Source organism: Ictalurus furcatus, chromosome 16 (genome assembly GCF_023375685.1).
Source record: "Ictalurus furcatus strain D&B chromosome 16, Billie_1.0, whole genome shotgun sequence".
NCBI classification, from domain to species: domain Eukaryota; kingdom Metazoa; phylum Chordata; class Actinopteri; order Siluriformes; family Ictaluridae; genus Ictalurus; species Ictalurus furcatus.
Window position 1 is genome coordinate 227,501 of NC_071270.1, and position 62,500 is coordinate 290,000.

At 39.7% G+C, this 62,500-nt stretch overlaps 4 protein-coding genes across 8 annotated transcripts in view; all 4 read right to left on the reverse strand.

Annotated features, from left to right (window-relative positions):
- Nucleotides 1-3,744: 3,744 nt before the first annotated feature.
- Nucleotides 3,745-37,597, reverse strand: LOC128620229 (myosin-IIIb). 2 transcript variants are annotated; one of them, XM_053645019.1, is made up of 30 exons: nucleotides 37,204-37,597; nucleotides 35,578-35,643; nucleotides 33,870-34,000; nucleotides 32,409-32,511; nucleotides 27,920-28,022; nucleotides 27,211-27,367; nucleotides 26,800-26,902; nucleotides 26,574-26,699; nucleotides 24,323-24,431; nucleotides 23,935-24,051; nucleotides 23,733-23,833; nucleotides 22,469-22,555; nucleotides 20,850-20,915; nucleotides 18,959-19,072; nucleotides 18,723-18,834; nucleotides 17,874-17,917; nucleotides 17,710-17,775; nucleotides 17,246-17,365; nucleotides 15,876-15,961; nucleotides 15,721-15,768; nucleotides 15,520-15,567; nucleotides 15,206-15,297; nucleotides 12,183-12,356; nucleotides 11,957-12,087; nucleotides 10,509-10,705; nucleotides 10,299-10,388; nucleotides 8,599-8,764; nucleotides 6,804-7,136; nucleotides 4,389-4,455; nucleotides 3,745-4,302 (listed from the first exon to the last, which is right to left on the reverse strand). In XM_053645019.1, exons 1-30 carry the CDS (start codon nucleotides 37,309-37,311, stop codon nucleotides 4,295-4,297), a joined length of 3,273 nt encoding a protein of 1,090 aa, XP_053500994.1. In that variant the 5' UTR covers nucleotides 37,312-37,597; the 3' UTR covers nucleotides 3,745-4,294. The 2 variants fall into 2 exon arrangements, with proteins under 2 accessions (XP_053500994.1, XP_053500993.1); XM_053645018.1 differs by having other exon boundaries at nucleotides 3,746-4,302; nucleotides 4,389-4,458; nucleotides 37,204-37,596.
- A 1,574-nt stretch (nucleotides 37,598-39,171) lies between these two features.
- Nucleotides 39,172-44,655, reverse strand: wu:fb59d01 (uncharacterized protein LOC322379 homolog). The gene is made up of 6 exons (XM_053645020.1): nucleotides 44,511-44,655; nucleotides 43,511-43,705; nucleotides 42,581-42,745; nucleotides 40,839-40,898; nucleotides 39,721-39,799; nucleotides 39,172-39,619 (listed from the first exon to the last, which is right to left on the reverse strand). Exons 1-6 carry the CDS (start codon nucleotides 44,584-44,586, stop codon nucleotides 39,562-39,564), a joined length of 633 nt encoding a protein of 210 aa, XP_053500995.1. The 5' UTR covers nucleotides 44,587-44,655; the 3' UTR covers nucleotides 39,172-39,561.
- A 2,950-nt stretch (nucleotides 44,656-47,605) lies between these two features.
- Nucleotides 47,606-50,155, reverse strand: nxnl2 (nucleoredoxin like 2). Its single transcript, XM_053645505.1, has 2 exons — nucleotides 49,365-50,155; nucleotides 47,606-48,075 (listed from the first exon to the last, which is right to left on the reverse strand). The coding sequence occupies exons 1-2, from the start codon at nucleotides 49,664-49,666 to the stop codon at nucleotides 47,907-47,909; spliced, it is 471 nt and encodes a 156-aa protein (XP_053501480.1). The 5' UTR covers nucleotides 49,667-50,155; the 3' UTR covers nucleotides 47,606-47,906.
- A 3,129-nt stretch (nucleotides 50,156-53,284) lies between these two features.
- Nucleotides 53,285-62,500, reverse strand: part of LOC128620589 (spindlin-Z) — a 14,223-nt gene continuing 5,007 nt past the window's right edge. For all 4 annotated transcript variants that reach the window (XM_053645767.1, XM_053645768.1, XM_053645769.1 and 1 more), the window contains exons 2-6: nucleotides 60,349-60,640; nucleotides 60,196-60,244; nucleotides 59,629-59,879; nucleotides 57,404-57,637; nucleotides 53,285-56,393 (exon numbers count right to left, since the gene is read on the reverse strand). In XM_053645767.1, coding sequence (XP_053501742.1) covers nucleotides 56,194-56,393; nucleotides 57,404-57,637; nucleotides 59,629-59,879; nucleotides 60,196-60,244; nucleotides 60,349-60,400 — 786 coding nt within the window. In that variant the 5' untranslated portion in view covers nucleotides 60,401-60,640 and the 3' untranslated portion in view covers nucleotides 53,285-56,193. The remainder of the gene's footprint in view (nucleotides 56,394-57,403; nucleotides 57,638-59,628; nucleotides 59,880-60,195; nucleotides 60,245-60,348; nucleotides 60,641-62,500) is intronic.

Genomic DNA, 62,500 nt, shown 5'->3' on the forward strand with positions numbered 1-62,500 from the left:
CATGTAACTGTAGAAATATGCCGAGACGCAGCACATAAACATACACGTTTCACTTTTTAGCTGTTTAAAGATAAACCTCTAACATTTATAGTGCTTTAATTCACAAACATATATAACTTTAAAATATATTTCCTGAAATGAAGAAAGCTTTGATTCAAACTTTGAACATTTTATCTTTTTACCTGTTTTGTCTTACACCTTATTTACCTTCAGAAATAACTTTGTGAAAAATCCAGATCATTTTCTATTCGTTTACTATTTTTCCATTTTAATTTTATAACAATAACTTTTAAAATTATTTTCGTTATAAATGCATTTGAAACGATTAATTCTAAACCTTTCTCAGGGATCTTTCAGTCACAATAACAAGATAAGATTTATTTTCCTGAGAATTGCGGACAGGGAGAGTCCGCGTCTGCAAATATTTGTTTTGCGTGAATAAAAGCAGCATCTAGTGAACATTTTAAGAACAATCAACAAAAAGAAATGAATGGAATTTACAGGGCCGTCTTGCTGGACAATAGCTGGAATAGAAATAACCTTTCATGCCAATGAGGAAAGTAAACGAGAACTAATCAGAATGACACACTGGCAGTAAAAACAAAGGCTCTCAGTTAGGTCTCAGAAACGTTGCTGCCCTATTAATGATGATTTCAATCGTTCCACAAGTTTCCATTGCCACATCGGTGCGCACAATCTCTTTCCACGAATATGCAGCCTGAAATCAGAGACATTTTAATTTGTATAATTTCTACACCAAAGTGATTTATAGCCTGTGATGTAATTCAGAGTCACGTTAAAACTCACACGAGGGCATCAATCTCGCAGCGACCGGTGCTACTTTGTATGGTGACTTTCTCCACTCTTTTCAGCATTCTTCGACTCAGTGGAGCTGTAGAAAGGCAGCATTGTGGCGCGTCACCTGGATATTGGAGACCGTTAAATAAGGAGCGAACACAATTATTGCTTTCTTTCAAGGTACCGCTCATGCACGCACCAAACTGCAAAAAACAAAAAACTCCAGAATGCTCACAACAACCAGTAGACCTTTTATTTACTTAATGTACTGCATTATATTCACCACATTTCTTTAACAGCGCATTTATCTATTAGTCGTATTTATTCACAGTCCCATGTTTACCTTGGACAGAGATGAAGGTGATGCACAGGAGCAACAGAAGAATTTTGAAATCCATTTGCGTACGCAGCGACTCTGATTCGGTCTTCACGCTTCTCACCGTAGCTCTTTAAACAATTCTGGCACTTCGTTGCTTCACCATGGTTATATGAGCTGTGACAGGAAGCCACGCCTCACAAAACAGTGATTGTAGCAAAGTTGACGTTACGTGCTGAATAGTTCAGACGAGCGCGTCATCCTGTGTGGTTTACACACGTTATTCTCCCTAATTAACCCATTAATCAGTGTGGTGTTGTGCATCACGTTTTTATCTGTACTTGGTAAAGAGTTTATCAGCCTGACTTACTGATTTCATGAATACTAAAAAAATGTTCACTTCAGGAGGTTTGTATCTCACATGCAAGGTTTTACAGTGGACTATAGAAGCGCTCATAGCACTCTGAACCCACAGTCTTTGGAAATATGCTGATAAATATTATTAACTTTCATCGAATGACACTTTGTACACGTTTAAATAACGAGTCTTTTTAATAGATCGTTAAAAAAAAATCTGTACTGAGGGGGTTTATGATTTCTCTTTTAACGCTTTTTATAGTTTAAAGGATCTCTGACTATACATACAGTGGCTATCAAAAAAAAAAGTCTACACACCCCTGTTAAAATGTAGGTTGATGTTAAAAAAATAAATAAAGAGAAAGAAACTAAAATCAATCATCAGATCTTTTTCTAACTTTAATGTGAAACAGCAAACAACAGCGGTCAAGTGAAAAACACAGAAAAAAAAACTTTTAATAACCTGCTTAACCAATCACATTCAAACTCCTGTTTAGAGTTAATGATCATACACCCATCATCAATAAAGTATTCTAATTAATCCCAAATAAAGAACAGCGGTTTCTGTAGGGTTTTCTTGACATCATCTGACTGCTGAAGCCCTGGTGCACAGACCGCTTCAGTACGTGCGTACAGTGTTGAAAGGCAGATATCAGGAGAGGAGTACAAGTCACTTTCTAAAACATTAGCTGGCCTCAAGAAGCCACAAGAAGTGGAGAAAATTTGGCACCAGTGACATTCCCAAGAACGGGACGTCCCTCCATCACTGAAGCGAGGACAAGATGAAAACTTGGCATCATGGAGGCTGCAGAGAGACCTACAGCAACGTTAAAGGAACTGCAGGAGTACAGTGCTGTGAAAATTCCTGATTTCCTCTGTGTGTGTGTGTATCTATAATAAATAGTTTTAGATATTCAAATGAAATACAACATAAAACAAGGGCAACCTGAGTAAACACAGTACAGTTTTTTTATTGAAGCAAAAAAATTTATCCATCACCAATGTGAAAAACTAATTGCCCCCTTACACTTAAAATCTGGTTGTGCCACCTTTATCAGCAACAACTGCAACCAAACGCTTCCGATAACTAGAGCTCAGACTTTCACTTACTTCTAGGACTAGGACTTACTCATACGCTAAGGATCGTTGCCTTGCTGCGTAATCCAGTTGCGCTCGAGTTTCAACTTAGACCGAACATTCTCCAGGGTTTTCTGGTAGAGAGCAGAATTCAAGTTTCCTTCAGTTTGGTGAAGTAGTAACTATGGGGGCAAATACATTTTCACATAGAACCAGTTGGTATTGGATAACTTTTCTGTTTCAATGAATAGCATTATAATGTAAAAACTGTATTTTGTGTTTACTCAGATTGACTTTGTTTTATCTTAGAATCTGTTTTAATTTCTGAAACCATTTAGATTTACACAAAAAGAAATCAGGATGGGGGCAAATAATTTTTCACAGCACTGAATGTGGCAAGTACTGGTCACTCCCTGCATGTAACAACAATCTCTCACATTCTTTACACGTCTGGGCTACGGCAGAGGTCGGCTAGACAGAAGGAAAAAAAATCATCCAAAACCATGAGGCAGAATGTGTTCTGGGTCTGATGAGAACAGAGTAGAACTTTAATTCTGAAAGTTGTGTTTGGTGCAAGAACAAGACCGTGTATTGTCCATAGAACGGCACACCCATTGTGAAGCATGGTGGTGGCAGCGTCATGCTATGGGGCTACTTCTCTTTAACTGGGGCTCTAGTCACGATAGAGGGGATCATGGGTAGCTCCAAATACCAATCTATTTTGGCACAAAATCTGTCGGGCTCTTTTAGACAGCTGAAGATGAAGAAAAATTTCACCTTCTAGCGTGACAACGACCCAAAGAACAAATCCAAGTAAGAAAGAAATGTCTTCAGAAGATCAGTATCATTTTGGAAAGTCAGAGCTCAGAACAAAATACTATTGAAAACCTGTGGGATGACTTGAAGAGGTCTGTGCACCGGAGATACTCACAATCTGAACGATCTGGAGCATTTTAGAAGGAAAAGTGAAACAGTCGCCAAATCAAGATATGCCAAGTTAAAAGGTGCGTTTAAAAAAAAAATATATATATATATTAATTAAAGGGGTGTGCACACTTATGCAACCAGGTCCTTGCTAGATTTTTGTTTTTCACTTGAATCTTCTTGGTGTCTACATCAGATTAATGGAAAGATCTGAAGATCTGACATGAGTTATCTTGGTCTCATTTTTTTACATCGCAAAAACCTGCTTTTTTTTTTTTTTTTTTTTACAGGGGTGTGTAGACTTTTTTGGGTGTACCACTGTAAAAAAAAAAAAATATTTTTTTGTTGAATGTAGGACTTGTGTTATTTGGCACAGATATCCAAAATACATCATGCATCATACTCTGCCATCTCTTGTCACTTTAGCAGCTTACATTGTATTCACTGTAACCACACACACATTTAATCCTCGCAGGGGGATATTTTAATTTGCACAGTGCGGATCCAGTCCTAACGCTGCATATGTGAACACACTCTTTACTACAACCCAGAGTGATGGAAGTTTACAAAAATCAGACAGTGTTTATTACGTGTCCCATGCAAACAATACATAATTTAACAATTAAATAACTACGTACAAATAATGAAAACACTAAACCCAAACAGATCCTAGTCAACAAAAGTCTAAAGTTCGCCTTATGAGGCGTTTCCCTCCACTTGTTCAAACCACATTCACAAATTCTTCTCTCACAAATTCAGCCATTCACATTTTGAAGTATAGATAGCAGCAAAAAAAAAATGTGTTGTCCGTCCTTCCTTCCGTTAGGAATCTGGAATACATGAAAACATACCATTTAAATAAAAGAGAGGCCTGTACACACAGGCCCATGATGTGAATAAGCTCTTGAGCATTTACCTTTCTTCCTCCAGGGTGCCCAGGGTTTTTGGGAGGTTAGGGAGTTTTGCTCTTGGTTGGCTGAGAACTGCTGTGCATGCAAGAAAGACATTAAACAAGTTCATACAGAGATCACCCAATGGCTTTATGTCCTCCTCAATAGGCACAGAGTAACTGTTCTGATGAAAAGAAAGACTTTTTATCAGGATCAAGAAGCATGTCTGAACAGGAGGGAATACACCCTCCTCCTAGTCATGACAGGTGTGCAGATGTGTTCTGAATGCTTTCATATTTGAAGTCAGACATGTTTACATGCTGTTTATTTATAAACAGCATACTAATAAATGTATAAAATGGTATAAATATGGACTATATGGAATAAAATGCAATCATCTCAAGTGATATATTAATTTGCAAGGTCATATTTTGCTTCTTACTTCTACAATTCACAGAATTACCATAGCAACATATATCCTGAGTTTACTCACTCAGACAAGATGAGACAGTTTTACTAAAAGCCGTGTAAAGGCAAACCTTAATGGTAAAACCTGCAGAACACGCACCAGCGCTCAGCACCACCCAGCTTACATCGGAGAAAGTTTGGCAAAGTATTCACACACAGACTTTGGAAAGTCACAATTAATCAATCAAACACGTACATGTTTGTACAAGATCAATATTAACCTCATTAGAACATAGTCATGATTATGTTCCCTGGGGCTTTAACTGGCATTGCAGCCAAATCGATATTTCTATATACTTGCAGCTAAACACAAACATCCATCCATTTTCCATACCACTTCACTTATCCTACACGGGGGGGCGGGGAGCCTGGGGCCTATCCCAGGGAACTCGGGGCAGGGGACACCCTGGATGGGGTGCCAACCCATTGCAGGGCACAGGAACACACATTCACACACTACGGACAATTTGGAAATGCCAAATCAGCCTACAACGCGTGACTATGGGAGGAAACCGGAGTACACGGAGGAAACCCCTGAAGCACCAGGAGAACATGCAAACTCTTTGCACATAGGGCACAGGCGGGATCTGAACCCCAACCCTGGAGGTGTGAGGCAAATGTGCTAACTGCGCTGGGACTTCATTTTTTTCTATGGGGCTGAGAAAGTGTCATTTTTAAAAATTTCCCTCAACTTCTGGTTGAACATCTCTGGTGGAGGATACGAATACGAATCTGCAATCCTGACAGAAATAACTCCTCTATAGCAGCATTCTGCTGTAAAAATGGCGAGTTTGAGATTGGAGTTAAAACTCCGCAGAACAGTGGCTTGAGGGCCAGATTTGAAGAACCAGTCTGATCCATCATGTTGTTACAGGTGTACAGTTGGTATGCGTGAATAGATTTGATCCAAATATGGAAGTGTGTTCAGTTGTTTTTGTGTGTTTTTTTTTTTTTTTTTTAACAAATGAACAGAGCTGTGTTTCTCCAGTGATTAAAGCAGTAAACGACTTGTGAGCTATAGTCACTTACTGCTTTTATCACCAGAGAAACACCACCACAGCTCAGTTTATGACGCTGTTCAATTGTAAAACACCAAAGAGATCAAATCTATTCCCACAGACCAGCTGTACACCTGTAACATGACCGATCAGGCTGGTTCTTCAATTCTGTGATAAATTCTGCCTTTTTTTTCTTTTGTTTGTTTTTTTACAAACTGACTGGAGCAGGTGATGTAAAAATTTTGTATTTAATCTTTAAAAGTGTCATTTTCCCCAATTCTCAGTGTTTAATATCTTTTTATTTATTTTTTGTAAATTAAATTATTTTTCAGAGATTAAAAATACATTAATGATGCATTAATTTACTAATAATAAACAAGTTTTTAAGTGTAAGACTACAGGATACTACTGTATTGTATGCAGTTTGAGGGGGAAAATGATATATATTGTGAAATATATTAAATTGTAGAAATGCCTGTTCAGGCTAACTGTTCTGGCAAAAGTTAGCTAATGTAAACCTGTTGCGTTTTACAGCAGATTGCTGAAATATTTTAAAAATATAAAGTTACAAATCTGCATCTGCTTTAACTTTATTTAGCATCAAAACCTTATTCCTCATTATCTAAAAAAAATGAATAAATAAGACAGAATTGTCAAACAACCAAAAGGTCTTGACAGAAAACTACTCGTAGGTGATTTAGTTTAATTTAAAGCCAAACTAAAGTTTAAAAATCTCCTGCTTTTCTGTATGGATTCCTCCTCCTGCACATTCTCACAGCTTTCTGTATTTCACCTCGCAGCACTTCAATTTTTCCCCTAATCTAACTGCTAATAGTCACCTTTCTAGCACGGAGTATGTGCATTGTAAAACATCTTAGCAAGTGAAACTATAATGAGTATTGTCAAACTTGTCTGGTATTTCCTGTTATAAGATCACAATAAACCAAACAGTGGAGTTTGTAGGTGCATTTAGACCTGTTGGATCTGCTGGATCTCCCTCATGGCTAAGCGGATGGAAGGGTAGAGGCGGGGGACAGGTTTGTCTTTCTCTGCATCCCCGTCTCCTTTCTGCTCGATCTCAGCAGCGTCTACACGTCTGTATCTGTCCGACACCCGCCTCAGGACAGGGGCTTTAGGAGCCTCCGGGTCCGGGTTCTGCCCTGGAGGCCGAAAGAGCCTCTGCATTTCAACATGCACGTGGTCCATTTCCTCGTAGTCGTGCTCTCTGGAGTCAGCGTTACTGCTGTCAGACACGCCAGGACAACGCAACGCCTTCAGCTCCTCGTAGTCTGGGTCATGGTCGCATGTCTGTTGTAGAGGGAGATTGACGGACGGATGGCGTTAGTATCCATTATTTGCACAAACATCAGCCTAATTAATAATCACCTCCATTTTGTCATTTTTAATTCTCTAGATTAATCAAATAAAAATGATCATAATAATAATAAAATAACTGAATTCTCCATGCATTGTAGAATCCAGTATACAGACTGTTCTCTCATATACATCCTACAAATGGCTTCTCTGGATTTTCACACAGCTATAGCATGTTTTTCTTGACAGAAGATAAAATTCCCACATACTAAAATCTTTAACGCGCTCTGGAAATAAACCCAAAGAACATACCCCAGGGCACAGGCCATTCTGCAGCAAAGTTTAGACTAAATTGCTTTACAGTGTGACATTCCCATGTACAAGAAACAGTCTCCCGGTGTTATACCGAGGTAATGTTACGCTCCAGCATCAATTCATTAGCATTCTTATTTATGCTGGATAATGGTATCAGGGGAAATCAGGAAATCCTGTTTAATTAGAAACAGCACATTGGAGCTGGTGTAATTGACTTTAGAGCCTGAGAAAACACTGAAGACTGTCTATTACAGTGCATTGCTGGGTTCACAAGCCATAACTGGCCAGCAGAACAAATATCACCAAACATAACCAATGGTAACCACTCGCTGATGTTAGACTACTTATTAAAACCTTCTCTGTGGGATCGGTATGTTGAATTCTGACCCATTTAATGAAGTACTAAACAGGTTTTCTACAGTGAAATTCAAGCACAAGGGAGAGTTTGAAGAAAACTCAGTACTTGGATTCCTAACTGAATAGAGCGAAATAACATGCTAGGTAGTTGGTTAAACTTATGCTAGCTGTTGGCTTATAAGTGACATGATTGTAGTGTTATAAGGTTATGGGGCCTTCATAAAATAAAATGTCTATTCAAACGATGGTTAAATTCTGGCAGGGAAGGTAGTGTTTTCCTCGAGTTTGGTCTTTCCTGTCACTTTCATTTTCTAACCAAATGAAACTGGCAGCCAGGTGTAATAGTGTAATGGTATTGCGCAGATACGGGTGAACACACCCATTACTGCTTTATGTCTAAAGTTATTCAAGTTTTTTTTCCCAGACAATTATTTGGTCTAGTTATAATGGGAAAACCAGCTTTCTCTAGTTACTGATTTGATAACCTCATTCTTGAATTCTCTAGGAACTCCATTCTCTTTTACTTTAATTAGCTTTTTCATTTTTTCTTGGCCCTTCATCTGTACATTCACATCTTTGCTGCTGTAATTGAGGATACGTTTATGTTTTATGGATTATGTGTTCCCAACCAGCAGTCGACCTCTTACGGATGATTTCAGTTCATTCTATTCAATTCCTCTAAATCCAGAAGCCTATAAACATCCCATACAGTTTCAACCCTAACCTGTAAAAGAGAACGTGGCACGTTATAATGTCATCGTTGATGTGTTAGAGTGCGACTCGCCTGTCCACACGGCTCAGTGAGGAGCTCCATAAAGGGCATGATTCCCACTTGTGTGTGATATTGGACCAGTTCGAGCAGGGAGGCGTGTGCCCGGTCCTCGCCAAGGATCACGTACTTCCCGTTACTCTGCATCTCGATCATGTAGTGACGAAGCCGGTCAGCTCCCCTGCGTTTCAGAATCATCGCCATTAGGAAATAGCCACTTTAAATGACACTTTCAAAATCTCAGAATCGATGTACTGCTCACACTACACACATTTTATCACTTGCAGTGTGTTTTGTGATGTATCCTACACGAGCTTTCACAGATGAGGCTCACACAATATGTGACCTTTCACCTGGAGAAATCCCTGCTGAAGTGCACCTGATCCCCCAAATTGCTTTCTCATGAAATTAAAATGTGAAAGCAGTCCATCAAGTCTCTCTGCACTCGAGTGGAAACAAGGGGGAAAAAAAAGGAGAGAAAAATGTGCAGGAAGGATTGTTTGTGGAGACGCAGACAGTGAGATTCGCCTGTTCTGCATAGAGAACTGGAGCTACAGTGGAAAAATGTAGCTGTTTTTATATCGTGCATCACCAGGAATCATCTCGTTTTTATTTTTTTTATTCCTAACGACGATTTGGGTATGACATGGCAAGTCGTTTTTTATTTTTTTTTTATAGGTGCTATGATATTGTGCTTGCAGTTTGCCCTTCCACTCCAACACAAATAAATTAACTCAGCAAGAAAAGAAAATGTCCCTTTTTCAGACTGTTTTAAAGATAATTTTGTAAAATCCAAATCATCTTTATAGACCTTTATTGGAAAGGGTTTAAACAATTATTGCACATGCAGCTGTGGAACAGTCCTTAAGACACGAACAGTTTACAGGTGGAAGGTGATTAAGGACACTAAAGAGACACTAAAAACACCTTTCTACTGACTGTGAAAAACACCAGGAGAAAGATGTCTAGGGTTCCTGCTCACCTGCGTGAACATGCCATAGACCTGCTGCAGGAGACATGAGGACTGCAGATGTGTTCAGAGCAATAAACTGTGATGTGTGTAATGTAAGACACAGAAGACAGTGCTACACGGAGACAGGAAGGACAGCTGATCGTCCTCGCAGTGGAACATCACATGTAAACGTGTGTCCCTCAGACGTGATGGAGAACTTGCAGATGTCTTGGTGGAAGAGTGGAGGAACATCTCACAGCTAGAACTGACCGATCTGGTGCAGTCCATGAGGATGAGATGCTCTGTAGAACTTAAAGCAGCTGGAGGAGACACCACCTACTGACTGTTCCTTCTGATATCCACCTCCACTTTATTCAGGGACTCATTACTCCATTTCTGTTCCTCAAACATCTGAAACTTCTTCAGTTTACGTCTCAGTCCTCGAATCTTTTTATGTTCATACAAATATTTACACGTTAAGAAATTTGCTGGAAATAAAAGCAGCTGAATGTGAGGACGTTTGGGTTTTTTTTGCTGCGTTTATATAGATGATAAACTGGATTCAGGGATCTGCTGCACATGACTCACTGGCTGTTGCTTATGTTACATGTCCTAGCTACTTGTTCTCGTCATAGCAATGCTCACTCTACAAGGTTCTTTTCCAAGAATTTCAAACATGCTTGAAAACCTCAGAGCACCTGTACCTTTTCGGTTGTTAAAGCTTAATTGGGTGGGCTGTTATAAAAAGTTGTAAAACGTTCACCTGTACGTAAGTGTGTATCCTTCTCGACTTTGTCCCACTCGAATCAAAAAGCAGCCGAGAGGCTTGTCGGTCAACAGATCCTCAGCTTGCCTGAAGAAGAAAAAAAAGAAAGAAGGTGAGGTCATGACCAGCGTCTATGGTCTGAAGATAAGTAGGAGGCAATAACTCCAAACACCCAATCTTTTAACGCGCCCGTCTAAATAAACAAACCTCCGAGTGATCATGCCATGGAACCAGCAAGGGAAAGCGCCATTTTTGGCCACTTTGCGGGCCTGTGTTTCTTTGAACCAGCGAATGGTGTTGCTCCTCTTCTTCCTTTTCTCATTGGCCCACTCCTCGTCCACCTCCTGAGCCAGAAGGGTCATCAAATCACTGTTCTCATGCAGGTCGTTATCAAATGGAGTCGCCTATGCAACACACATGTTAAAGAAGGTTCATGGTTAATGATGGACATACTGCATTAGAGGTGAATTTATAACAAATCATCGGCTATTTTTACATGTAAAGACTTAACGAGTTTGACACACAGTTAAAAATCTTACTTTACATACACGTTATATGAAATCTGAGCTCATGTGAGGAGCGACATAGCTGGAACTATCGGTTGTCTGTAAAAATTCACACAGATTTTTTTTCCCCCGGTTGCGTCTGTTGCGGAGCGGCTGAGAAGGGTCGCTGTCGTCATACAGCACGAGAGCGGCCTCTAGAGGCGAAATAAAAACCGTCCCTGACAAATTGTGTTATTTGAAGTGTTTTTTAAACATATTTTTATTTGCTATTTGGAGTGTTACTTTTGGGTTCAGTTGGGATGTATATCTTTTATTTACTTTAATATTTATTAATAGTTTATATATATGAATATTTCATTTTAAAATGTACAGTACATTTTCATGGTACGGTCAGGATTGTTTATTTTTGTAAGAAAGTTCAGCAATATTTCACTTTGAGTGTTCTGTTTACATTCAGTATCAGATACTTTAAAAACTATCGATTGTTGATTAATCGGATATCAGAAGGTACCGCCGTACTTCGTTACCAGTATCTGTAAAATCAACTATCGGTCGAAAATGTACTTAAACAGACATTAAGAAGTAGTGTTGGTATGTTTAGACTCACGTAGACACAATTAGTGTCAGAATTATTGCCATAGTTCGTGAAAATGAGCAGAATTTACCAAAAAACAGATGTAATGAGTGATATTTTGATCTAAAAAATACCGAGACGCAGTGGTGTTTTAGTAAAAGCTGATATTTCCCCCAAAACATTTATTTTTATTTATTTATTTATTTATTTTTAAAGTAGTGTAGTTATTGCCACCTTTACAATTAAAGTTCTGTGACATTAATTGTATGTTTTTAATCTGCCCTGGAGGGAATATCTTTAATCTTGTACTCCTCCATGTAGAACATTTTAAGCTCCTTTATATTCTTAGGTTTGTGCACGTGGACAATTCATACCACAGGTCTGAACCTCCTGGCAGAGGCTAGCAGGTTTTAGGCTAAAATATGCGGGTTTTGGTCTAATGTAACCACAACACACAATGCCAGTTGTAGTTTCAGTGATGTTTGGTGAAGTTCAGACACTGTAGTTTGTAAGATGCTCTCAGGAAGGATAGCGTGTCGTTATGAAAGTAGTGTTTAACAGATATAGGTTCTCACCTCAAACTGCTTACTGCGTGGACGAGGTACAGGTGCTAGATGAGGTGCGAGGGCAAGAGCGGCGAGTATTGCCCGAGGTCTGGGCTGAGGTTTTTTCTTCCTGGGTAGAGGAACTGGGGGAGAAACTGGCCCTAAAGAGACACCCATGGAAAAGGAAGCTTTAATTTCCTCATAGAGCATGAAAGGAGGGAAAAGGACAGTAATAAAATGCATCGTGGTGTCTTACTCTTGTTTTCTTGCTCCACAAGCAAACGCTTGTTTCTCTCTTCCTGTTCCAGAAGCTCCTGCCTCCGTCTCTCTGCTTCTTCCCTTTCTTCCCTCTCTCGTTGGGCCTGCTGTTGCCTCCTAACCTCAGCCAGCAGGACCAAGTACTTTTTCCTACAGCTCACTGCACGGTAATCTTTAAAACAGAGCACCACAAGGGAGACATTCAGATTAAAATAATAAATAAATAAATAAATAAATAAATAAATAAATAAATAAATCTTTGGTGGAGGTTCTGTAGAAAGGTTCTCTCTGGTGGAGGTTCTCTCTGTGCTGCTATATTCAGTCCTCATCCTGCTTGAAAAGCTTTTGATCATTTGATCATGTTTGAAAAGTTGGAGAGGAAAATTAGATTTTCAATCATTTATTCAACAGAAATATCAATAGATGTGATATTCTTCTGTGGAACAAGTAAGTACACCCTTGGCCTCAGAAGCTAGTATTGCCCCCTTTAGAAGAAATAATTCCTTGTAGGCGTTTTGCATAATCGTCCACCAGACTTGCTGGAATTTTTGACCGCTCTTCCATGCAATATGTTGCAAAATTTCAGTGGCAAGATGTTTGAGGTTTTTCTTGCATGTTCTGCCCGTTTCAAATCCCTTCACAGCATTTCAATGGGATTCAAAATCAGGCTTTGACTCGGCCGTTCCATAACTCTCTATTTCTTCCTTTTGAGCCATTCCTTGGATCATTATCCTGTTCGAAGGATAACGGTTCAACTTCAGCTTTCAGACAGGTGGCCTCACATTATCTTCAAGCACTCTTTGATATGATGCAGAATTCCTAGTTAAATCAATGAATGAAAGTCCTTGAGGCAATGAAGCAACCCCAATCCATAACATTTCCACCACCGTGCTTCACAGTTGGTATGAGGTGCTTCTCCTGAAAAGCTGTCTTTGGCCTTCACCAAACAACTCTGTTTTTGAATTGTCCGTCCATAGCACATTATTCCAAAAGGCCTGGTCTTGGCCTAATCGGCAAACTGTAGTCTTGCAAAGGCTTTTTCCTGGCATGCCTCCCATGCAGGTCAAATCTGTGCAATCTCTTTCTGACTGTAGAAGCAGGCACTCTGACAAACGGTTGCAAGACTTACATGGTTACATCACCTTTATTAATAGGCACAGAGGCTGAAATGTTTGCCTGTCCAAATATGTCAAAAAAGCCAACAATTTCCATGGGGTGTACTTATTTTTTTCACATGGCTATACGTTTACATTTATATATGTATTTTATATTGTACCGTCACCGTACATGGGGAACTAGTGAGTGAGCAGGAGTTGATCAAGGAAAAAAAAACTGTTTCAAGTGTAATCAATAATCCTTCCTAGTTTCAGTAATATTCACGACTGAACATTAGCATTAAAACATTAACCTAGACGTTCTTTCCTTTGTTTAGATTTACTTTCATCTTCAGACAGGGATGCAACCAATCTGTGAAATCTCAGCACAAAATTAATCATCAAATCCTGGGGTTCATGACAATTATACAATCATGTACAGAGCAAAATGATCAGAATTCGTGACACCCTTCATGAAATTAATATATAAAACACATTCTCACAATCTTTTGGTTTCAAATATACAGGAACGTGGTATACTTTAGTTTAGTTAAAACACATCATCGCCACGAAACACTGGTTTTAGAGTTAGAGGCAACATGTTTATCGTTAGATACATCACGCCCAGATCATAAATTATATCATACCACACGTTCATTCTCCGATCTCAAAAACCCCTTCTGGCTAAAGATGTACTGATCCATAAAGATCAGATTTAGGTGTTTATCACATTCCTGTTCAATGCTATTTACACTAATAAACATTCCTGAAAGAAAAAAAAAATTAAAAGGTATGATCTGGGAACTGTAGCTGGTGGACACTTTGAACACCTTCCAGCTGTCAAGTTCACGATTTGTTGAGAAGCCACCCCTGAGAATTTCCTTCGAGTCTAGGCACCTTCCTGATGTTTGTTCAGATAATCTTACCTGACATAACCGTGGCAAATTCACATTACGTTAGACATTCAGTTCTTCAATGGGCTATTTAACTGTGAATAGAAAGAGATTTAGGGAGACTTTATGTAAGAACTTTAAGAAAGGAGGTAGACGTTCTGTATAACGCAGACACGAACTCAGGGATGGGCTACAAACCGAACACAACCGTTTCTTTTCACGTATGGAGAGAGAAGGCAGGACGAGGCCTGAAGAAAGTTTTGTTGTGCTTTATTGTTTATATTGTTTATTGCCCTTTACCTAATTTTCCATAATTTCTTCTTTTGTAATCTGCTGCCCTCCGTTCACAAACATGATTTTTAAATGTTTGGCTCCTCTTAAACTCCTACTTTATTAGTTACACCTCCATTCATTGACACTTTTATCTTTCATCAGATACACCTACCATATGTTTGCACGCTGCAGATATACAGTTACTGTCTGCAGCCCATCTGCTGCGATGCACAATTTATCCGCTTGTTACCGATCCATCAGTGAACGAAAACCACCGTACATCCATCATTCAATGACCAGATGTTATTTATGTGGTGGTTCATTCTCATTTCAGCAGTGATGGTGACATGGTAGTGTGTGTGGCAGTGTATGATGCGAGTGTATCACCAGTGTGGAATATCGTTTTAACGAGTCTTTAAACAAGCAAGGTGGTGGTGGGGGGGGGGGGGGGCTCATGAATCACTGCAGGACTGGAGGAACCGTTTCTGCACATATTCCTTTATTCTGTCCAAAAAGCGAAAGAAGAAAGTACATCTGTGATCCTGAAAGAAAGTGATCAGTTCGTTCAGGTTTGATCATGTTCTTTCGTGACTGAATCCTGGTTCAGCTGTGTCACATAACCACTGAAGGGTTAGGGATTGAACAAGCTTGATGCTGTCAAGGATGTCTGATGGGTAATTTATGAGAAAGATCGCAGGCAACAATTTCCGTGCTCTTTATTCAATAGATAAAACGAATAATGGATTTTTAATGCAACTTACTCTTCTGAATGACAACAGCTGCCTTCCCAAGTTTCTCTAGGAGACGGGCCAACTCGTCCTGGTGCCAGTATTTAAAAAATAACCGAGATGACCTGAGGGAGAAAAGGTGTAAGGTTATCTTTTATGCTCCAAGGATTTACAGGTTTTAAAAAAATAAATAAATAAATGAAACACCTACTGGCATCACATGTGCAGTGTTTATTTCCAGTATTGTAAATTTAATGTGATGGATACTACAATACTAATGTGTATGCACTGTGTGTGTATGTGTGTGTGTGTGTGTGTGTGTGTGTGTGTGTGTAACCCAAACCTACCCACATTTCCAATCACGCAGCTCCGTGGTATTAAGAATCGACATACAGCTGACAGATAAAACAGATTAAGCTATTAAAATACACAAAATACACATCCACATAATGACTAAAGGAACAGAAAGATGATCATCCATACAGTATATAAGCACAATAAGAATAAGAGTGGATTTCATTCACTAGCGTTTGTGATGATTTATTCACCTCTCTTTGTCCAAAGGCAGATCCGGTTTAAGCAGCAGGATGTTATACCTAATGAGTGAAACATTTCGATGAAATTAAAAAAAATCTCTGGACATCCAAAAAAAGCAAGCTTTGTTCCTTTTTCTTTTAAATGATGCACACAAACGCTCATTCACCTCTGTGCAAACTCTTTAAAAGACGGTCGCCAGGAGAAACCTTCTCTTCGAATGCGGATTGTCTCGAGCAGGCCGTTGTACCTCAGCTAAGGAGGACGGGAGAGAGAGAGAGAGCGAGAGAGAGAGAGAGAGAGAGAGAGAGAGAGAGAAAAAAAACAAAACAACAAACACTTACATAACTACAATTTATTTTTTCCCACATTAGAGCAATATTAGTGTCAAGTAATGATTAGCAGTTTTATCAGTTACATGTGCACACAACAGCATTAACACACAGCGTAGACATGGCAGTAATAATTTTTTTTAAAAACCCGCCATGAGAGAGATTCTGAGCTTCATCACACTGGATTCAGCATTTTAACCCAAAACATTCGGATAAGTTTTCTTAAGTAGTGCAATTTATTTTCCCTGCATCACAAAAACATCACCACCACCCCATCGACCACTCTGACATTTTTTAAAGGATGACAATTTGCATTTAATTTAAATATTTACCACACATATTTAGTTTTGAACCAAAATATTTTAATTTTGTTCTGTAAATATTTATCATCATCCTTTTTCAATTTGTTTGCATTTATTTGAGAAGTATAAATATTTTGCTATCATTTTTAGATCTGTAAATATTTATTTATTTTATCTTCTTTTAAAGATAAATTCTTTACATGTAAATAAAATTTTGTTCTGTAAATATTTATTATTGCTTTCCTTTTTCAGTGGCGTCAATTTGTTTGCATTTATTTGAAATAGCTTATATATGGCTTTGAACTTTTTTATTATGTTAATTATTATTAATATTCTTTTTCAAGCATGGCATTTATTTGATAAATATTGTGTTATAAATATATTTTTTAATCTGTGTATGTATTCATTCAATTATTTTCTTATATTAAAGATGAGAATTGTTTTTACATGGACAGTATATTAAACTGTTTTGTTAAAGAAACATTAAGTGGTTTCTCCAACTCTGATTGGAAAATTTTAAATTGGTGTGTAAAATAATGTTTTTTTTATACAATCTTTATTTTTTGTCCATTATTTTAAACGGACGTCAAGAATAAGAAAATGAGTTTTAAGGGACTAATCTAAAATCTTAATTTCCCAAACTGCACTTTTATGTTTGTACAGTAGGTGGTGCTGGAGTAAAAGACGTTTTCATTTTTGGTTTCTTGCCATGTGACTAAAAATAAATAAATAAATAAATAAATAAATAAATAAATAATAAAGACTGTACATACAAATAGCATTACCAAGAATAATTATTCGAGAAAACGTTTAGAATGAAATATTCTGTATAACGCATGCTGAGATTAATGTCTGATTAAAGCTGGTATTAAAATAATAAATCCGGACCTTTAAAGGTGACCTACCTGATCCATGATGAGCTTACTGTCCACCTGATCGGGCAATTTGCTGCTGTTGGGTTTGATGCATCTCACAAAGTGCGGACTGGCGGCAAACATCTTCTCCATCAGCACAGCCAGGGAGTGCTGTACAAAACAGCTTGCATTAAACTCCATTATAGGTGATCATGATAACGAGTCTTTATTGATCATATATACATTACAGCACAGTGAAATTCTTTTCTTTGCATACCCCAACATGTCAGGAAGTTGGGGTCAGAGCACAGGGTCAGCCATGATACAGCGCCCCCTGGAGCAGAGAGGGTTAAGAGCCTTGCTCATGGGTCCAACAGTGGCAGCTTGGCAGTACTGGGGCTTGAACCCCCGACCTTCTGATCAGTAACCCAGAGCCTTAACTGCCAAACCGCCACTGCCCTCAAGGGTGTGAGGTTAATCACTAAAAGGTCTCATTAGCAGGAACAGCCCTTTACCTTGAACTGCGTGCCCACAGACTGCTTCCTGGTCGAGTTGAAGTTGTCGTCCACAAAGTTTACCATCTTGCCAAAAACAAAAACAAAAAGGTCAAACAATTTATATTTTAACTGTTTATTCTAGACCAGAGAACTATGGAGCATCACAGATGATTATAATCTACCTTCGCTTTCCGTGGCATCAATGTCCCTGTTCTGGAAATTGTGGCTGTAAAAAGAAAAACATATTTTACAAAAGTCTATAATGCTGATCTGAAGCAGTACAACTCGTTCTGAGCCCTAGCTGAAACGGACCTGCTGTCAGTCACAAGCATCGCGGACCCTTTCGCTAGCGCAAGGCTTTTCTTAATCGCCTCTGAACCACGGAGTATAGGAACACACTATAGCTTTATGGATGCGTTTAAATATGGATTAAAATATACCTGGACAATAACGTTCATAGTTCTCGAGTCTTTTCATTTTTAAACTTTTTTAGGAGCTGTCATCATCATGGGTTTGCAGTTTAGTAGTGATTGTAGATTGTTGGTTTATCAATAATAATAATAATAATAATAATAATAATAATAATAATAATAATAATAATAATAAATGAGGAAGTAGAAATAGTAATTATTTGAGCTTTTTGTCAATGGTTTGTGTTAAATGAATTATATATTTTATTTATTAATGTATGGATTTTACTGTATATGTTAAAGAAATTAAAAAGTCGACCTCATCTGCCAAACTGCAGTTTTACAGCTGCACAGGAGGTGGCGTTGCAGTAAAAGATATATTCTCCTTCTCCTGCCATGTGCCTTTTTGTTACAAGACTACTATAATAATGATTAGATTTAAGAGGAAGAGATTGTGAAACTACAGTTGTGGTGTCCGTTGTTAACTCAGATGAACGCAGGTCTTTGCATCATCGTGCCTGCAAGCTGTAATTCAAGCAGGGTTGAAAAACAGTGCTAATTAATAAATGAGTAGCTGAAATGTCCTTAGGGGTCCAATAAAAATAGCTATTGTTGACCTACCAGCGAAGAGGACGCTCAGGAGAGGAGTAACACTGTTGATGAACAGAGAGCGAATGTTGGCTGGAATATTGTCCCTGTTCTTTTCCAGGAAGCCGCTGGCATTATACTGCACCTGAACAAGACGGGAAGTCGGTGTTACTCATATTACGACGTGTATCTTGTTCGCTGTGGCTAAACCTATAAATCGACTCATTTATTGTTTGTTTGTTTGTTCATTTTGTGCCAAGCTGTCCTACCTTTCCAGCGTAATGCACAACAGTGAAGAGAGGGCTATGGCTCCGGACCACCTCAAAGTGGGGATTGGCTTTGAACTTGCTGTTCAGCTTGTCTACAAAGTTTCCATCTGTGGCCTACAGGAGGGAAAAATAACCCAGTTAAGATTATAGTGATTATATTTCATAATCACATGATGCAGTTTTCCAGACCACTGAGAAGCTTTCAGACATGCAACCCTTAAATTAAACACCCTGTCCAGCAACTACTGTGATTAATGCTTGAAAAGATATTTGGTAAAAGTGTCTATCTTGGGAGAGCCATTGTATTTCGCTAGGGGCTACCTGAAATACCACAGAATACTGAAGTGGGTTATAAAATTAAATGATGAATAAAACAAAATGATCCGATATTGCATATCTGTGAGTGACAAAAGTATGTGCACCTCTAGGATTAGCAGTACATTTGAAGGTGAAATTAGAGTCAGGAGTTTTCAATCAGTGGGATGATGATCAGGTGTGAGTGAGTGAGCGTTTTACTTAAAGAACAGGTTCAGATCAGAAGATCAGAGTCTGATCTTCACAACACATCTTTGTGGAAGTGCATCATGGCACGAACAAAGGAGATTTCTGAGGACCTCAGAAAAAGAGTTGATGCTGATCAGGCTGGAAAAGGTCACAGAACCATCTCTAAAGAGTTTGGACTCCACCAATCCACAGTCAGACAGATTGTGTAGAAATTGAGGAAATTCAAGACCATCAGTGGTTGACCAACAAAGATCACCGCAAGACTAAGACGTGTAATAATCCACAAGGTCACAAAGGAACCCAGGGTAACCTCTAAGCAAGTAAAGTCCTCCCTCACATTGGTTATGTCACATATATCTCACATGTTCCACCATCAGGAGAACACTGAACAACAAATGGTTTACATGGCAGGGCTGCAAGGAGAAAGCCACTGCTCTCCAAAAAAAAACCATTGCTGCCCTTCTGCAGTTTGCTAAAGATCACTTGGACAAGCTGAAAGGCTAATGGAAAAATGTTTTGTGGATAAATAGAGTTTTCGATTTAAATTAGAAGGGTTATTTTTAGAACATAAGAACCTTCTCCCATCTGTGAAACATGGTGGTGGTAGTATCAGGGTTTGGACCTGTTTTGCTGCATCTGGACGACTCGCCATCACTGATGGAACAATGAGTTCTGAATTATACCAGCGAATTCTAAAGGAAAAGATCAGAACATCTGTCCATGAACTGAATCTGAAGAGAAAGTGGGTCATGCAGCAAGACAACGATCCTAAACACGAGTCGTTCTACCAGAGAACGCTTAAAGGCGATTAAAGTTAATGTCTTAGAATGGCCAAGTCAAAGTCCAATAGAAATGTTGTGGAAGAACCTGAAGCGAGCGGTTCATGTGAGGAAACCCACCAACATCCCAGAGTTGAAGCTGTTCTGTACTGAGGAACGGGATAAAACTCCTCCGAGCCGATGTGCAGATGATCAACACTTACCCCAAACGTTTATCTGCAGTGATTACTGCACAAGGAGTCACACCATACTGAAAGCAAAGGTGCACATACTTTTGCCATTCACAGATATGTAATATTGGATCTAATCCGAATATTGGATTTCTCAATAAATAAATGACCAAGTATAATATTTTCGTCTCATTTTTAAAATTATTTTATGATGTTTCTAGGTAATATTTATGCAGAAATATAGACAATTCTAAAGAGTTCACAAACTTTCAAGCACCACTGTATGCTAGACACTATATGAGCTCTATAATGCTATAATGAGCTCTAGTATTATCAAACAACGATAATTTGACGAGTAGCCTCCAAGATGTATGCAAACAAATGCACGATCCACTGCTCCCAAATGAACCCCGTGTGGTTCTACCCTCATCCGCTCACCTGAGGAAAGGCACTCTGCTCATCCAGCAAGGACAGAATCCCAATTGGCTTCGTTAAGAACAGGTCCTGAGGGAGACAGCGTGTGTTAATCATTACTCTGGTGCTTGATCACAGACTTGCGGCTGCAACTGGCATTTGCTGAGCTTTTTGTGGTCATCAGTTTTTACATAAAAAAATAAATAAATCATCCACTTTATTCCCTGGGTGCTGCTGTAAAAACTATTATAGGTAGGTGTACTAATCTACTGCAGGTGTTTATGTAATGATTCATGCGTGTTAGACACTAACACTGTTTGTTGCTTGAGTGGGAATATCATTACGGAATGTAATTATGAATGTTATTTCTCTACCTTTATAGAAGAAAGTCTTTCTTACTCTTTATTAACTTTATTACAGCCTTAGGGCTGTAGCTATAAAACACTAGTAGAGCGCAGATAATGCTACTACTACTACCCTAATATTAATACTAGTAATAAATCATCATCATCATCTTTTTTTATCCTTAATTTACTGACCTTCCACAATATTGCAGCTGCATTACTACACGAGCTCCCGATGTCTGTAGGACACTAAAAACCAAGCTTTATGGTGCGACATGTTCAGGCTTTGACTTGGCTCTACATCAGCTTTTACGTACACAGAAATCGTTTCCCACATCCTTCGTGAACACACGACCGACTTTATTACTGTGAAGGTACAGGTAAGCCTCCGAGCGCCATGGCCAGGTTTTAAAATCCTCCTCACAGTTCTCTATTAAGGAAGGGACGGGTGTGCAGACGTCCTTTATAAGCTCCGACAGCGTGCGATTCCACATCTCGCTACGAATGAATGACGAGCGACACCACAGCGAAAGGCTTTTTTACATCCTAACGGACATTTCTCTCCCGTAATTCACGCAAAGCATCATGGGGCGTAGGAAAAAGGTGGATATTGGAGTTATTTAACACCATAGTTCTCAAGGTGGGGTCTGTGAAGAATAGCCAGAATATTACTGTACACACTTCAATAACGAGCTTGATAACGGGACAGCAAATAAAATCTTAATATAGATTAAATCCATCTATCTATAATCCCTGCCCTGTTTGAAAACGTCTGATTTAACAATTTCAAATTTCAATTTCAATTTCAAACTAAGGTTGGGGCATGTACAAATAATTTAATGCTTCAAAAAGTGAAAAAGCCTGTAGTTTCCTGTAGCGAGCTTTACCCCAAAATACATTCGCTCCTTTAGGGAGGAGCAGCAGCTGCACAAAGCCATAATTACTGCCCAGGGTTAATATTTCCTAGACCCCTAGATGAGACAAGTTTCTCCATCACAAACACAATACAACAAAACCACAGACCCCACACCCAGACGATAACCTTTATGAGTTGACCTTTTTCTGTTCGATGGCCTCTTAGAGAAGGAGAGATATAGAACAACGGTATGAGACGTCCAAAACGCACTGGTATGTGGCTGAGAACGTAGACGCGGTTCGCGCACTCAGCATTTCCTGTTCGTGGGATTTACCACAGAACTCCTGTCTGCCAAACTCTCTGCTTCTGCTGTCGTCTCATAGACGGACACGAAGGAAAAGACAGAACGTACGGTGCATCGTACAGATAGAGAGAGAATCTACCAGAATTGGTTTGTTATCCTTGAAGGTGATGGTCTCCCACTGGATGCCCTCCTCTTTGTACTCGTTCTGCTCCATTAGAAAAATGTGCTGTGGAAAGAGGAAAATTCAGGAATTAATTCCTTTAAAGGAGCAAAATAATGTATAAAAAAAACAACAAAAAAACAACAACACGACATCGTGTGTGACAAGTGGGAGAAAATCCCAATTACACATCTAAGGGAAGGTGAAGGGAAGGCTGTAGAAGCCCCTCACCGGTTTTATATAAGAATACACGAGTGAAGATTATGTGTTGAGAGTCGAGAGAGAGCGTGTCATGGTTTTTATACACGAACTGCAACGTTTTGCCCATTTTTATATGTAGTGATTAAGAAAATGCTTTCTATCACAAATCATATAATGGAATTGTTGTAATGACATTTGTTTCTCTCCCTCTCTCGTTTTACTCCGCCATGTTTCTCACTCACTGTCTCTCTTATGTATTTGTTTCTCTCTCTCTCTCTCTCTCTCTCTCTCTCTCTCCCCCCCATTTGTCTCTCTTTCAAGTTTACACTGTGCTTTATTGGCAAACGATCACTGTGAACAAAGGAATAAAAACAAATCATGAACAAGTCGAACTCAATGCCAGTGGCAACAAGTCACTAAACAAGTCCTAAAAATACACTTAAGTAATACTCCAAACATGAAGGAAGCTATTCAAAAACAACAAATTTCTTCAACCTGACCCTGCTGTGACCTTCAGCCTGTTCATCAAACACTCATCGATGACACACGGACAGATGACAAGCGAAGACATAATTCCTCCGCCGCTTTAGCTGACGCCGACACTGACACTTTAGTGTCACTTTAGTGTCAGCTGACACTGACTTGAACAAATGTATGACACAAACGTATGTAGCGTTTATATACATTTATATAAATGTATGATGTATTATATTTGGATGAAATGAAGCGATTTCTATTCATCTTTCTCTCTTGTAGATGCCTGCATTTTGTTGTTAAGGTTGTAAACTTAAAAGAAAAAAAAACAAAAGAAAAAAAAAAAAAAAATCACAAACGCACAAATGTGAATCATGGTGAATCAGCATCTCATCACCGTGTGACAATATCTCTCTCTCTCAATAGATCCCTTTATTATACCATAAATACTGCAGGCTGCGGTCACTTTATTTACTGCCTACAACACTTAAACACAGCTATTGGTGCCTAGGTCTGTCATTAGGGTGTGTGTGTGTGTGTGTGTGTGTGTGTGTGTGTAAATACTCACATGATTAAAAAAATACTGTAGCTGCTCGTTTGCAAGATTAATGCAGATCTGCTCAAATCGGTTCACGGCAAAGTTCTCAAAGCCAAAGATATCAAGAATACCTGCAATGAGTCGAAACAAGGCTTTGGGTAGAACGCAAATCGTACGTGTTTGTCCCAGTCCTTTTAGATCGTGCTGCTTATCCGAAGGAATAGGAACGTACCTATTTCACTCAGCTCAACACTCGTATCCAGTTTGTGAGTCAGCAGCTCGTTAATTTTACTAACGATCCAGCCAAACACTCTGCCGTACACCACTTTACCGATCGAATCTCTGGCATCTGGAAAGGAATAAGACCAGACGCAAGTGATCAGGGAAATCGTGTAAAAGCTTTCGTCACGGATTACTGCTCATTAGCATGGTCAGCTAGATTTGCCTTTATTTAAATATTTTAATAAATAAATAAATAAATAAATAAATAAATAATCCTGGCAGCATGGTCAAGTGTTTTAAGCACATTCTTCCAAATGGAAGTTGTGGTCATCATACACATGTCATTAAAAATGCAGCGTCAGTGATGAAACTGATCTACAGCAGTCAGGAAATCGTACCTTCAGCCTGTTGCTGGTTGTGTAAGCGGTGGATGGATTCCCCTCTAGTTACTGACATAGTGCAGGTGAGACACCTCATCAGGTCCTCCTCCTGAACTCCAAACTGACCCTGGGGGAGGGGGAGGGGGGGGGAGGGGGTGTCAGATGTCATTCAGTGTTCTTAAAAAAATTTTAAATTATTTTTTATATAGTACATAGCATGTGACGGGCGATATTTTGGGCTTTAAGGTTTAGGATTGCTGTACAGATTTATATTAATACAAATCCCAGTTGCAGTTGGACAATGAACGTGTTTACATAAATTAAATAATGCATAAAATAAGCAAATACTGCAATTACCTTTAGCTAAAAACCAACAACCCAATCCTGAAGACACGGGAACCGCATAATGTGCTATAATTAATGTAGCAAGCTTCCCTTTACGTAAGAGTCTCAATTCAAAATATTCCCTGAAATAAAGCCGTATTAGATTCCAGTTAGTTTTCATTTTGTTAGTTATTTAAATTGTGTTTGTTTAATTTTATTACTTTCTCACCGTCTTAGTTTCCTACACTATAATAACCTGGGTATGGACAGATTAAAAAGAGGTAAATGTCAGCGTCGGGGTAATAAACTGCCATTTCTGATGCGAATGATGACGCAGTCTTTTGCAACTGTTCATTTGAACAGTGAAATAAATCTAGTTCCAGAAGTTTCTGATGACAAAAGTTCATTTGCATTACAACTTTCAATTCTCTATTGGCCACATCAGCATTTCTGTCTGCATGCTGTCTGTGACAGGAAGTGGGGCGAGAAACGATAACAGATCACTATTAATGGCCAGCTATTTGTGGTCAGGTGGAAATCATGGTACAATCTAAACATAGCCACTTGTGACATTTAACGCCAGCACGCATCTTATCACAAACAGCCAGATGTAGCCAGCGACAACAATCCAACCTTTGGTCAAAGGAGCTTAATTGTGCCGGAGCAGGCCGTAATTCATCTGTCTGATTGGGGTGGGGAAGAGAGGCAGTTGCATGGATACTTCCTCTATACAGAACCTTAACCTTCCTCTATACAGAGCCTTAACCTTCCTCTATACAGAACCTTAACCTTCCTCTATACAGAACCTTAACCTTCCTCTATACAGAATACAGGCCTGAAGTCTGCGTCCGAGCCGGGGCATTTAGGCGAACAACAGACCTGTTTATTTGACTACGCATGTGCAGGAGAGATAAATCCTCCAGCTGTATTCCTTCACCCACCTCTCACCTCTGTAAGTCTGAGCACAGATACACTGCCCCACAATGATCTCGATCCTCATCTAAAAAGCATGAGAGATTTACCTGCTGTAATATTGCCTCTGTATTGTGTAAACGAGGCAGGAGCTGGCCTAACACAGCCTTCAAGGATGTGTTGAAAATGAGCACAGCGATTGCTTTGTTTCCTTCATTCAAGGAACACGAGTAAAAGTGACTAAATGTAGATTCACGTCAAATGCCAAGAAGTGCGAGGAGTTTCCACTGACTACGGTTATATTAAATATTCTGAAGACGAGCAAACAAGAAGAGTTTATTCATCTTTATACCAAAACGCTGCTGAATGCTTGAATCGGAAGAATTGTCAAAAGCTTGGACAGCAGTGCAGGCTGAAATTCAAATCACAGGTTTACGCAGTGCTGTGAAAAAGTATTTGCCCCATCCTGATTTCTTCTGTTTTTGTGTATATCTCATACTAAATAGTTGTAGATCTTCAAACGAAATAAATGATTAATTAATAATATAATTATTAGTATGTTATCATTTCTATAGTAACAACTCGATTCGCCTATATGGCGGATGCTCCGTGTAAAACATGTACAATAGATAACTTTAAATATAATAGTAATAATAATAATAATAATAATAATAATAATAATAATAAAAAATAAATAAATAAATAAATAAATAAAGGTGTTATTTAACAAACTCTGATATAGCGATGCTTTCTGTAGATGATTATTTTACATTTATGAAAGGAGTCTCCAGTGGCAGTGTTGTGTATTGGTAAGTATGTTTTCCAGAAAGTGGATTTTGATATTTTATTAATAAATAAACTGTAATTGTTCAATAATCGCTGTGGTATAGAGGAATAAAACACTTTGGAATGTGCAGTTATTGGAAAATAACTTCAGGGTGGTGACATCACGGCCGCATCACACCAAAATAGCCGATTTTTTTCCCCTTATAACAGCACCATTTTTGTTTTTGATCCACTCGAGCCAACTCACCGCGGTGGCTTTGAGCCAGCCCCGTGAAGTCTCGCTCACTTTCAGGGCATCGCTCTCAGTCGGCTCGAACGCGATATTTCCCAGAGATAGGATCCCGGCCAGGATAGTCATCATGTCCACCTTTTCCTAAAAGTGCCACGCAAGAACACTGTAAGTACTGAGTAGTTGTGAACAGGCTGACGGAAGACTGTGAGCTTGTTATGTGCACCAGGGGGAGAAATTTCACCTGCTCCTCGAAGCCCACCATATCCATGGCATTGCTCACTTCATTATACTTTTCACTCCAGTGCTGCACCATATCGCCCTGGCCAAATCGCCCGTTCAGGTAACTAGGACACAGACAAGCAGACATTCATGAGTCAGAGCACTATGGCCTAATGAGATAAAAGGAGTTGGAATGAAAACAAAGAAATTCCACAAAAGCCCCAAGAACGTATTGTGCGTCAACACACACACACACACACACACACACACACACACGATGACAAAACAACGCCTTCCTCTAAAATAAAACGCACGACAAACATCAAGTCATGAAAACCGGACTGTGCAATTCCTGAAGTAGCTCCAAATGGTCTTTTATTACATCTACTAGGATCTGAAACGTCTAGTTACAGGACATCACAAAATGACTCACCGGTATTGAGTAGCGTCCAGGAGGCCATACATCTCCTTGTCCTGGGAAGAAATGCCAGCAAGCATGCAGTAGAAGATATGGAAGTTCCTCTCGCCTTCATCTTGGTGGACCACACGGGACTTCTCTAGTAGATACTCGTTGATTTTGGCTCCTTTTACTACAGAGAGAGAAGACAGTACGCTGAAAGGAAATGAAGACCACATCAAAGTACACTGAGAGGAAATAAGTATTCAGACACTTGGTTTTTACACTTCAGAATAACAGTGCATTTTGTTGCTTCACGGTTCTCTGGGTAACTCATGTTCCTGCAACTCTTTAAATGACACTCTTACCTTCCTTATTATTAGTCTAAAAGAGCATTGTGAAATCTTGTCCGGGGGACGATTAGGTTCATGATTAATGAACCTTCCACCTGCGAATTCATTATCGAACCGACTGTACTCACAGGGACGTTTAAGGTCTTTCCTATTGCTCTGTAGCTTTTACCACCCGAGCGTCGTTTAACAACGTTGTCCCCGAGCAGCTCGTCCACTTTCACCACGATTGTGACTTGTTGCATGAAATAGGAATGTCTGAATACTTTTTCGCTATCGAGCCCATTTCCCTCCCCACCCCCGCCCCCCGCCTACATCCCCTCACTGTACATCATCCGCCATCAGTGAGGCACAACGCTAGATTCGCTCTGTATTGCTGTGTCTAATAAACTCACCTGAAGAGTTCTGAAAGCGCAGCTGAATATACTTTCCAAACCGACTACTGTTGTCATTCATGACTGTCTGGGCGTTCCCGAACGCCTCCAGAAGAGGGTTCACCTGTTCAAAAAAACAGAAAAGAAAAAAAAAGAGGAAAAAAAAACCAGAAAGAAAGTGTTCATACAAAATAAATGGTTGCCTTGGAGAAAGGCTGCAATCGCCGTTAACAAGTAGATCACTGAAAAATTATTGTTTTTGTCTAGGCAAGCATTCCTATGTGCAATAGTACATATACTGTTCTAAATCTAATGTCTATTAATAGCTCGACAATATGCATTATGAGAATGACAAAACTGTTAAACACACTCAAATACAAATAAGCAGAAATAAATCTGCAAAATAATCCGCCTTGAGACATTAGTTAATAGAAAATAATCTGGTGTGCCTAAAACGAACCCTCACGTCGACGGCTTTTTAAATCAGCCATCGTACCCTGAAGGCCTGAGCTACGCTGCTAATAATAAGCAGAGTAACGGAACAAAGCTGGGCTCTGAAGCAACAGAAAACTGCAGCAAATACAGTGTGCGCCTTTAGAAATGAAAACCAGAAATCAGCTGATGGAAAAAGAAACCCCCTAATTATAAACTCCAACAAACCGTGTCCAGACTGAACATCAGCCTTATTTTTTAATTTGTTTAAGAATACAGATGAATAAAATGAGGTGCTGTGCATCAGCAGCACTGTGGTTGGAAGAAAATGAACAGAGAATGGATGGTTTCAACACAAAGAACATGGAAAATAAAAGTGCGCCACGTGGGCAGAACAAGCCATCCCCTAGAACAACGCAGTGAGGACGTGCTGGTTAAGCAGCTTTGCCTGAAGTCAGCAGTTAACAAATAAACCACTAGGAAGGACACAGGAGAGGAAACCCAAAAACAGAAATGACGCCTGGAAAACAGTTTGTTTTGACTGGGAGGAACTCTCCTGCACTTTCTGGAGATCCTCCCATGACTCAAGTTACCCTTGAGCAGCCGCGTTTGCAAATCTGTCACATGACAGACAATACGCTTCACGAACAAAGGCTCTGGTAAAAAGGTGCTCGCGGGAAAACGTAATAAATAAATGATATGAACGAGGTGTTCGGTATCAAAGTCAATTCCCTGGAAGGCAGTCCTTTTGAAAACCGGCCTAAAGGCAGGCCTGTGTAAGTAACTTAGCCATATGACACAATTTCCCAGAGGGTAGTGCTTCCCACACTTAAAGTTTCACACAGTCCCCCTCTCCTTTTCAGTCCCCCCTCCCAACATCCTGTCCTTCTGAGACAGATGTGAACATGTGGAAAATGCTTATGCAGCAATCACTGAAGGTATACTGAAACATATCCCAGGGAAAGTATACACAACTAAGAGTTTTTTCAGATGAAAATCCAGTGCAATGCTGACAAGAAGTGGACAAAAAGATTAAACCGACGTGGAAAATGTTAAATAAATACTATATTTTACAAAGATTTCACTTTATTGGCTACGTCACATTCGAAGCAACTGTAAAATCCTTGATTATTTCGGAAAAAAGTTCTCGTGCGAATAGCGCCTGGTGTCATTATAAAAGATGGTTGGGAAGATTTGATGCAATGAGTAGTAACCATGGTGAAGGTGAAGCTTCCTAAAGTTCTGAGGGACAACATTATTAAACAAACACTTGAATGGTAAAAACTAAAAGGCTACCGTGTCACAGCAAAGACCATAAACAGCTCAAGAACAGGTCAGATGAACTGGTTTGATAACATGCAAGTGGAAAGTTCATGGAACCATAAATAAATCACCCACAGATGTGTCATGCAAGATTTCAGAGCCTGTAAGACAACAGTTACAGAACACCAAGCAATAAACTCCACCCCAATGATTTCCATTCTATCACCTCACATCCATAAACGCCTCTGCTAAAAATACAAGCTCAGAGATGCAAGTCGAAAATTTTCAGATGAGCATTTAGACTCCTTTTGGAACAAAAGACGAAAGAATAATTCAGCAGTAAGTTAGCTTGCCGTGTTTGTACACCATACCAACAGTGGAGTACAGTTGTGAGAGTTGTGGCGCTCATCAACAAGAGAACGACCACAAAACATACAGCCAAATAAACTCCAAGAGTGCTTGGGTCTAATTATTTACAGTGGTGCTTGAAAGTTTGTGCACCCTATAGAATTTTCTACATTTTCTATATCTGCATAAATATGACCTAAAACTTGCTAATGTTAATGTTCATGAGTCCACCATCAGGAGAACACTGAACAACAATGGTGTGCATGGCAGGGCTGCGAGGAGAAAGCCACTGCTCTCCAAAAAGAGCATTGCTGCACATCTGCAGTTTGCTAAAGATCACATGGATGAGCCAGAAGGCTAATGGAAAAATGTTTTGTGGACAGATGAGACCAAAATAGAATTTTTGTTTTAAATGAGAAGCGTCATGTTTGGAGAAAGGAAAACACTGCATTCCAGCATAAGAACCTTCTCCCATCTGTGAAACATGGTGGTGGTAGTGTCAGGGTTTGGACCTGTTTTGCTGCATCTGGACCAGGACGACTCGCCATCATTGATGGAACAATGAGTTCTGAATTATACCAGCGAATTCTAAAGGAAAAATGTCAGGACATCTGTCCATGAACTGAATCTGAAGAGAAAGTGGGTCATGCAGCAAGACAACGATCCTAAACACACGAGTCGTTCTACCAAAGAACGCTTAAAGAAGAATAAAGTTCATGTTTTTAGAATGTCCAAGTCAAAGTCCTGACTTTAATCCAGTAGAAATGTTGTGGAAGAACCTGAAGCAAGCAGTTCATGTGAGGAAACCCACCAACATTGGGATGTGTGGACTGAGGAACAGGATAAAACTCCTCCAAGCCGATGTGCAGGACTGATCAACAGTTACCCCAAACGTTTATCTGCAGTGATTACTGCACAAGGAGTCACACCACATACTGAAAGCAAAGGGGCACATACTTTTTCCCCCCTCACAGAAATGTAATACTGGATCATTTTCCTCAATAAAAATGACCAAGTAGAATATTTTTGTCCCATTTGTTTAATTAAGTTCTCTTTATCTACTTTTAGGTCTTGTGGGAAAATCTGATGCTTCAGGACATATTTATACAGAAATGTAGAAAATTCAAAAGGGTTCACTAACTTTCGAGCACCACTGTATGGAGGATTTTGAAATTCCTTCAGAGGGAATATCTCACTTTAGGAAATTGAAGACTATTTGGACCAGAATACAACCAGAATGCTGCAAAAAAAAAAAAAAAAAGAGCTAAGAACATCTCACAGCTGTAATTGCCAACAATGCCTTTGCTGTTAACTTGACATTTCCTTGACAGGAAGTCTGTCTGACTGCAAACCTGACACCTCACTTCACTGTCTTGGCGAGCGAGTGATGACCTGTGTGCAAGCAATTCTGCTACTGGTGGAACAAGAAATACAAGTTAGCTCATAAGGGATCATATTTGCGCTACAAAAGCAAGGCCCATAAAAATGAATTCGTCTCCTTGAGCATTCGAGTGTGAAGGCGTATGAAAAGGCCACTGGATCAACATGCCTGGACCTTATGTACACTCGTTGTAATTTTGTAAACATTGTAGGGGCTGAAAAGCCACAGCATATCAAATGCAAATTCAACTGTATTCAATGCTGTTCGAGTTAAACAGTACACGTTGTCGCAAAATATTTCTTTACAGAAATACTGATGACATGACGAAGAGACCTTAAGACTCGAAACTGAACCCGTCCTCTTATGGATAATGGGAGTGTAAATTGTTACTCTTCTACAACTCTACACGATAAAGTTCAACAGCACTGAGTGCATTGAAAGGATGTTCAGGAGTTTGTACGCTTACAGCAGCAGTTGTTAGGTAGAACTCTACAATATCCATACGAGATCATTCAAGACCTGGACATAAACTGACAATCAAAACAAGGAAGTCCAAAGACGTGTGTTGTAGTCTGACTGGCATTTCCAAATGGTCTGTAGTGGGTGAATGTGTGTGCGATTGTGTCCTGTGATGGGTTGGAACCCAGTCCAGGGTGTCTTGTGCCCAGAGTCCCCAGGGATAAGCTGCAGTCTCCCCCACGACCCTGTGTAGGATAAGCGGCATGGAAAATATATGAATGGACGGATGGACAACAAGTGTGCTAACCCTGTACTCACCTCTTACCCAATCCTTACTAGCACTTCTTCTGTTGCACAACTTCTTCTCAACAAGGAAGAACTGATTACAGTGCGATTACTCATTATTCATTTTATTACCGTACTCAGTCTAACATCACGTCACACCCGAGTTCCTGTAAACACGTTTGGTTTTTTTTTTTTTTTTTAACTCACCAAGCCCATATATTATAGAGGTACAATAAAATCAGAGTACAAATTATGTGAATCAACTGCCGTCTCTTGCACAGCTTAGGTTTTGACGTGCAAACGACAAGGTTATATTCAAATAAGCGTGGCTGGATGACTTACCTGCAGGATCTGCTGCTCGAGCTGAGAGTTCGCTCGACAAAGCTCCATAAGCTGCCGCAATAAAAGCTTTGTGCTTTCAGTCTTTCCTGCTCCGCTTTCACCACTAAAGAGAAAATAAATAAAACAAGACTATAACTGAAGTTGATATCATGAAGCTTGAAGGTCATTCTTTGTATGTGTAATGCAACTTCCAGAAACATCCCTATATTTCATCCCAAATTTCACACAGCAAAGACCCTAAACAGCCTTTTTATTATCCGTCATCATGAACCAGACCGAAATTCCAAGACAGACTTTGAACCTTGCAGGTGTAGTTTAAAAAAAAAAAGAAAGAAAAAAAAAGAAAGAAAAAGAAAAAAAAAAGGGCATTTGATAAGCAAATACGCCAAGCCTGATGGCGCTCTGGACCACTTGACGTGTAAATCCAAATGTTTGAGTCAATTCTGTATAATTTGCATAACCAATGGAACTTGCAAATACACGCTTGTGACCACGAGGACGCACTGCTTCGACTTTCATTTAATCACACAGCGAAGAGCCACTAATTAAACACCTCTAATTGCTTTGCTAAACTGGGACATAATAAACACTGACTATAAATAGACTTCAGAGATAAAAAAATGATGATGATTTATTATTATGATGCCATCTTCCAGCACTTGCTTATAGGAAGATGATGAGTGAAATACATACACACAGGAACAACACCTTCTTTTTATGCTGATGACATTTAAAAAAAAAAAAAAAAAAAAAAAGGAGACTCTATATTTACATCCATCATCACGGTCATGCAAACATGAGCGTACAGGTGTCACACCCCATAGTTTACAGCCAAATCAATTTGTGCTCTGTCGTCGAGGCGATTATCGAGCTCCCTCCACCACACACAGATCACACACTCCTGTAACATACGCACACTCCCACCTCCTCATTCTTTCCAAGCGCCATGGTAACCAGGGAAGATGAAACCACTAAGATCATCTACTTGCTGTTAGAGTACTTTAACACCACGCAGGTTCAAATTCTTCACACTAATGTAACCATAGTAATAATCAAGAATTTAAAAAAATAAATACATTTTCAATAACTTCTTCCTCCCATTCCCTACAGCTCTAATTACAATGGTGTGTACACGACGCTACCATGTCTGACCCGTACAATCTGGAAAAATCATCAAAAAACAAAAAGCATCATCATCACATGCAAAGCTCTCAACGGATACACCGCAACCTGGAGTATCACCAGAAGTGGTCTACCATAAACCAGGAACACACTGTGCATAAAATTTTCCTCTGAATGTCTTGTTCTAGCTTGTCTATAGAGGAATGTCCTAATGTACCCTGACATGTAGAGTCGGGTCTGAGTGAAAACCAAATTGGATTACATCAAAAAAAGGGTTTGGACATGCTATACATTCAAATATGGTTTAAAAATACTGGTTCTGGATACAAAAACGCTCACCTGATGACGATGCACTGGTTTTTCGGCCCTGTGGCCAGACGGCCCAACATGGACTGGTATGCTCTGTCGGCTACAGCGAATATATGTGGAGGCAAAGCCCTTTTCTCATGGCATTTGTACTTCTCTGACACCTGAAAAGACATTTGTGTTATTGTTATTATTATTATTATTATTATCATCATCATCATCATTATTATATCTTACAGTAAGATCACTTTGGTTCTTTTTTCTAGATTATAAATGTTTCGGGTTTGTATTAAAAAAAAATATATATATATATATATATATATATATATATATATATATATATATATATATATATATATATATATCTCTCTTTGAAAAGATCATGCAAACAGGAACAATTTCCTGAAAACAGATGTTTTTATAACAAATATAGAGTAGCTCATATAAGTATACATTATTGTAAGTACCTGTATATATATATAAATAAATAAATAAATAAATAAATAAAATACAAAAAACTTTCCAGCATGTCCAAGTATTAATATGCGGTTGTTATTTTACTCAGTTAAAAGCATTAAAGATCATTCTTTTCTCAATTTCATCTTTTTTCCCCCCAGTCAACATGACGGAGCTGACACTTTGGTACCCGAACTGATCCGAGCAGCAAAGTTGACGGGACAATGATTTGATATCGTTACCATTTGATTACGTCAGATTTCATTGCTGTTGGAGAAACATAAATGTTGACGTTTGATCAGTGTTTCCAGGCACTTCACAGAGACTAAGTCCACTGTTATTCAGGACAGATTCCTGCCTGTACCGGGATTTTGTAGATTTTTCTCTGGGATGTACATTAATGACGTATTATTCATGTCAACACGGTTACTCTTAGTGTAACAAAATGGACAGAAGTGCTACCATTTCGGCTAATCGGTTAATAACAGCGTGGCTATTTAACAAAGGTCAGAAAGACTCAAGATTATGTTTATGATGTTCTGAACAACAATTAGAAACATTTTGTGCAGCAAAATCTGCCTCACAGCCAGTGTTTCTGGGATAGGCTCCGTATTAGAAGTCGACTGATACTGGATTGTACCAACAGCAATAACTACGTAGGGCGGTACCTGCTGATAAACAATTAATGATAGTTTTTAAAGTTGATACTGAATGAAAACATAACACTCAAAGTAAAATATCACTCTATTACAAAAATAAACAGTACTGACTATCATGAAAATGTACTGTACTTTTTGAAATGAAAAATATTAATATATTAACTACTAATAAATAAAGTAAATAAAAGATATACATCAAAAAGTAGCACTGCAAATAACAAATAAAAACACATATCCAAAATAAAATAATTAAAAAAAACACTTCAAATAACAACAAAATTTGTCAGTGATAGTTTCTATTTTGTCTCTAGAGGCCGCTCTCATACTGTATAACGACAGCGGACGCAACTGGGAAAAACTATCGGTGTGGATTTTTGCCTATAACCAATCAATTGTTTGTCAATGCTGATTAATCAGCAAAACCGATCAATAGGTCGACCTCTACTCCAGACCCACAGGGTCACTGATCAGGACCGAGTGCTTAGTGAAAAGTCAAACGTCACTGATAAGTTTGCTACCTTCCCTTCCCGAGGAGGAAGTAAATTCAAAATTTCAAGGTGACATAACTATAAAAAAAAATAAATGCTTGGCTAAAATAAACCAAATCTTGTTATGACTGTTATTACCTCTTTTCCATAGAGTGGGAGTTGCTTAAAAGGGTTCACAGCGACCAAAATGTCCCCGATATAAGTCTGTAAGAGAGGAAAAAACACGGTGACAAGCAGGCTTGGGGAGTAAAGAAACAAACAACCAAAAAAAATAATGGTAACTAATCCGTTACAGTTACGTCAAGAAACAAAGTAATCACATTACACCTACATTTTGTAAAAAATAAATAAATAAAAATTAAAAAAATTAAAAAGGGGGGGGGGGGCGGGGGGTTCTATCAGAATTACAACTGTTCTTCATTTAAAACCAAAGAAATGAATCTTTTGACACAATACAGACAGCTGCTTGATTATAGTTCGGGTTCTCTCTCACCAGTCCTGACTCACGTGAGCAACTCCTGGTGCAGGCGCTAATACATTCTGCACAAAGTTAATTTGGTAGAAATTGTTCTCTGAAATGCTTTTGTTAGGGTGATCGTACGTCCTCTTTTTCCTGAACACGTGCTCTTTTTCAGACCTTAAAAAGGCGCCCGGCCGGGATTTCTAAATTTGAGAAAATGTCCGGGATTCGGCTTTAGTTGCATTTTGATGTGTTTATGGTGTAGCACTGAGTCATGTGTGTGCATATTCACATCGCTTTAACCCTCTCTGTAAATCCCACCTTCTCACACACCAAATGGTCGATTGTAAAAGGCTTGCAGCAGACTGGCCAAATTCCTGCCTCTCCACCGTTATCCTCCTCTCAGTGAACGCTCAGGTGAAGCGATGTTCTGTACGGCATAAACAGTTGCTTGACAATAGCAGCAAATGACAGCGGTCCTGAATCGAAACAACGCCCCTGAGTCCATATAAGATCATTTTTAATGTCATGTCATCGCATTGCTTCGTATTAGACGGCCATTCAAATGTGTAAACGATGGCAGAAGATACACTCGTGTATCAAATTTTCTTTTGATTGTCATGGAATAAAATAATATAGGAACAAAAAAAAAAAAAAAAAAAGTACAACGTGGGCAGAGTGAAACCAATTTTATTTATAAATATTTATGTGATGCTAATAGTGCGTCTTTTTCACTGTATTAAAGTCTGCATTCATAGTCACACTGTTTTGAACACCATCAAGAATACAGTCACATTACAGTGATGTAATGTTACGCGCATCACTGACCATGGTCTTTTATTTATTTATCTATCTATCCATTTATTTAAAACAAAATATTGGACATGTTTTTACGCTCTAAAATTAGCTCGAAATAAAAGTATTTGAGCTCATAGTGCTTTTCTCTTGACTTTATTTACATATGTGACCTTGAACTAATCCAAAAGTAATCAGATGACATGACTTTCATATTGTGAGACTTGGATTATGTTTCTGATGACATTTTTTGGTAACTGTAAGAGAATATATTTTAAGGTCACCCTCCCAGCCCTGGTGACAGGTCACAAAGCAATGCTGTCAGTCCTGCTGGAGTTCAACACTTCTGCTGTGACTCAGAGCACTAACCGATACCTCACTTCAAACGCAGATAAAAACACAGTTAAAAAGAAATCCTGTGGTGATGAAACCTCAGAGACGAACGAAACAGTGAAGCATATTTATTTATAAATAAACATGCGAACTCAGTAACATGGAGAAGTACTTACATAGATGTGACTGTGGCTGAATCGTCCAGTCAGTGACTCGAGTAAACTCTTCTCGTCCAAATCCGACAGAGTCGCCAGGTCCTCCTGAACATGTCTTTGTTCCTCCATGGTTCCTTCAAGTACCAAAAAAGATGCTTAAAACGCTTAAAACTGGATGGCGGAACAGCTTTGTAACGCCATGGGTTCAGTACGTGTGCTCTACTGGCTCCTTTCAGGTTCCTAACCAACTCACTACACCTTATTTAGAGCCTCCGCCCCCAGCGCCACACGCCATTTAACCCTCACCTACCCGGATGCAGAAATTAGCTCATGCTAATGTTTGCTCAAAAAGGGTCGCTAGACGTCACGGGCTAATTTGCATATTCATTAGACCGTCCGGCTCATTTGCATATCAAATGGTGTGATGTGAAGATTTTCTGAAGACATTAGAGGTTTAAAGGGGCGTTTGCTGGACTGTTTGTCATCCGGGTTCTGAGCCCAGATTCTTCTCCTTTAAAAATCTTCTAAAACATTTTATTTTTTCATGCATGTGAGAAAACAAAATGTGAAAATTGGACAAAAAGTCTGATTTATCATAAAACTGGCCTCTGGGACAAAATTTTTTGGCTATCTAACACGAGACTAGGCTAGTTTGGTCTCCGCACAAGACCTGCCATTTTGAAGATGCTCTAGACCCAGTAATCTAGCCCTGGGGCTCCCAAACTTTTCCAGGGCAAGGCCCCCCAAATGGCATTAACATTCGACTGAGGCCCCCCTTTTGCAAGATGTCTTTAAAACACATTAAAAATACAGACTTCTGAATATATCCCCTTTTTTTATTGATAATTACATCTTTACATTACATTACATTAGGAATTCATTGTGTGTGTGTGTGTGTGTGTGTGTGTGTGTGTGTGTGTGTGTGTGGTTGTCTGAGAGTGAGAAAGAGAAAACATACTAGTGGGAGGGATGGGCTTGGTGACTCAGACCAAATTGTTGAGGCCCCCTGGTGGCCCCCACTTTGAAAACCACTGATCTAGCCATCCCAATGTGGCCCTTGTCAAAGTCGCTCAGATCCTTCAGATTTGTCCTGCTTCCAACACGTCGACTGTGATAACTTTGATTTGACTGTGATTGTTACCCAGATGAGGACGGGTTCCCTTCTGAGTCGGGTTCCTCTCAAGGTTTCTTCCTCTTAAAACATCTTAGGGAGTTTTTCCTTGCCACCGTCGCCACTCAGTGTAAATTGTAAAAAGTGCTATTGTAAAAAGCGCTATACAAATAAAATTGAATTGAATTGAATTGAATAACTGATCCCCACTTGCTGCCCAGTATATCCCACCCCATGACAAGTGCCACTGTAACAGGATAATCAATGTTATTCACTTCACCTGTCAGCAGTTTTAATGATATGGCTGATGGGTGAATATCTGTCACTCACTGAAAAGATGTGATTAGTGTTTCAACAGAATTTATGTATGAAGTTGCTAGCTTTGTCACTAGGCTCTTTTTTTGAGTCTAGAAATTTGCCAAATCCAGCAGCAGGTTTGCAACACTTCCCAAATCAGAAATGAATGTCTTTGGCTTCGTTACACATACTGTACAATAGCTAAGGCCTTCTCCAATTTACATTACCGTGCAAGTCTCAGGCACATATAATGAAACGCATTATAAAGAAACTTCTATAATGAGCACGAATAAATAGCTGTATTCTGCATTCATGCTTCGATGTAGACTACGCTGGTCACATTCAAGGTTCCTAATAATTGCGACACGTTTTGAGTGCCATATTAACAGAATGCTGACAGATTTAAACACAACAATAGTGCAACACGGTGAATTCTGTCAAAACGCTGAGGCTGAGAAACACAATACTGTGCTACATGATTCCACGTCTATGAAATACAGATTTCTTATTAAATACTGAAAACAGTTCTTAGGAAATATATACATTTGTGATGCACACGAGGTAAAATAAAACAGTAATAAAACAGTTCACAAACTTTATTTTTTAGGTAAAAACAAACCCTTATTCTAAAGATATTACATCATACAGAACTTTACTGTTGAACAATACATTTACAAGTGTTGCAGCAGTTAAATTAATCTAACATTTCTAATTCTAAAACCCAAATTAGACTCATTTACCAAACTAATGCTGTGCTATTTTTCCATATGAAGGCAACTTTCTATTATAGTTTTTATTGGGGTTTTTACACCAGCATATAGCACATAATGAACAGCTACGATTTATATTTCTCATGAAGTATCCAGTTGGATAATAAAAAGGTCATACAAAAGAACACACACACACACACACACACACACACACACACACACACACACACACACAAAGCTCTGGCCTTCTGTTTGTCTAGCTCATCTCAGCTCAACATCAGTTGTGGGCACTTTCTTCATGTTGGTATGTTTCGCTTTCCTGTTGATAAAAGAAACATCCAGAGTTCAGTTGAAGTAAGCAGTCGTATGTGCACTGGCACTGTTTCTGCAGTTGAATTCATTGTTTATGATGAAACTCACCTTTGGACCACAAATAGTGCAATAGTAGCAACCATTGCCACGGCAAACACAACACCTCCCAGAATGCCCACAATCAAACCTGGTAAAACACAAGCACACACACACACACACACACACACACACTTTATATTTGCTGAATATATAAAAACACACATATCCTTACATGTACATGTCTAAATGCACATCTATTGTATATACTTGGCTCCCGAGTGACGCAACAGAAAAGCATTCTCCCCACGGAAGCTACGAGTTTGAATCCTAAAGATGTCGCAGCCATCCACGGTCGGGGGTCTCGGGGTCAAAACTGTCCCTGGCAAAATTGTCTCCCTGTCAATCACAGCGACACTAGCCAAGCACGGGCGTCTGTGAGGTATATATATACGGGTGTGTATGCGGAAGAGGGCAACGCTGCATGAGCGGTTTGATCTGGTTGTCTGGCTTCACGTGTCTCAGAGGAAACATGTATTAGCCTTCATCATAACTGGTTGGTAGCTGTTGTACAATAGGGGAGAGCTGGGGGGGGGGGGGGGGTTACAGGCAAATAACCAAATGGAGGAGCAAATGGCAAAAAAAAAAAAGGGGGACAAAAATTCCTCCATCGATGGCCTGATTCTGTAGAGGTTTTGTTTACCGCACAAAGACTGGATACAGCTTAAGTGAAAAAAACTAATGAACTAAGGACATTTCTTGATCTCTTCCTTTAGAATTTAGACAAATGGAGATTTTCCAAACAGGAATTTGGGCATTTTGAAGAAAAACTTTTTAAATTTCAGAGACTCTTTTGGTGGGATTTAGGTATGAAAATCAGAAAAATAAAGCTGCGTCGATAGTTAAATGGTGTACGAGAATGTCTTTCTGTTACATTGACTGACTTTACATCTACTACCTCAAACCTAACACCAATTATTAAACGATGCTTTTAATAATTATTAAAATGAATCCAGACTGCCTGGACTGCGGGGGGCGTGGTCAGGCTGTAGTCACAAAATGACACCATCATGATGGGCGTGGTCATGTGAGGACTACTTGAGGAGCACTACTACCATCAACTAGCATCAAAATTCTCCTAAATATGTTAGAAATTAGGGATTATTTACTGAGCTGATTTGTACACTCACCCATGTCCACCGTTTGCTCATCAGGATTAGAAGCTTGTCCAAAAGTCCTTCCAGACCTTGCTGTAATATACAAAATCGTTACAGTTTTTTTTTGTTTTTTTTTGGGGGGGGGGGGGGGGGGGTAGTTGCTCACATCCAAAATCTATTACTGTAGATTTATCTTATTTAAATTTATATTTGCAGATGTCTATTACTACACGGTGTGTGAACACAAGAAGCCATCTGTTTTCACATACAAGTTACAACAGTAGTGAGTTTCGGATGTAGCGTTGCTTGCAGCGACCTCTAGCGGACACGACTAGATAAAATCTGGATAAAAACTTCACAAATTACATTTTGTTGGTACATTTACTGATTATTATTTCACTCTAAAGACCCTCTCAAGAGGAAGACAGAAACGTGTGTTGGAATATCACTGTTTAATCAAGAAAAGACCTAAAAAAAAAAGAGAATTGCCATTTTTCAGTAAAAAAATTCTACTACGACAATAAACAGTGTTGTTGGAACATTCCTCTGTAACATCCTTCTAACTGGGTTCTGGAATGAAAATTCCAGTCATGAATGCAGATCATCTAGAACCTGCGATTTTTGGTTTTCAATATAGCTGGGGAAGCAGATTTTGAGAAAAATGTTGTTTAATGCGTTTCCAGTGTAGTTAGTTGGGTTTATAAAAGAACTCGGCATAATAACACACAAACTGACACGTGTATAGTGAAATAAGATTTTCAAGGAGATCATTGTGTTAAGTGGACGGAATTTAATGCCATCTTCAAAATTGCTTCAAAAAAGTTGGAACAAACATTGTTCTGTTGAGTTTTGATATTTGTTTTAAGATTAAACTTGTTCTCGATGCAATATTATCCAAAAATCTGAAAAATGCTTGACCATTTCTAACTATAGTGTCTTGCCCTAACTTGCAGCACTCTTGTTGTGAATTTTGGCCCATTCAATTCAGTAAGTACGGCCTTGTGTACCTGAACACCTTAAATATGTACCGATGTAAATATGTTCTAGAGGTATGAGGGGTTCAGCCCCAGAGGCCTCACTTACCCTAAAATGTTTTCACATTGGAGGTTTAATCACGGCAAACCCTTATGAGTATCAGGATTAGCTGATGTCTAAAAAACAATGCTGGTTTCTCTCAGATTGATGTTAGTCACCTACAGTAAAGGTACATTAATAAATACATTTTTTTCTATAATAAGGCTGAAACGCTACACATTACCTGAAAAAATCTTATTCTTCCTTTCACAGGGCAAATAATAAACATATTTACCAATAACGTGTTTATTTAAATGTAGACTGTGGAAAGCTGCTGTCTTATCTGTCTGCTATCAGCATTACTGCTGCCTGACCTGTCTAAAATGAACAATAAGAATATAAAACATAAATAGCTATATGCTGCACATTTACAAAGTAAGGAACGTTTTATTTGTTCATATGGCACGGATAAACCTTCATTGAATTTAGGACTGTACGTATTTTTATTTGTTTTGTACAGGTCTTCATAACGCTTGTAATGTGGCATGACCCTGTCAGGTTAGTTAACACACACTCTGTGCATGTGAGAAGTTTCTAGAAGCTTCTAGACGTGAACATACACGGTGCTTATGTTTAATGTTTAACTTCAATAAACCGAACGGAGCAGTCCTCTGTACACCATAAAAAGGCGACAATGGCTTAGTCATATAAGGCAATATAAATACAGAATAATGAGAAAACATGAAGAGAAGAGAACTGACCTCGACACGTGCTTTCACAAGCTTCTTTACTCTCAAATTGGTTGCCATTTCCTTGACAGCCTCCATAAAGAAACAGGCGGCAGACCTTCTCCTCTTTGCTGTAGTAAAACCTTAAAAGTCTGGCAGAACAACTGCCTGGGTCCATGTCTAAAGTGCACACTGCATCTGAGTGGATATAATATCCAAAGCACAGCATCAGAATCTGATTATCCACAGCGCTAATAAATATTCAGTGTGATAAGTACTGAATAAAACATGATGAGGTATGCTGTTATAGGAAAAATAACCAACGAAGATGTGGTGATAATGTTTTATTGCGGAATGTTTTATTCCTCTTATACCACAGCAGGTTGCCAATGATGACATTTTTCTACATTTATAATAGAACGACAGGTCATACTTTTTAAAATAAAATCAATTTCTTGTTATATTTAACGTTGTGGAACATCTAGGAGGCAAGTTCTTGTTATCACATAGGTTATACAAGTGGCTCCTTCAGCAGCATCTCTTTCTCTCTCACGTGTTAATAAGGCAAGAACATGTCACGTTACAGAGAGAACGAGAACGTGCAAAGTTCCCTGCTTGCCACTGAATGCTACAAAGCGCTGACATCGGAGACTCCTTCCATCAACGTTAAATAAACAGCTCCTTCACCATATCAACGAATTCTTAAATAAAATCACACTGTGAACTTGTTTATTTTTAGGTTAGGTAGCTAGGTTTAAGTAGCTACAAATCTCTTAGAACAAGCTGTTACTATAGCAACAACAACGTAGCACGAGTGTATGAATAGAAACCCTGTGATTTGCCTTGGAGCCGGGACTACAGTCAGTGCTGCTGTTACAGAAAATTAATCAACGCCATCTGACCAATCAGAATCAAGAATTCAAAACCGATGTGCTTTAAAAGATTTTAGGAGCAAGGTTTTACCTCCTTCTGGATACAGCTCACGATACTGTGAGGAACATTTTTCCAGGCACTGCATTTCGGTGGTGAACCGGTTGCTGTTGCCGCCCTCTCCTTTGTAGAAGAAGGGGATGCAACGTTGGATTTTCTCGTCGTAGTAGAACTGCAATGTATTTTCTTTCCCAGTACCTTCGTTCATCATTTCAGTGCAACCTGGATCTGCGCAATAACATTATCGTCATAACACATTAGGTTTTTAAAGCATTTTTTTTATTATTTCAGCCATTTTCTACCAAATTATAAATCAATCCATCCATCCATCCATCTTCTATACCACTTTATCCTTTTCAGGGTCACGGGGAGCCTGGAGCCTATCCCAGGGAGCATCGGGGACAGGGTTAGGGTACACCCTGGACAGGGTGCCAATCCATCGCAGGGCACAATCACACACACTCATACACTACGGACACTTTGGACACACCAATCAACCTACCATGCATGTCTTTGGACTGGGGGAGGAAACCGGAGTACCCGGAGTACCCCCCCACAGCACGGGGAGAACGTGCAAACTCCACACACACACAGAGCCACGGGAATCGAACCCCCGACCCTGGCGGCGTGAGGCGAACGTGCTAACCACTAAGCCACCGTGCGCCCTCTACCAAATTATTTTTGGCCATAATTGTCTGCCAATGGTATTACAATAGCAAATGTTCTTTGAAGCATTTTAAATTCGTTTTAAACTTCCACGCAGGGTGCATTTCCGCCTCCGCCCAGTGTTAATGGGACAGGCTCCGGATCCACCATGAACATAACCAAGATAAATGACTGAAGATGAACAAACAAATAAAGGAATATACAGTATATAGTAGCTATGCTAGATCATTTATAAATAAATAAACAGGAAATGGATTTCCTCATAAGAATTTAGCCCCTCAGGGATTTTCTTTTCTTCAACATAACGATGGCAGACAATCAAGAAATCAGAAACACCATCATCTGTGAAGTCGGTGAAACAACTCACGTTTTTCATCTAATTCCTGCGCGCCTGCACACATGATCCCCATCAAGAAGAATGGAAAATAAAGTCTAGAAACCATTTTGTGTCCAAGATTCAAGCAGCTCCTCTTTGTGCTCCTGTGAGTACTGTTATATCCTGAATTTCTGAACCTCTGTCCAAATGATGGCCTTTAGACTCTTTATCAGCGCTGCAGGTTTTATGGCCTGGGTGTGCGCGTCTCACCGAAAGCAATTCTACAGTTTCAGTCATAAAATAAGGAACTGACTGTGATACAAACACCGTTTGACTATTTGACTTAGCAGAAACTCTAACCCTGTATCTCTGATTCTGCTTTTCCAAGTATGATTGTTGGGAAATGTTAAGATTTAGTTTTTGTGAATTAGCGTGTGTATATTGTGCATGTGTAGGCCAGGTGGATGTTTCCATTAATGTTGTGATCATTTCCCTTCAAAAGTGGAAAAACTGTCCTAATGAGAATGAGCTTCTGAGTCACCAAAATCATAAAATTCAGACACGCCCATAATTACCCAACAGAAACTGAAGTGAAGACAATAACGTGACTCGTTAACTGGAACGGATTAATCAAACCAGGAAACGTCATTTGGTTAGTAATGTTCTTGAATGATGTCAATCATGCGACAGCAGCACAAGGCTGGCGCACAGGTCAAGAACTTCAGTTAATGTTCACATCAAACGTCAGAACAGGGAGAAAATGTGACGTGATCTCTGTGACTTGGTTAATAACCGTGGTGTGGTTGTTAGTACCAAATGGGCTGGTTTGAGTATTTCAGAAACGGCTGATCCCCTGGGGTTTTCAACACAGCAGTCTCTTGAGATTACACAGAATGGTGCAAAAAACAAAAAACAGACCTGTGAGCAGCAGATCAGAGCTGCTTCCACCCCTGCTGAACACCCCCCACCCCCCCATAGAAACCATTACAGAAATTCTAATGGTTTCCACTACAAATCATTAACAAATGTAGTGTGTTTTGAGCCAAATTCTATTAAGATTTAATGCTTTCTACTGGTTTCCATTAGACATAAACATGCCACCAATAGAACCCAAAACATTACCAGTAGAGACCCACAAGGACCATTATAGTTTCCATTACAGCCAATTCAATTCCCAATATAACCATTAAAACCATTAGAATTTCTGCAATGGTTTCCATTGTTTTTTTCATCAGGACACGATTGGCTGATTAGATAAATGCATGAATGCGCAGGTGTTCCTAATAAAGTGGCTGGTGAGTTTTGCATTAGACTTATTACTGAGAGAATCATAGCACTGTGTTTCCTTCTTCCTGTTTTTCCATAAAACCTATCGTGTGTTTCTTTGGGATGCCATTTTTCTTTTGTGTTTGCCTCCTTGGTTCGAGACCATAACCCTTCCCGTTCATACTGTTTTATGGCTCCGAGCACTATTATTTCCTTTTTATTAAACATCATCTGCTCTGGTTTCTCTCTGGGTGGAGGTTCGCATGTTCTCCCAGTGTCCACATGAGTTTCTTCTGGGTTCTCCCCTAGGTGTGAATGAGTGTGTGTGTGTGTGTGTGTGTGTGTGTGTGTGTGTGTTGCCCTGCAATGGACTGGAGTGCCATCCAGGGTGTATTCACACCTTGTACTCAGTGTTCCTGGGATAGACCCTGGATTCTACCATGACCTATAACCATGGTAAAGCAGTTACTGAAGATGAATGAAGGAATGAATCTGCATTATAAGTGTACAGTTTTGTTAACTACACATGGTTCAGCCATACAATAAAACAAAATCATGTACACATGCCATGTTCTAACAAAAAAGACTCCATTGTAAAGATTTTATGTGGTTGAGATTATAAGCGTGTAATAATAATAATAGTTATAATACATTTACTGTTGCGTTATCGCCCTCCAGTGGATAAAATGCACAGTGCTATCTTGGTTCAGAGCCAGACAGCTCAGTGGTTAAAATTCTACGCTAGTCACTGGAAGATTGCACTAGAATTCAAATCCAAGGCCGAGCCCTTGAGCTCGGCTTTCCCTTACCACAAAGCTCTCATGGATGTTTTTACAGAAAACTTCACCATAGCAGCGGTTGTACGTTTTTGTTCTTATGTTAAGAGTTTAAGAGAAGTTAAAGTACGTGGAGTAAGCAGTTTGCCTACAACAATCACAAAAAAACTCCACGAAATCCTGTACAGACTGTCTGAATGTTAATTTTACCATCTATAGTTATGGTGTTCCATAACTTCTATCACTTACTTTACAGCAGCTAGCTATTATGTGAAGCGGCTGCTATGCCCATACTGTGTAAGTCGTTACTCAAGAAAGTATAACATATATTAGAAAGGTCACGTTGATCAGTCCATACCGGATTTTCAGGCAAAAAATGCTTTATTTTGCTGCGGCTTTTTTCAAAAATTTATGATGCAATTCTTGAGTTTTTTGTAGTAAAAATAATTCGACTGGTGAAATCGCAGTTACACTAAATATTTTTGCGCGGTCTTTCAGTGATGTTTGTTTATAGACGAGACTTCGATGCTTCGATGTTCGATGCAGACGAATCGAAGAGGACTTTAGCTGAACGAGCGTTGTGATCACGTCACATGGCGAGTCTTGGCCCAAATCTGCGGTCATTTTGAAAAATGGCAAGCTCCTCCGAATATTGTGGAGTTTGCTCGATTTTGTGTTCATTTCTGCAATCGCAAAATACTGAGTAATGTAAACCTGCGATTTCAATTACAGCTGACACGACGGTCAGACTTTCAACACCTTCTGACCAATCAGATTTGAGAATCCAACAATGTTTCGGTGTAAATAGAGGTAAACAGATTGTATATGAGAACCAGATATCTGTGGGAAGCAGAACAGTGTCACGTTCGTCCATTTCGTCCAACATGGAATCGCTATCTCTTTTTAGCAGGAAAAGGTACTCATTTGGAAGAAAAATCCTAAAGTACCCTCTCGAGACTGCTTTACTATAAATAATAATAATAATAATAATAATAATAATAACAACCTTCTTGTAGTCACTGAATGGCTTAAGTATGTGTTTTGCAAACTTCTGGCACAGCAGATGACAGCGGGGGGGGGGGGGGGGGAATGACTCTCTCAGGAATACATCACAGTGTTTTAATGAATCGCAGGGGAATCTGAAGCACCATGACAATGCTAGACATAAAACAGTCCCTGAGTACCAGTGTAGTCCTCAATACAACACACACTCATCCGCTGTCCTACAACTGAGGAAAACTTCTCCTCATATAAACACAGCAAAATAAATAAACTTAAAAGTAGGAAAAGCATTTCAGAAGTATTCTAAAGCATATTTATTTAGTGTCCAGACCTCCTACTGTTAAAGTGCGGGATTGCAACATTTCTTCGCTAGCCCGTTGCACAAGAAAACTAACTCGAATCACTAGCATTTGAAATTCTGGAAGATCTCGGCCACTTCCAGCCAGTTCCTGAAGCAGGCCAGGCCCTGATCTCGGATCTGCTTCCTGCCTTTGTCCGTGATCACCTGCCCGCTCTCCTTCACGATCACCAGCTTGGGCACGGCTGTGATGCTGTACCTCTTCTTCAGCTCGCTGAAGTCAAAAAGAAAGAAACACACAGAACATTTGGAAAGACAACTGAGCACTGCAATGTGGAAATGTGAAAAGATAAGTAATGATATTTCCTTTACAAAAAAACCAAGATAAATTCAGAGCGTTTTTAAAGCACAGTCACACCAAGAACACACGAGAGTGCTACTCACGGGTGCACAAATATTCTAGCAATTTTTAAAAACTTTAATGCTGCACTCAGTTGTAGATATTAATTCTAATGTACTACTTTTCACTGTGCGTAATTCTCCCCCTCACTCCAGTGTTCTTCCCCGTTCCTTCCTTTTAAAAACCTGCTTTTCTTTCTTTCATTTTTCTTCTCTTCTATTTCTTTTCCCCTCTCGGATCCATTCGCGTTTCGCCGCCAAGTTGTTTCCCATTTGTAAATGATTCATTTGCACTTGGCAAATGTGTAATAATCTTGTTGATTATTTTTCCTCCTAAATTCATCTACTTTTCTTTCTCTCTTTTCCTTTTGTATCTTTCTGGGTTTTTCACCGCTGTTTTGCTGCCAAATTGTGTGTTTCCTTTTGTTTTTATGGCCACGTGCATGAAAATCTTTTTTCCTGTGCTTCAGTTATTTACTTTTTGTTTCCTTCTGCTTTTCTTTCTTTCTTCCCCTTCCGTTTATCCTCTTGAATTTGTTGACAAATTGTGTCATTTAAAAAAAAAAAAAAAAAAAAAGATTTGTGGGTGGGAACATACACTTACATACATATATTTATTCATAATATTTTATTTTCCAAAGTTATTTTTCTTCTAGTTTTCTTTTTTCCTCTCCCTTTTCTTTCCTTAGTTCTCTCTCTCTCTCTCTCTCTCTCTCTCTCTCTCCATCATTATGATGAAGTGCAAGACTGATTTATTCACTCCTCGAGGTCAACATAAACTTGCACTTAGTTTATCAAGCAGCTATCACAGAAATAAAACCTGTCATGCATGCAAGGATGGATGGATGGATGGATGAATGGATGGATGAACGAATGGATGAATGGATGGATGGATGAATGGATGGATGAACGAATGGATGAATGGATGGATGAATGGATGGATGAATGGATGGATGAATGGATGGATGAACGAATGGATGAATGGATGGATGGATGAATGGATGGATGGGCAGACAGATGATAGATATCAGGCTATTTTTAACCCTAATCCTCCACTGAGTGTTGGATAAACCTCTTATAAGGCAGAACCCATGCATGAGAGCTGCACACACACACACACACACACACACTGCTGCAGGGATGTGAGTAACTGCACATACTCACTGCTTGTACTGGTCGGTCCAGGGCAGCGCGAGCCAGTCCCCGTGCATGTCGTGATAATATTCCTCCATGTCCTCGGCGGATTTATCCGAGGATATGAAAACGATTTCGAACTGAGCAGGAGGCTCGCTCTCTTCCACCAGCTCGGTGTAGAAATCACACAGCAGCGGGGTGAAGTCGCGGCACGGAGGACACCATCCGGCGGAGAAATACAAACCGACCACTTTATTACGCAGCGCCTCTTCCGGGTCCACCGCTTCTCCCGCTTTATTCAGCAGCGCGCGCCCCGAGAACACTTCCGCCATCACCGGAGAAATAAATAATAACCACCTCTAATAATAATAACCTCTCTCTCTCTCTCTCTCTCTCTCTCTCACACACACACACACACACGCACCTGTCCCGAAATGTGTCAACAACTCATTCAGCAGAAAGAAAAGTTAACAAACCCTCTTCAAAATGGCTCTTTAACCTCTATATAATCTTTCCAGTGAACAAATATATTAGTTCTAGTTCTAGAAACTTCCGGACACTTTCTGTGAAATAAATAAATAAATAAACAAACAAACACCAGCTCGGATCAAAGGACTTCAATTTTCACCGCAAGGATAAAGGATAAACTTCCTAAGACCCGCCCAATATGCAAATCATATCACTCATCAGCACCAATCAGCGCTCTCCAGGAACTCCAAGCTACAGGATGGTGGTTGCCAGGTGAGATTAAACCCCGCGGCAGTGGTGTCTTTAAAACCCTGGTTCTCACGCTTCTATGATCCGGGGATTTTCCCGTGTAAAGCATAGCCGTTTATAATTTAATTATATTCAAGCGCTCTTACATTCTCGAATCTGATTGGTCAGAAGGTGCGCATTGTTTTCAGCTCGGAAAGTAGTTCCGGCTGTAACATAGGTTAACAATACGTTAATATTCATGCGCTCGTTCTAATACGTTATTGTTTCTATAGTAACAGATCACGCTCAGGAACTTGTAACGCGGATGCGCCACATAAAAAAACGTGTTGTTTAACAAACAAAGTAAAACGTATAAAACCAGTAAATGTTTTTGTTAGGAGGCGTTTAATGAATATTTATGGCAGGAGTCTCAGGTGAAGAATCTTTAGGACAGAGGACTTTCGGGTTTCTTAGCAACATGATGTTAACTCCAGTAGAGACAGAAAGAGAGGAATCAACAGTTTGGAGCTGCTATAACATACAGTGGTGCTCGAAAGTTTGTGAACCCCTTAGAATTTTCTACATTTCTGCAATAAATATGTCCTGAAACATCTTCAGCTTTTCACACGAGTCCTAAAAGTAGATAAAGAGAACTTAATTAAACAAATGGGACAAAATATTATACTTGGTCATTTATTTATTGAGGGAAAATGATCCAATCTTACATATCTGTGAGTGGCAAAAGTATGTGAACCTTTGCTTTCAGTAATCTGGTGTGACCCCCTTTTGCAACAATAACTGGAACTAAACGTTTCCGGTAACTGTTGATCAGACCTGCACATCCGCTTAGAGGAATTTTAGCTTGTTCATCAGTAGACCATGGGTGTCCAATCTTATCCGGAAAGGGCCGGTGTGGGCGCAGGTTTTCATTCCAACCAAGCAGGAGCCAAGTCCTGCCCTTTGTCCTCAAGGTGGCTGCTACTTGTATTTGCATCAATCAGAACCTCGTCGTATTCACAAATGTGGATGACCATCTACAGAGCCAAAAGGGGAAGATGATGATATAACGCTCTGCAAGGATGAACAGGAGTCTGCAGGAGCATGATTGTTGTTGAACAGAACCTTAATCAATCTATTAATAAACAGCATTTTACTTTCACTAAGATACTGGGCAAAGCACAAAATAGAAACCATTTCAGACAAACGCAAATTCCACACACACATATACACCAGGGCAAATCGATGCTTTCATTCCTTTTGTCTTTCTCTGCGACTTGTTTAAAAGCTCATTTGTACCCTAACTCTATCTAACTTACCCCCATTCATTCAGGGTGCCCTCTTCCCTGTGATCACCTTGTTACGCCGTCCACCCGTATATACACTCATTAAACTGCACGCACAACAGCGGACATTATAGCTCACGTGATAACCTTTTTATTTATTTATTTATTTAAACATTTAAAGAAGAGGCATCTCCTTGGTCAGGGAAGTCCACTTCGTGCCAGGCTTTAGCTCCTTGCTCCCAGAGAGCTCGCTGAATTGCAGGTTGAAAGCCAAGACTCTGTAGCATTAAAGACTATTTCATTGTTCTATGACCATCCATCCATCCATCCATCCATCTTCTACCGCTTACTCCTTCTTCAGGGTCGCGGGGGAACCTGGAGTCTATCCCAGGGAGCATGGGGCACGAGGTGGGGTACACCCTGGACAGGGTGCCAATCCATCACAGGGCACAATCACATACACACTCACACACCCATTCATACACTACGGACACTTTAGACACGCCAATCAGCCTACCATGCATGTGTTTGGACTGGGGGAGGAAACCGGAGTACCCGGAGGAAACCCCCGCAGCACGGGGAGAACATGCAAACTCCACACACACAGGGCCACGGCGAGAATCGAACCCCGGACCCTGGAGGTGTGAGGCGAATGTTCTATGACCAATTATATAAATTATATGGGGACTTTAATAAATAAATAAATAAATTATAGAATATAAATATTTATATAAATAAAAATAAGCACTTCCTTCTGGCTGTAATCTGTTCAGGTGATGCAATACCCAAATATTCCTCAAACCATTCCTGAACAATGTTTGAAGTGTTGCAGGGAGCATTAACCTGCTGAAAGACGCTGCTACCGTTAGGGAATATCGTTACCATGAAGGGGTGTACTCGGTCTGCAGCAGTGTTTAGGTAGCTGGGACGAACGCCAGGACACAAGGTTTCCGAGCAGAACATCTCCCAGAGCATCACACTGCCTCCTCCAGCTTGCCTTCTTCCCATAGCGCATCCTGGTGCCTTCTCTTCCCCAAGTACACACACACACACACACACACACACACACACACACCTGGGAGGAGCTGAGCGTGATGTAAAAGAAAACGTGATTCATCAGACCAGACCACCTTCTTTCATTGCTCCATGGTCCAGTTCTGATGTTCACGTACCCATTGTAGGAGTTTCGGGGGTCATGTACAGGGGGTCAGCATGGGCCCTCTGACCGCTCTGCAGCTACGCAGCAAACTGTGATGCTGTGCGTGATGTGCCTTTTCATTACAGCCAGCATGAACGTTTTCAGCAATTTGTGCTACAGTAGATCTCCTGTGGGATCGGACCAGACGGACTAGCCTTCCTCCCCACGTGCATCAATGAGCCTTGGGCGCCCATGACCCTGTCGCCGGTTCACCGGTTCTCCTTCCTTGGACCACTTTTGGTAAGTACTAACCACTTCATACCAGGAACACCCTACAACACCTGCTGTTTTGGAGATGCTCTGACCCAGACGTCTAGACATCACAGTCCGGCCCTAGTCAAAGTCTCTCAGATCCTTACACTCGCCCATTTTTCCTCCTTCCAACACGTCAACTTCAAGAACTGACTGCTCACTTGCTGCTGTTGACAGGTGCCGCTGTACCGAGATAATAAATTTAATACACTGCACTTGTCAGTGGGTTTAACGTTATGGCAAATCAAATAAAATAATCATGTTCTTGATTCAAAGTCAGTATCTATGATGTGGAACAAAATAATAAGAATAGTGGTTAGAATTGGACAGTTCTGTTTAAAATGTACAGAGTGGAAAGCTGGACGACTCCATAGCATTTTACAAAGTATTGCTCAGATTTGAAAATATTTATATTTTAATTGTTCATTCAGCTCTGGAAAAAAAAACAGATGAACATAATGAAATGATCTTTAAGGAAGGACCATTATTTAAAAAAAAAAAAAAAAAAAAAGAGTCATATCGAATTTCACATGAACTTTTATTTTTTTTATCTTATAAGGATAGACTTACATAATAATTATAAAAATTACTTACAGAATTAAGTAACAGGTTTTTAAAATGTGTTTATACTTCTAAATGCAAATAAAATGACCTATCTACAATGTTTAGAAAAAGAAAATGCCGTCCAATAGAAGCCATATAAGCGAAGAACAGGAAATCTATACATGTATCTGTGACAATCAAATTGCACTTTTTTTCCTTTTTTTAAAAAAAAAAAAACAGACAAAAAAACCACAACCACCCCCAAAGTAATGAAAGAGCATCAGCATCTCAAAGGGACCATATTGATGATTTTGTATTCTTCTCTCACTGTGTGTGCAGAGCAGGAAAAAACAAACAAACAAACACACACACACACACACACACACACACACACACACACACACTTTCCCTTACTTCCAAACGTACAAAGTTGAATTGGATATGTACGATATTTAATATGAAATTGCACACACACACACACACACACACACACACACACATACACTCTGTAGGCACACACTTACACAACTCACAGGATTCTTGCAACAACTTGTATTCATCTTCTTCTCTCGAATATTTTCACATTACTATGAATCTGGACGTGTACGGGTTCTACGTGATGGTAGATATGATCCCTCAAATGCTGTGTAACACTGGTACCTCACCTTTCTGTTGGCACTCCACATAAAACACCAGTGCATTTGATCTGATAGCGTGTAGTAGAAAATAAAAACACTTTCATTTTTTTTTTTTCTTTTTTAAAAAAAATGGGCAGGATTAAAAAAAAATAATAATAAAATAAATAAAAATTCACAATTGTTAAAACACAATAAGCGTTCCATTTAGGAAACAAAGAACTGAAAGAAAAGACGGGTACACATGCATCACACTGACGTACACTTACAACTCTACTCATATCATGCAAAAAAAGAATGGCCTAGCATTCATCGGTTTTTTTTTTTCCGTTTGAATTTCCCACGTTGACCGGACATCAAACACGGTACAATACTACAGTAGGTAAGTGTAAAGAAAAGGCCGAACTGTCCAACCGAGCGCCCGTTTGCATAAAGAAACAAGTCTGAAATGTACGCAAAGCTGCAATGGTTACTGAAGGTGCATACCATGTTCTTACAGTCTTCCCGAATGTTTACGAATCACAACGCGCTTTTTTTTCTTCTTTTATTTGGTAAGCTAAGCGTTAAGGTCGTACGGTTAAATAGCTGTGACATCATTTCCACTTTGTAGGGGTGAAATAACGCCGGTGTGTGTACGTATCATACGAAAGTGAAGGAGTTCTCCCTGTGCCCTTTATTTATTTATTATTATTATTTTTAATACATTTATGCTTTCTTTTCGGACTGCAAGTGAACACTGCTTAAAAATAACAGGTTAGGTCTAGTGGGCTGAATGAACACTCATGAAGGGGAAAAAAAAAAGGAAGGAGGGAAAAAGAAAGGCATGAGGTAATGACTAACACATGTTTCTGTGAGTGTATATGTGTTACTTTAAACATTGGAACATTCCTGACGAGAGAAAACCCCCTCAGGTCATCATACATACATACATACATACATACATAGAGCTCTATTAGGAACGTACAAAAGAAGAAGATGAAAAGCAGACGGTCATTTACAACGAGGCACATACATTTTGACGTACAAAAAAAAAAATAAACGTAAAAAAATTCAAAAGGCTAACTGTGTAAGAAGCTAGTTATTTATCGAATATGATTAGAATGGGTTGCAATGCACTACCTGAATACTTCAATTATTATTGCAGTTTTCTTAGTATTGTTAACCTTGACTGAATAGTTTTGGAATATTTGGCCAATTTTCCCACGCGTCTTCATTCGGAAACGAAAATCTAACCGTGTTGTAGTGAAACGAAATATACTGCGTAATCAAACGAAGACGGTCATGAGCGGTTCACGAATATCACGAAATACAAACACATTTAAAACAATTCCGAAGGCATCGATGAGCCGTTGCTGAACAGCACAAGAACGATATCATCCATTCTGTTCACCTTTTTTCTCTTTTTAAAGCGAATGCTCATAAATGGCTTTCAGATAAGTGAGTGAATTTCGATAGATCGTCCATCTTTCAAAAAGACAATAACCAAGTGCTGCGATGTCGTAGAGGCGGAAAAAAACTTTAGTGCTTATGATAATACACAGATCATGGAATAATGTGTAATCTATCGTTTAAAAAAAAAAAAACAACAAACAAACGAAAACACCACAATATGAAAGAAGCTGGTGAGCAGACTACAAATACGAATCATCTATCAAACAGATGAGTAAAATTTGTAGTACGTGTGATTTGGTGAGAGAAACAGATTTTCATCCCCACTGCTGTGCGCTATACGGTTCTGCGTCAAAGCAAACGACCTTTTCAGCGATTAAAGGCTGAACCTCTCCGTCATCAAAGTGCACGATTGAAAAGTGAGAACTGGAGGCTGACCCCCGGTTCTCCCGTTCAGGAGTGGAAATGATGTACGCCCGTTATTCAACAGGAATAAACCACACACAAAAAAACACCATCAACATGTAGCTACTTTTGTTTAGGGAATACCTTGTCAAAACACCGTTCCCTTCATGTGGAAATGAGAAGAAAAAAAAAGAAAAAAAAGAGAGAGAGAGAGAGAGAGAGAGAGAGAGAGAGAGAGAGAGAGGATAAAAAAAAGAAAAAACAAACAAACAAAAAAAAGACACTTAACTAGTGGCAATCCAAGGCTCCAGTGAAACATCAATCACCGCATCTCCATTCAGATGGTGCAAAGAAAACGTTCCATGAGAACTTCTGTCAGAGTCTGTGGATCACATCCGAAGTCAAATCTCCTCCTGGGCTACCTGGACCTCCTTCTTCCTCTGCCTCGGGTCACCCGCCTACGATGTTTTCACCAAGTCGTACACGTAAATGTGAAAGTCGTCATCAAACTTGATGAAATAGACGGAGGGCTTGGCCTCCACCTGGTGTATGACCATGCCAGTCCGTTTGGAGCCATCCTCTTTGGCATACTCCACTTGCTTGCCGACGAGGCTGTCCACCACCTCTCCAGGTTCGCGCTCCGCAGGGGGCGAATCGTCTAAAAACGCGAAAGACAAAACAACGTTAAGTGACAAGAAATCCCAGACGGAAATCGGGAGTCACTTTGCCTCAAGAGTGTTGCGGACTGGTGCATGATATCCCATCCTGTTTTAACTCCATACACAATTTGCACAGACTGAAAAAGGCTTGAAAACCTGAAATATTTCCTCCTACTCCACATCACAATGTCCTCTTTACTCCCTTTGGGTTCGGCAGTGTTGCGTCGCATATGATACCGACTGATCTCTTTTGGCGATGAATCTGCACCGATATCAGATTGCTGGAACTATCGGTTATCGGCAAAAATCCACCCGACAGTTTTTCCCGGTCACGTCCGGTTGCGGGAGCGTCCGAGAAAGATCCGCTGTCATTATACAGTACCAGAGCGGCCTCTAGAGGCGAAACAAAAACCATCACTGGCAAATTTTGTTGTGATATTTGAAGTGTTTTTTGATTCATTTTGGATGCATCTCTTTTATTTACTTTAATATTTATTAAGAGTTTATAATTTAATATTTATTTCATTTTTAAAAAGTACAGCACATTTTCATGGTACAATCAGTACTGTTTATTTTTGTAATAAAGTTCAGCGATATTTTACTTTGAGTGTTACGTTTTCATTCGGCATCAAATGGTTTTCTGATTACTCGGGTATCGGCACGTACGGCCAAACTATCAGCCGACCTCTAATACGGTCTATCCTTTGCCTTTTTTTTTTGGCAGCATCTCTCTTTCTGTATCTTTAAAAATCCTTAAGATTTCTCAAATAAAAAGGGAGAACATAAAAGAACCAGCTATGTAAAGCCTAAGTGTACAAGTGATGTCATCAACCATCTTCAAATGTCCCCCAATCAGAAATACTACAATACAAGGAGAAGAAGAAATGCACACTATGCTTGTCTTGAACTTATTCTCTTCAGTCTGGGTTAGAATTTGGAATAGGGAAACAAATAAACAAACAAACAAAATCCTCACATCCTTACGCTAATTTCTGTGAACCAAACTCACTTGAATCCGGCATGATCCTCAGGTCTCCGTCCTTGTAGTCGTCGAGCAGCTGGTACATGTAGAGGACCGGGTCCTTTTCGTAAGTGATATAAAACCATGTGTTCATAATGGGTGCTCGGGCCAACACCATGCCCCGCCACTCGTCCTTCGAGCCTTCCTCCGTCTCGAACATGTGCTCCACTGCCTTGCCTATCATCGTGTCAGCCAGATGTGCGTCGCTGATGCGCGTCGAAGCTGGTGCAAGGATGAGAAAAGAAGAAAAATCAATGACCTGGATCCAGAAATGCATTGTTATGAACATATAAAACTATAGCATTTTCTTAATCAAGAGTGCAGCAGATTATTAATTCATTAGATAACACACTGCGGAATTACAAGCTTCAACCTAATTAACTGGATGCCAGTGGGATGATTAGCTAGTTAGGTATATTAAGTAAGGAATGAACGAAAAGCGGACACTGGAGACTCTTTTCATAAATGTTAAATGAACGTTTATGAGCAAGACGGCACATTAATATAAACATGTGATTTACCTGGCTGCTTCAACAGCACTGTGTAGGGGTGTAACTATGGGGCGTCATGATGCAAAAATGTGAAATATGCGATTCACATAATTACTTATACATCTAATGCAGCGTTCCCAATCTGCACAAGCCACAGAGAGAGTGTGCTGGCCCTGATAGCCCTGAATCATTATAACTGTCATGCATAATATATGTTACAAGACCATGTTATACCAGTGACACTAGCCCTGTGCTGCTGCAATCTACAGCGCTCAAAAGAGAGGTCACGGAAAACGGGCATTTTAGCCGACTTTGGAGCTCTATTTCAGATTAAAAATGATGCCTCAGGAGCTGCTACAGAGCTCATTATGTTTCAGTCAGTCATTTCCCCCAGTTCTGAGTTTTCGTATATTCACTCAAATTCTTGTGAGAATTTATAAAATGCATTTATTTTTAAGATATGGCAAACCTGTAATACATTTTGTTTGCAATATTAAACCTCTGTTCATAGCAACGTGTGATGCATGTAGTTTTATCCGGACAAAACTGTGCATCGTTTTGCACTGTTTATAATCCATAAATAATAAAGAGAAATTGTTTCAGCCATAGTTTTTCTTCATTAAAATTTTGTTTAAGAATATTCTGAGAATCGAGTTGGATCCAATCACGAAGCCAGTATCATGAACTGAATCGAATAGTGACCGGAGTGTATCGTTACACCCCTAGCACTGTGGTATAATACGCACTAAGGAATGGTGCAATGCACGTTTAAACATGCATACTGAAGGAAATGCCAAGAGTATAGAGTGAGATTAGAAAAATTAACGATGACCACCATAAGCAGCGTTCTACATTGGACTTTCAGGCACCAAACAATGGAAATGTAAAAGCCCAGATAAATAATTTGCTAGTCACAAACACGCAGGCCAGTAATTTGTCCACTCTGTTAGCATACACACAGCATTTGCATAGATTATGATGAAAATCTTGGACGCACTCAGGACCCGAGAACAATGCTACCACCACCTAGTGGCGGACACGTTAAAAAAACATGCCACTTAATTAAATAGTTTTCAGAGCAATACACAGTAGAAAATGTGAGGTCATGTGATGGGTTTTCCCAGGCTGCCACACCTCCTAAAAATAATAGTAAGTAGTTAATGCCCAATAAGTGATCTATCAGTAGCTGGATCTAGACTTTCTAGACAACATTAGTGGTGTAACACATTGCCACTCTCTGTCGCGATCTGTTTAGTGCTCGAAATATCAGTATCTGCATTCAGGTTGAAACTCAGACTAGACTCAGCTGTAGAATGATCAGCACTGTCAGCACGGATGTGAATTCAGGCTGTGACAGTTCCTCAACCTCAGCTACGTCGCTCCAGTTCATTATCGGTCTCGACTAGAGATGTGCATACTGTTATTTATTTTCTGACAAATTTAGTACGTTAATTTCCGAAACAATAACGCCTAATTTAAACCCCCACGATCCTGACCAGGCAGATACTAAGGATGAATGAATGTGCACTGCGAGTTCATGTTTATGGATAAGGTCTTCCTTTGTACCGTGAGCGTTACCTGATCGCTAAAGGTGGCAAGCTTTCTTTAAATACGCATCGTCTGGTCATTCCCGATAATGTATTCGTATTTAGCTACATCCCTATTCAACATGTATGGAAAGAAAAACAAAACAAAACAAACCAAACCAAAGTCAAGGCGTACCTACACGGTCCGGCAGGACTTCCAGCCCCTGCACTCGCTCGTCCTTGTGCAGCTCTAGGCCATATACGCAGTCGAACCCATCGTACTTGATTAGGTAGAGGGATGGGTTGACCGGCACTTGGTCTAACACGGTGCCCTTCCACTGGGACGCTGCTCCGCTGCCCTCCTTCCAGATGTGCTGTATGCGGCAGCCCACTATGTTTCGCCGGGGCTGCGACACTTTGGTGGGCCCCACGCTGCTTTTGTGTTTTCTGTAAGAACAAGCATGTTGAAACGCAGATACAGCAAGACAATGCAAATGGCTTTCTGGTATGATAATTCGAGACCTTCTGTGTGCACAACAAAAATCCACCATGACCTTGAGAGATTCTGTTAGCAGCCAAAACAAGCGAACCACACCAATAAACCCACACAGTAAAAAATCTGTTTAGTATCGCATTTAAAGTCTATTCCGACTCAACCGGCGTTCAACCGTGAGCATAAAGTCTGTGTGACTGATTTAAATTGTAAATCGGATGTCTCCAGGGTTTAAAAAAAAACAAAAGCACAACAAACAAACCAACTTACTTGTGGGAATTCTTCTTCTTCATCATATTTGCAGACACACCGGCATGTCCTTAAACAGTGAAATCATGCAGGAATACAATGTCGTTATTAGAAACAGCCCTCTGAGAAGTAGCATGTGTACACCCAAAACAAAAGACCATACGCAAACGGTACCTGCATCAGCTCTGGATCTCTGGCCTGCGTTCTTCCCGAATGGGGTCTTCATTCATCTGGATGTAGGGGAGCAGCCTTGCTGCCAAACTAGGGTGAAAATATGAATTTAAATCTGTCTAGCGAAGAAAAAAAAAAAAAAAAAAAAAAAAAAAAAAAAAAAAAGGTGTGGTGAAAATGGAAAAATGCTGGCAGGTAATCCAATAGTCCAATCTGGTGTTATCAGCAGCCCACTCAGGGCTCTGGCAGGTGATGGTTATCCAGTCTTTCACTTTTGTAGTAGGGCTTTTAAAACCTACATAGAAAACAAAAAGAGAGAGAGAGAGAAAACAAGAAGCAGATTTATTCCTCTAAACCTCGAAACAGATTGGTTCTCTGCCAGCTTTATTCATTTGTACACAAAACCCCACCGAACCATCGAATAAGCCCACATATGTTCAGGTTAAACGGACACAAAAGCGATAGATAAACTTGAAAATATGCCTAATATACAGCATCACGTCTTGATTGTTGCTCAGTTTCACCTTGGAATTTGATTGGGAACCCCAAAAAGGCATGACTGGTAGTGCAAGGTGTTTTAAAACAACACCAACGTAAACAGAGGAGGCGGTATACCACCATGTGACACTGCGGCACCGACTGAAGAAACAAAGTAACAGAATTTTACAGCTTAAACCTACTGAAAGGTTTCAGAGTTTCCGAGTACCAGTCTTCTGGATTTTCTAGATGAACAAATACTCATGAACGCAGGGTGAGGGTTTTATCGATTAGAGATGCGGATCATGACGGCAATCACGATGACAGCAGAAAGCTCATCAGTATGTTAAACGCTGTTGAGCATTAAAAACGCTAAACATTACGGTTTGACTCAGAAACCAGACAGAGAGGGATGTCTCGGCTCTGAGGTGCCACCTAGAGGACATGTACACAACGCCGCTCACAACGCAGCCGCTTGAACAGACTGACAGATACGTATATTTAGTAGGGATGGGCGATATGGACTTAAAACTATATCACGATATTTTCTGGTATTTATCGCGATAACGATATCAGTGACGATATAAATCAAAGTCAAAGTGAACTTTATCGTAATTCAGACCACACAACAAGGAGTGCACAGAAGAACGAAATTGCGTTTCTCCAAGCTTAAATATGCAGAAATTTTTAAAAAAGTACCATTCACCACTGTTTTTGTCTTCGAGTCACAGATGCATGCAGTCCTGAGCGCCTCAGAAACACAAACATTAACCTAAAAGTAAAACTTTTTCCAAACCAGAACCTGGAACCAAACCAGTTCCAGACTGTAAAAGGTAGCTCCTCGTTTAGTGATAAACGCCTCCTCGGCTTCACGTCTGCCTTCCGCAGTACTGGTTTTCGCTCTGCAGGCGAGCTGAGAACGGCTCGCAGACCGTCGCACACACAAACACGTCATCAACTAGGCTTTATCGTTATCATCGTGATAAGGCTAATTCTTATTGTGGGGAGAATTTCCACCGGAATATCGCAAACGATAAGAAATCGCCCATCCCTAATATTTAAAACGGCACCTTTAGTGTCGTCCCGATACCCTTTTCAACATGCCCTCGTTCACGCCCCCTCATGGTTCAGCACGTCACTGAGTGAACGGAGCAAACTAGCTTTATATACTGTTATACAGAATTGCTGTATAGAATAATCAGGTCACTCAGATGCTGTACGGCTGGTTTATAAAACCCATAGTGTAACTACACGATTAAAATTTTTTTGCTCGTATTTTTAAACTTCACCCAGTTGCTGGTGTCAGTTTATATATAAATGACTACATCCAGCACTTCTTGCTTTTTCGAGAAGGAAATTGCATCAGATCACGATGCCTCTGGGGCCAGTTCCGCTCCCGAAATCTACTTATGTTTAGGCAATTCCTCGGGCTTCCAAGGGCTCGTGTAACAAACCTCAGCTGGTAAAAATAATGGGAAAGGAGGAGGTGAGGTGGTCCGACCAACAGGAAACGCCAACAGGAAGTTAACGGGGGATGAAACGGACGACTCCACACAGCCTTACTCAACAGTAAACTAAATGCTAGCGTACTTTATCGCTTGCGTTCTTCTATTTGATCAGCTTAATAAAAGAAGACCAGACTAAGGCTGTTCTACTGAGCCGCTCTTAAACCGGATCT

What these genes read in the sequence shown, in the direction of transcription:
- wu:fb59d01 (XM_053645020.1), bottom strand. Translation starts at nt 44,586, where the DNA reads ATGGTTTCTAGACTTTATTTTCCATTCTTCTTGATGGGGATCATGTGT. An exon ending in GCAGGAATTAGATGAAAAAC is followed by an intron (nt 43,706 to 44,510) that starts GTGAGTTGTTTC and finishes GTTATTGCGCAG; the next exon opens with ATCCAGGTTGCACTGAAATG. An exon ending in TGAGCTGTATCCAGAAGGAG is followed by an intron (nt 42,746 to 43,510) that starts GTAAAACCTTGC and finishes ATATCCACTCAG; the next exon opens with ATGCAGTGTGCACTTTAGAC.
- nxnl2 (XM_053645505.1), bottom strand. Translation starts at nt 49,666, where the DNA reads ATGGCGGAAGTGTTCTCGGGGCGCGCGCTGCTGAATAAAGCGGGAGAA. An exon ending in TGGACCGACCAGTACAAGCA is followed by an intron (nt 48,076 to 49,364) that starts GTGAGTATGTGC and finishes TTTTGACTTCAG; the next exon opens with CGAGCTGAAGAAGAGGTACA.
- LOC128620229 (XM_053645018.1), bottom strand. Translation starts at nt 37,311, where the DNA reads ATGGAGGAACAAAGACATGTTCAGGAGGACCTGGCGACTCTGTCGGAT. An exon ending in TGATGCCACGGAAAGCGAAG is followed by an intron (nt 17,776 to 17,873) that starts GTAGATTATAAT and finishes GTTTTTGGCAAG; the next exon opens with ATGGTAAACTTTGTGGACGA. An exon ending in TCACTGAGCCGTGTGGACAG is followed by an intron (nt 7,137 to 8,598) that starts GCGAGTCGCACT and finishes CCTCTACAACAG; the next exon opens with ACATGCGACCATGACCCAGA.